General features: G+C 37.7%; 1 protein-coding gene across 1 annotated transcript; it reads right to left on the bottom strand.

Annotated features, from left to right (window-relative positions):
- Positions 1-40628: 40628 nt before the first annotated feature.
- Positions 40629-71330, bottom strand: Lipi (lipase I). The gene is made up of 9 exons (XM_041678538.1): positions 70956-71330; positions 68958-69066; positions 67040-67141; positions 60895-60984; positions 59766-59933; positions 57175-57282; positions 55549-55660; positions 50272-50448; positions 40629-40707 (listed from the first exon to the last, which is right to left on the bottom strand). The coding sequence occupies exons 1-9, from the start codon at positions 71298-71300 to the stop codon at positions 40629-40631; spliced, it is 1290 nt and encodes a 429-aa protein (XP_041534472.1). The 5' UTR covers positions 71301-71330.
- Positions 71331-72089: the final 759 nt, after the last annotated feature.

The following is a 72089-nucleotide window of genomic DNA, read 5'->3' as shown; positions in this document are numbered from 1 at the left end:
TCCTCCATCATTTCCCCTTTTTCGGTTTCAACAAAAAAAAAAAAAAAAAGGCTTTAACTTTAACATAGCAAAATTACATACATATAACAAAACAGTTATCAAGTAAAAGTTACAATAATCTTTATCATAACTAAGGAAAACTATAACTATAACTAACTATTCTTAACTCCATCAAAGACTCCAGAAAGATATAATATTACCTAAGTAAACAAGAACTAAGAAACTTCAAACTCTAGAAATGACAAAGACATCTTGCTGCCTGGACAGTCACCCAAAGTTCCTCTGTACCATTGGGGCATCCATCTTCAGCCTTCAGGCCCAGGGTATCCAGCAGACATTTCCATAAAGCAGGAAAATTCAAAGTCAGTTCAGTCACTATCTCTTGTGTCCTGCAGAATGTCTCGCAGACTCTTTCAAAATGAATCAGAAACCCCGAAAGATCATCTCACCTTAGGCAAGTTCAGCATTCCTCTCTCTGCGGGTTCTCTGTGTCCAGTTTATGCAATAGTCCAGGCAAGAGCAGTTTCTTGCCCAAATGGCTATCAAACTCCATAAGGTGCCTCTTTGATGCCCATCTTCCTCTTGAAGTACGTTGGTGCTGCCAGGAGCAGAGTGTCTCATTGTCATGAAAAGTCCTCAGTTATTAAAACATTAAATGTCCTATTCTGTAATCTTTGAAAGACATAAAGAATGTCTATCTAAAATATATCTATGTACATCTAGAAAATATTAACATGACTACAAACTTGACTATTAATTATGATTATCCATCAACAACCTATATTCCCTAATTATACATTACATTTTAATAATGAACTACACAATCACAATACCTTAATCAATATCAGAAACACTTATACATAACAAAATTGACCTTAAATCTCTATCAATAAAGCAAAATCTATACTAATGCAAATTATTCATACCTATATCATATCCCCCTTCAAATGTAAAAGAACATTTATAAACATTTTTTGGGAATATGGGCACAGTTATTTCTCTCCAAACTGCTTCCTGCTGAATGGGGTGTCGTTAATTAGGCCTTTCATGGTATAACCTGTGTGCTAGTTTCATCTCAGTTGGCAGTTGAGCAAAGCAATTTTCTGAAGGTGTTCACACCAACCCTTCAGGAGGGTGTGGTCCATCATACCAAATCGGAATAGAAGAAATGAACAGTGTCTCATCCTCTGTGAAAACAAAATAAGAAACTCCTTTCCAAAGCATCATGTCCTTAGATCCAAATTTCATAGTCAAGGCATCAAAATATCTATGTTGGATTAGTTCAGCAGCATTTATAAATAAATATCTTTTAGCAGCTGTTGCTCCTTCCTCAGCATTCAAATAATTCAAAGAGAGCATAATAGCACACAGTATCAAAATTCTCTGTGTATTTTCCATCTTTGTGCAGCTTTGTTTTAACCTCTATTTTGTTTATTTTTACTTAACTCTTTGCTTTTTGAGATAGGTTCTCTGTATCTTTCACCTGAAGTAACTCTGTAAACCAGGCTGTCTTTGAACTCTCAGAGATCCGCCTGTGTCTGCCTCCCAGGCATTCGGGATTAAATGTGTACACTACTACACCTTGAACTCACAGAGATCTGTTTGTCTCTGTCTTCTAGGCACTGGGATTAAAGATGTGTGTTACCACACACAACAACTCTCTTCCTTTTTTTGTTTTTTACTTTAAGAACTTCAACTTTTAGTCTGAATATATTTTTAACACACTTCAAACCATTTAGACATTTTATTTGTCTTTGAATCTCTCTTTACTGTATATCTCTCTTTTTCTGACCACATGAATCTTTAATTTACCAAGCAATCTCAGTAGGACGAAAGGCATGGCTTTGCCGGCTAGATGTAGTCCATTCCTTAGCTTTCCAGCCTCATGGCTGAGGTACTGGCTGTAGCCAGCAAGGGAGCTTCAGCAGCCTGTGCTTGCAAATCGCACGAACCACCTGCGTAAAAGAGTCAGAATTTGCCCTGGCAGGACAGCCCAGAAAGCTGGCATTTGTAAACGGCGCAGCTTTTTTCCTGCTATGGCTGAAAACCGAAAAGCATGCGTTCAGCTTTTCGTCAACACCATTTATGTGTTTCGTGGCAGGACCTCTTAATGAGCTGCAGGCTTTGCAGCTAAAGCTGAGTCAGGAAGCCTCTCTTAGATGAGGCGCTTGCTTGCCTCTAGCAAGCAGAGTAGAACCGAGAAATTGCTGCTACCAAGAAACCAGGCACAATGCTTTCATTTTGTTCTAGAATTACTTCCCAAGCTGTCTCAGGCTTTATGTGGAAGCAGTTGTCCACGTGGGCGCCATATGTAGTAATAAGGGCAGCGGGGCTGTGTACCCAACACCCCAGCCGCCTGCCCGGCTAGCTTATGCCCCGAAATAATTACACACAAACTGTATTCATTTAAACACTGCTTGGCCCTTTAGCCCTTACTGGCTAATTCTCATATATTAATTTAGCCCATTTCTAATCATCTGTGTGTAGCACCCCAAGGTGCGCTTACCGGGGAGATTGTAGCCTAGTCCATCCTGGGTCGGAGCTTCATCCCGGGAGCGGGGCATGGTGTCTCTCTCTTAGGCGTCTGCTCCCGAGCGAGCTGTGGAGTCTCTGAGCTCACTTCCTCTTTCTCCCAGCGTTCTGTTCTGTTTACTCCTCCCACCTATCCTCTAACCAATAAAATGGGCCAGGGTGGTTCCTTTATTAGCCAATGACCTTCCTCCATCACAGCTCCCAAATAAACATATTGAGACTTATATTAATTACAAATTCTTGATCAATAGCTCAGGCTTGATACTAGCCTACTCTGACATTTAAATTAACTCAGATTTCTTATCTATGCTCTGCTATGTGGCTTGGTACCTTTTCTTGTACAACATGCTCATCTTGCTTCTCCCTGCATCTGCTGGTCACTCCACTGCTCTGTCTTTTTTTTTCTCTCCAAGACTTTTCAGTTTGGCTCTCCCATTTAATCTTATGTTCATCTATTGGCCCATCAGCTTCTTTATTAAACCAATCCAATGGACAGATCTTCACAGTGTACAAAAAATAATTCCACAATACGTATCCATCAAAATCATATTCTCTACAAACATGAATTCAATTATTCAGCATAAGAATAGGTTCATCAACAGCAGAACATTCATGGAGAAGAAACTCTACACTTTGTTGTTGAATGATCTTTTACTGACTTATTCAGGAAAAAGTTGAATTAGTGCCTTGAGTTGCACACCCAGTGGTGAATCCATCAGGTTGAAATGGACAGTCCCAATCCAATTATCACATAGTTGTTCTTAAAATACAATAACTCAGAGACTAACCCCATGTAAACACACTTTATTGGATCGTTCTTTTCACATGTTTATAGGTTATATCAAGTAGATAATGAAAACTGTCATGCTAGATAAATGTCTCTATCACTGAACTATATTTCTAGCTCTTAAAGATTAATATTATGGAATTATCTAGGCTACCTTAAATTCATTAATGTTGGAGACTCTATAAAACAACTCATTATAAAAATTTGCCCCAACCACTTGGCATTTCTAGGCCTGGTGGACTCTGAAGGGCCAGCACAGCTCTGCCCCAGGTCCTTAGACTTGAGGAAGGAAGGATTCACCCATAAACCACTTGATGTTTCTACTGCAGGACTGTTGGACAGCATTATGCTCTTTCATCAGAATCACCTCACCTGTCCAGATACCTGGATACATGTCTTTTGTTTGAAGCTGTATACCATGGCAACAAAGAGAAGATAGGAACCTGTACAGGAATGGTTAGATTGAATGAGGAACAACGATTCACATGCTGGTCCAGGACTCTCTGCCCTGGACCTGGAAGAGAAAACTCAGGTCCATCTTGGACCTGGTGGACTTTATTATGGTATATGATGAGGTATGGAAGAGAAAAAGAGATAGAATGGTTCATGTCCTGTAGAAAGAGGCGTATCTGAAGACGGGAAGGCAGTGAGGAGAGGGACCATTAATGATGATGTAACAAAACTTTGAGACCTCAAAGGAAACCAACAACTTAATGCAATGAACACTTTCAAGTAACAATATACGGGCTACAGGACTGTGAGACTCACTGTGTCACACTCCAGCATCCACAATAACATTTTTCTTTTCTTTCCTTTTTCCTTTTCTTTGAAATTTTACTTTGTTGTCTGCTGAAGGGTGGCAGTGCAAGGGTAAAGGGTAGATAGGAAGGGGAAGGGAAAGAGAAATGAGTGGGATTGAAATTCATGATGTGAAATTAACAAAGGACCAATAAAAAGCTAAATTTGAAAAAAGATAATTTTCTTGTACCATATTAACATATAATTATATCAAATTTAACTATAGCACTAGTTACTAGAGAAGCATGATAACAGACTACTACTACAACATCTTTTAATAATTTATTGGTTTACAAACTAAATGAAAATAAACTAGATTCATAAAACAGAAAATTTGCAAAGAAGGTGAGATGGTGTAGGAGGTTCTTCTGACTATTGCTTTCATTGGTTGAATAATGAAACTGCCTTGACCTTTTGATAGGGCAGAACATAGATAGGCAGGGAAGACATAACAGAATGCTGGGAAGAAGAGCAGAGTTGCAGATACCATGAAGCTCCTGTCTGAGACTGATGCTGTTTAGAATCTTCCCTGGTAAGCCACAACCTTGTGGTGTGACACAAATTAACAGAAATGGGTTAAATCAAGACGTGAGAATTAGCCAATAAGAAGTTAGAGCAAATGGGCCAGGCAGTGTTTAAATGAATAGAGTTTCTGTGTGATTATTTCAGATGTAAGCTAGCCAGATGCTGGGACAAAACAAAGGTGCCCTGCTCTTCTACAACAGTGAGATACTAAATTTTTTTACAGCAAAAGGTATTAGAGTCAAGAGAATTACAGACATCATTCAGCCAGTTTTATAGTTAAACCATCTTATTTCAGATTATTGGTCTATAAAAAAACAATGACCAGATAAGTATTGGGGCATAGAAGTCCATTCACATATACAAGTCACAGCAGGGGTACAGGCTGAAGCAAATGAGAGACTGCAGTTAACACAAACAAAGAGGCATGTCAGCACAAGAGACCAGCCTATAACTGCAATTTAGGAACCTGAAAGGCATCTTGTGTGTCTCACAGATCCAGAAGCATTTTACAATCCAGAAGGCAGAATACCTTTTCCTTTTTGTCATCCCCTGCATAATTTAGGGCTATGCTTGGAATTTAATATCAATTTGTTAGATAAATGAATAATTAAGCATGAGAAAACTCTGATCAGACCCTGAACATTACTGAAGCAGGAGTTTGGCTATCAGGAGGGATCTAATAGAAGTCTTGCTCTCCAAAAAGCCTCTGATTAATTATTGATGTGTGTTGCTCACGACTTTGCTTTCACAAAGGTAAAGAAGTAGTGAGGTTGTTTGACCTCTTAGTTCTCTCATCCTTATTTTCCCCAATCCTCTATCTTCATACACAGAGGACTCCTTTTTACCAGCTTTCTATTCATTTAGCACTTCTGCTATAATTCTTTATCCATTCTCATAAGTGACCACCTTGTTCTCTGCCAGACAGTCATTCACAATTTTCATCCACATAGAGAAGAGACTCTAAAGTTTAAATGGGAAAAAAGCATTCCTTGGCTAGCGTCATGCTTCCTGTTTCCAGGATTGCTACTTCTAATTGGCCTAGACAATCTTTGTCATCAATCTCTTGACTTGAGGTGAATAACTGATTGTTTCCTCAAACACTTCCTTTTTCTACACTCCAAACAGAGCAAATAAAACATTCCATTCACCATCTCTCAATCTAAGAATGCCTGCTGGTGTCAAAGCCGCTGTTCCTAACAACTCATAAAGTTAACTGTTTACCCTTTTGCCAATGTTCTTTCTCTTTGCCTATGTGGTCTTTGATACAACCTCTGCACAGAACCCAGCCTCCCAAACACAAGTACAACAAAGAGTTCATCAGAACAACATTAATCATGACTAAGACCACACCAGATCTCCAGCTTTTCAATCCCCAAAGCACTGACATTCTGATAGTTAAAAGAAGGCACTGGCATCTACAGAAGCTAACATGTAGGGAATGCCAATAGAGATAATTTTCAAATTTATGGTGTCATTTTGATTACACACGTGGGATAACACTGGGCTTATGTTTCAAGAAAAAAATAGTATGTAAGGAGTGGTAAAAGTAATTTCTAATCTTACATAAAAACTTTAATAAACTGGATTTTCTTTTCTCCTTTCAATTTTATGATTTATTTATAGAATACTTGTAATTAAATGTGCTTATAATAAATAGATGGGAAACAGACTATTAGAGTTACATCATTAAAATTGTAGAAAAACTGTGTGTCCCATGAGAACTCACTATCTACTTGGTGGTCACCTAACCAAATTAAGCCATAATACAAAAACAAAACACAAACAATAAAACACTACTAAAATTTGTACTATATCTCTTAGAAGCCCAGATATACAAGGAGAAATGTTCCAATTACTCTTATTTTTCTCTGTGGAACTGTAACAGATGGATTATAAAGATGATTCCATGATAAACATCTAAATGTGGTTACCACCTTCTGTGCTTTCTTGGTTCATATTTTTATTGTTTTCTTTTTCTTTATAACAGGCAAAACTTTTTCTGAAGCAACGTGGAACATACAGCTGCATTGAATGTTACATAGTTACATATTTTTCTTTATTGTAGGTGTCTCTTTAAAAGGGTAGAGAAAACAAATAGAAGAAAGTCTAGTATTGCAAGGGGAAAGGAAAATACAGATTAAAATAAATAAAAAAGAAAGCTTTGTTTGAAGAAAAACCTTTCTAAGAGAAAGGGGAGCTTTTGAACTAGTTAGATTCTGCTTCTTCTCCAGCACACACACACACACACACACACACACACACACACACACACAGAGGATAGATAGATGACAGATAAAGAGATAGATGATAGATAAGTAGAGAGATAATAGATAGGTAGATTTTAGATAGACAGATTATTGAAAATCACATACAGATAAATATCATTGGCTTATATATAATTTGCTCATATGTATGTATGTGAGGAGTGATTTAAATTTCTGATGCTATGTTTATAGGTGTGTGCCACCATGCATCGATTTTAGCAGACAGGTAATATCAGGATGAAGAATGAAGAAGAGCTGAAAAGAAAATGTCCATGTTAGTGAGTCTAATAATTCGTGAAAGTAGTTGTCCATCAACAATTAGCAGCAAATTATGCACTTTAGCAATACGAAGGGACATTCATACACATTGTAACATGGGAGATGAAAGCATGCTTCTAGGGACAGAAAAAGTGATCATTGCCCTCTTGAAATTAGATAGTCATTACACGGAGAATTAAAACTCAGGAGGTATAATGTGTCTTTCTACAGGGGCAATGCTGAATTCTGTCTGCTGCATCAAAATCAACATAAAAAAGCATCATAAATAGAGATTTTTTTTACACTGCTAAAATAATATAATGTTGAGTGCATGTGGTGTTGAACACAGGCCTTTTATGGATGCATCTTGGCCTTTAAATACATTGCCATATGGTTGAAGAAAAATGTTTCTGTGCAAACCCACATAGCCCTGCACAGCAAGTTGTAGAAAAAGTAGATCATACCTAGAAGATGAAGCTGTCTTCCTTCACGTCTATGGGCATATTTATCTTGATAAGTATATCAAAATACTTGAAGATTTAATCAATACTAAAAATATTTAGTGCAGACTATCTTCTAATGAATAATACATTTAGAATAATTTATATTTGGGAGATGTTATTTTCTATAATTATGATTAGAGTTGACAAGATTATGGTAGTTTCTGTTCAAATTTACACACATACATTTTACTCTAAATGTGACAATTACTTGTGTCCTATTTCATTAAAAACTTTATTTCATGCGCTAAAGAGATGGTTCAGCAGCTAGGAGGCTGACATCTCTTGCAGAGGACCTTCCCAGAACCCAAATTGGTGCCTCATAGGCACCTGTAATTCCAGCTCCAGGCTATTTGATGCTCTCTTCTGTTCCCCTCATGCACCTACACACCTACACACATACCAACATGTAGAAAAACATGTATATACATAATAAAAATGAATAATAATAAAACCGTTTTAAAATGATACTTCAGGAATCTTTCATTTTTAATTAAAACATAGTTACATCTTTTCATCCCACATCTCCTCTCTCCAAGCCATTTCATGACCTGTCATCCCACCTCTTCTCCCATTCAAATTCATGGCTTCTTTTCCTTATTTTTACATATGTGTATGAATGTATATTTAGAAACAGCTTGCGGTGCTCATTTAGTGTTGCTTATATGTATATGTTTTTACCTTCCAATCTCCCACAGAACAGCTCTTGAAGTTCTGAGCACTAAATGACTTTTCTAACCTAAAGTTCTTCTACAATCCTCCCTAAAACAATAACCTCAGTCCTGCCACAGAAACTATCCACATCCCTATACTACTTAGCTTCCTAATGCTGTGATAATACATCACAGCCAAAAGAAGTTTGGGGAGGAATAAGTTTATTTCAGTTTATGCCGTGAAAGGAAGTCAGCAAAAGGGATCAAAGGTATGAGCTCCACAGTAAGTGAAGGAGGGGCCATAGAGAAAAGCCACTTAGTTGATTGCTTGCTTTGGCTTTGTGTGTTCTTCCTACACAATCCAGATCCAATCACAGGGAGCGGGATCCTCCCATTTTTATATCAATCATGAATCAAGGAAGTGCCCCAAGGGATACCTAAAGGCCACCCTGATGAAATAGTTGAAGTTCCTTCTTTACAAATGACTCTAGTTGTATCACATTGACAAAAACAAAACAAACACTATCCAGACTATCTTCCCTTCTCCACTCTATACCAAGAATGTTCCCTCTATGTCGAAGAAAACTGTATGTTGAAACATAGTTTGTTGAAGTATGTGAGTGCTTTTCATGTTGTAAGGGCTCACAGTTAAATAGCTATATTCACATTTTGGAAATTATTGAAATTACTAGACTGGGAGCTCGTGAAATGGAATTCAGAACATTTTGCATCATAAGATGACCATGGTGACAAGCAGTCGACAGAAAACCATCCTGGTGTAGAGACATAAACAACACAGGAGACAAAGACGTGTAAAGTTTTCACTCCAACATTGTCTACAACATCCTTCTGCATTTTCCATTAAGGGAACATTCATATGACCTAGCAACTAAGAAGAGAGAAGCCTCAAGAATGATTTATGTGTTTGTTTTTGCTAACAATATAAACCTGGATTAAAGGCCAGATAATCTCTATCTAAGAAAAGAAAGACTGTGGAAGAAGCCAGAAAATCTGTAGTTCCCCAATAACATTTATCTGAAGATGTCTGTGATGCTGAAATCTGAATCCTGCATTTCTCCAAAGAACAGGTGTCAATGTCAAAGAGGTAAGTTTGGTCCATCTTTGTGCATATCTGCTTCCAGCTTCTCATCCTAAGTACTCTTGAAATAACCATTTAGTAGATCTTCTTTACATGCTCAGAATCAGTACAAGCCTCATTGTCAGGACACTGAGGCATATGCTATTTGTTTCTTCATTAAACCTGGGATACTCACCCAACTTCAGGGTTCTGACCTATCTTGCTCTCTCTATAACTCTCAAAATCACATTCTTCCTATGTCATACCTAGAAGACGTTTCAATGTACTACATTAATCTGACTCATGGGCTTATTTATACAATTAAAATCTACCACTATTTACCTCACATTAAGTTGAAATTATTTATGTGGAGTCATGTTTGAAGGCTTTATTCTTAATATCAGAGAGCTAACTGTTCCACATAGCTTATTCTTAAAAGCTATTTATATTAAATTCTGTCTAAACTTAGATGAAATTCCTTTTTTTACTGTTAAAACTATTTAACAGATTTCATAATGTGCTGTAGGCTACAATCTGTCAAAATTTCTCATTGTCTTAACTTGAAATGTAGAATGTAGCTTTACTTTTCCTAACATGGGGCCTATTTTTATGTCAACTTAACACAGACTAGAGGCATAGGAAAGGAGGGAACCTTGATTGAGAAAAATGCTTTTATAGGATCCTAAGATCAGGCTATAATGAAACATTTAGGGAATTTTCTTAATTACTGATTGATGTAGGTTGGTCCAGCTTATGTGGATGTGGTCACCCCTGGGCTGGTGGTCCTGGGTTTTGTAAGAAAGCAGACTGGGCAAACCAGAAGGAGCAAGTCGCTAAGCAGCATACCTCCATGACCTCTGCATCACTTCCTGCCTCTAGGTTCCTTCCCTATTTGAGTTCCTGTCCTGACCTCTTTTAGTTATGAGTACTGACATGGAAGTGCAAGTCAAATAAACCATTTCCTTCCCATGTTACTTTGAGCATGGTGTTTCATCACAGCATTAAAAATCCTAAGACACCTAATTTGACAAAATTGTGGTTTATCGTGAAGGTGGGAAAGGGTATATTTATTTCAGTATTAGACTAGGAGATTTTAAGATGCATAGAATTTAATAAGTGACTGTGTACTTCAGGTATGGAAACTGTACTGTCTATACGTGCATTAACATTGTAGAGAAAATAAATTGATCATTTCTCCAGCATTGTTTCTGTGATACGTGAAGGAAGGTAAGTGTGCTTGTGGTCTGACTTACAAATATTTTCTTTGGTATCAATAATGAAGACTCTCACAGAATGCTAACACAGTTATCCAGGACTTTTCTTATTGCCATAACATACTACCTGGTAAAGGCAATGCTTGTTCTGGCTCACAGTTCAAGGGTATAATCCATCACATTCAAGAAATCTTGGTACCAGGAGCTTGAAGCAGCTGTTTGCATTGTAATCAGTCAAGAAGCACAAAGCAATGATGCCTAAGTTCTGAGCTCACTTTCATCTTTATATTCAGTCTAGAAGCCCAGCCCATGAAATGGTGTTGTCAGTAATTAAGATGCATCTTTCCTCCCTAGTTAACCGTATCTATATAATTCCTCACACACATAGCCAAGTCTTATTTGCTTGATGATTCTAGCTAATTTGATTATCACTATCAAAATTCATATCTTATAAACATAAACTGTCTGAAATATTGATATTTAAAGAAGCTCATTTGTTGCGTAGAAGTTTTGTGTTTTTCTTTTTCTTCTATCAAGTCTGTCCTGCGGATTGAACTCACAACATTAGACTTGGCAGCAAGTAGCAAGTATCTTTACTCACTTAGCCATCTTACTAGGTCTGGTATTTTTTATTGGAATAAGGAATAACAGCCTTGCCATCTACAGATTCACAATCCTGCTTCAGCCGTCTAATACAGGGTTATAGGTATCTGTTATCACACTGTGCTGAACACACTAGTTCTTTAATTCACTATTTCTCTGAACTTGGCTACCTCTTCTTCAGATCATGTGTTATAAATATGCTTTCAACTTACCCACTCAGAATCATTTCTCAGAGGGGTTCTCCACTTAACGTTGGATAAACCATAGCATGTTGTAAAGATGTGTCACAGATTCAGAGTATTTGACTGACTGTGCTAAGAAAATTGCATCAGTCAATGCCGTTGTATAATGACTTTTATTATGTTTTGTTAAATTATAATGCAATCATGTCCTTTCTTACCCTTTCCTCCCTCCAAATTCTCCCATACACCCTCATGTTCTCTCTCAAATTTATGTCCTCTTTTATTTCATTGCTTTGTGTGTGGGGGGTGTGATCAGTGTGTGTGTGTGTGTGTGTGTGTGTGTGTGTGTGTATTTCTAGATCTATAAGTATAACCTGCTTAGGTCATTTAATATTCTCTGTATGTATATGATGACAGATGAAAGATATGATTACTAATTTGGGATAGGTAATTGGGGCATTTTCCCTGGAGAAGACTATTCACCAGCTCTCAATAATACCCAGTTACATGTAGGTTTTTGTTTGTTTGTTTTGCTGTTGTTTTTAAGATTGAGTTCCCACAAACCTTCCACCTTTCAGGTTAGCTGATGGAGGAAGGTCATTGGTTAAATAAAAAGAAACTGCTTGGTCCTCATTGGTTAGAAGATAGGTGGGAGGAGTAAACAGAACAGAACACTGGGAGGAAGAGGAAGTGAGCTCAGACTCCACAGCTCTCCTCTCCGGAGCAGACACCTCAGAGAGACGCCATGCTCCAACCCAGGATGGACTTAGGCTAGAATCTTCCCGGTAAGCGCACCTAGCTGTGCTACATAGAATATTAGAAATGGGCTAAATTAATATGTGAGAATTAGCCTAGAAGAGGCAAGATAGAAATGGGCCAAACAGTGATTAAATGAATACAGTTTGTGTGTTGTTATTTCGGGCATAAGCTAGCCGGGCAGGCAGCCGGGGTGCTGGGAACACAGCCCCGCCGCTCTTATTCCTACAGTTAGCATGTCCATTGGTGTCTTCATTATTCAGATCTTGATTAGCCCAGCTGTATTGATGAGAATTCATGGGTGTGGCTTATCTGTCATTTCTAGGAACATAGTCTCAAAGCAAATTTTCTCTTTCCCCTGCTTTTATAATCTTTCTGGCTTCTCTTATTCAATGATCTTTAAGAAGTTTCTCTGAATAGGGGTGAGAACTACAGCTATCTGTGGGTATGAGGATAAATATTTAGAATGTAGTTAGGAATTACTATTAATGCAACTTTTAAAGCTTCTTTGATTACAAGATTCACAGACCTTTTTCTATAGATATTTTTTCATTAAGTTAAGGGGAGTTTATTATACAGAGTCATAGTGTTGTGTCACTAACTGCCCTCTGGGAGCAAAGTCATAGCAGCAATGAATATAAATCCATGGTATGGATTACTCAGCTGTGAATTCCATCTCCTATTAGGTTTTAAGAAAGGTATAAACTTGAGAAATTTTTATATAGATTGTATTCCAGATAGCCTTCACAGAACATTTCCTAATATTCAAATGTCATAGTTATGAAACCATAAAAAATCAAAATAGGAACAGCCTCCATCAATTGAACCCTGTAAGCTATAAGGCCCACTCCACCCCCAAACCCACCAATCCTTTGCGACCTCAGAGGAACTCTGAGCCACAGGCTGCAGCTGCAGTTAGTGAACCAAGAGGTGAGTGATCAGCAAGCCAGCTGGACACCCCATTCTCGAGGCCCTCAGTACAGGGTAAAACCCTGGGTCCGTACCCCACCTGCCGTACCTTCTCTAGCCAACCAGCAAACTTCCTGCAGGTAGACTGCACCAACACCCCTCCCCATGGATCAGACCCTGTAAGCTCAAGGCCTACTCTGAAGCCAAGCCCACCCATCCCCTGAAACCTCAGAGGAACTCTGAACCATAGGCTGCTACTGCACACAGCAGAGCAAGAGCCTGCAGCTGCACACAGAGGATCAAGAGGCTGCAACTGTACACAGTAGACCAAGAGAGCTGGCCAAGGGAGACCACAGCGGCTCCATGATACACAGAGAGTGACCGCACAGAGTAGACTAAGTGCAGTCCCTAAAACACTGACAGCAACCACAAGGATTGGGTCAGGAGGTAAAGGCCTGCAACAGTTAGAGGAAGAGATGGGGAGGCACCAATGCAAAAGTTCATTCAATAACCTCAAAAGCAACATGGTAAGACCACAACCCAGTGGTCATACAACAGGAAGAACTCATCATCTTAGCCCAGAAGAAGCAGAGGAAAATGATCTTATATATAACTTTTGATGATGATAGAGACCATTAAAGAGAAAATGAAAAGTTCCCTTAAAGAAATGGAAGAAAAGACAAACAAAAATATTGGAAGAAATCAAAAATCTCTTAAAGGAATTCAAGAAAACAAAGAAAAAGCAAAGAAACCGGTCAAGAAAAGAGTTCAAGACTTGAAATCTGAAATAGATGAAATAAAGAAAACACAGACTGAGGGAATTTGGGAAAGTGAAAATCTGAGCAAACGAATGGGAACTACCGATGCAAGCATAACCAACAGAATACAAGAGATGGAAGAGACAATCTCAGGGCTTGAAAGTCAGAGGGTCCTGGACAGATGTGCTGCAGACACTAAGAGACAGGCCATAGTTTGCACCTGCCACCCAAAAGGTGGTCAGTCATCTAACCTGTTGCTATCCCTAACAAAGGATCAGAATGTTGTTCTGCTCCTTTTTTTTTTTAATTTGAAGGATGCCTGAAAAAATATGCTAATTCATCCTACATGACAGAGCTGGCATACAGAGCAAGAAGACAAGATAGAGCATGCATAGGTAGATATGGATGTGACCACAACCATTCACCTGAAAACCTAGGAAACAGAATGTTAATAAATTTACCCTCGGTTTATGTTTTTGCATAAAGTTGTTTAAAGAATAAACACAGAGATATTTTCAGGATGTGAACTCAGGATTTCATGAGAGATCACTAAAAATCTCCCTCCCAGTAAAGCCATGTGCGTTGTCTCAATTTTTCCCATGCCTCCCCTCTGGTCCTGGAAAAATAATTTAGAGTCTGGGCTGGCACCAGACCATGACACTTGGTTACTGAGAATGAGGTCAATTTTAGAAAAGATTCCATGAAATGCTGAGAAGAAGGTTTATTCTTTTGTGTTTGGGTGGAATTTTCTATAGATATCTGTTAACTCCATTTCAGCCATGACATCTGTTAGTTCTCTTATTTCTCTGTTAATTTCGGTCTAGTTGACCTGTCCATTGGGGAGAGTGGTGTGTTAAAGGTTTGATGGTGAATGGGGGAGACAAGAAGGTAGAGAGAATGGGAGGAGGGGAAGGAGTGGGAACTGGGAATTGTATGTAAAATAAAATGATAGTTTGTTTTCTTTTTTTAAAAAAGAGAAAAAATGGAATAAAATACTATGGGTGTAGAAGTCATTAAAATAGAAAAGTTTGTGATTATGACATTATGGAATAAGTAGTAAGTATGATTCTACCCACTAAAGTCAGAATTATCACACAGAGAATAGAAGATATTGTTAAATCTCCATACCAATAAAAACAAAGCGTTTTTTTCTCTTATTGACAGAATTAATGCTTACTAAGAGAAGATGATGCATACGCCTGTAAGAACCATCCTTCAAAATTTAAAAAGCGTATGTGATTGAAGAAGGTTAAATGTCTTTGGTGAAGGAAGTGGAAAAGAAAATAAAAGATAAAACAGGATGAATATTAGATAATAATTAAATGGCTACATAAATTACCCGTATGTCAATAATGTATCAAGTTCATTTAACAGCATTCATGTACAGAACCAATAAACTATTAATAAAACCTTGATAGATTATTTGGATAACAATTTCATGCTTTAAGCTTTCATACCAATTATTTCATCATACACATTACAACAAATTTTTTAACATATATGAACTGTATTGCTGTACAGAAAAGAAACAGAGTTGTATAGATAGTAGGGGACCCTGTTACCAAGATAAGTAGGGTTAGAGTTGAGATTTGACGTTTCAGTCTAGTAAATCAACATAAACAACATCATGTAGAGAAACACTAAAATATTATTTGAAAAGGTTGTCCTTCAGGTAATGTCCTAGGTAACTTTAAGAGCCAAATTAAAACAGTATACAATCACCACCTGAGAATGAAATCTATATGGTTTGTCCAGTCATATTACCCTATGGGCATGTCTGTGGGGGACTGTATTGATTGTTAATAGATGAGCCCTGCCCATTGTGAGAGTCACTATTACCTTGGCAGGTGGACATGAGTTATATAGGAAAAGTAACTAAGCACTGGCCTCTGAATTGTAAATGAGCAGCATTCTCCTTGGTTCCTCCTATACTTTTACTTCATTGGTGTTATAGCAAACAAGCCTGCTTTAAAATGCTGAGCTTCCTTCTCTCAATTATGAATCTGTAAATGGAAATAAACCCTTCCATCTCCTAATTTTCTTTTTGTCAGAATATTTTATTATAACAACAGCGATTAAAACAGAAGAGGTAAATTATCTGTACTTACAACTAGCAGCTGTATGATCTTGGGAGAGTTCAGTTGCTTCTATCTGTCTCAATTTGATCAAGTTTTGCCTCTCTTGGACTAGTGAGACCCGACTCTTGCTCAAAATTACCCATCATGTACCATTTTCTTCATCTTGACAAGCCTACAGCAAGATGGAAATCAATGTCAATATGGATAAATGCTCACAAGGCAATGGGAGGAAATATAAAACCATATAAACAACTTCATTTTACTGGAAAGGTATTTGAAAGCTATGTTAAATTGAGAAGGGGAAAGAAGGTCTCTAAGGGCATGGTGAATCAGTGACTGGAAGCCAACGAAGCTTGTCTGGAATATTATCTTGGAGACTCTGAGACTTAAGAAAAGTTTTGACCGTGGGATGAAGATGATTGAATACTGTTGTGGGAGAGACATTTTCTGAAGTCAGCAGAGACAAGAGAGACAAACGTGGTAAGGGAATATGGTATTAAGTAATGACGATGATGTCTTTAAGTGGTTCCATGGGGGTTATACATGTGAGGTGTGTAAAGTGTAAATTACCATGATGACTATGGCATCATTATTGCCTGACTGATGTGCATCTGTGAACTGACTATCAAGGTCAATTTTCCCAACCAGTGAATAGCATTAAACTCAAGTCAGTGGTATCACAAATGCCTGTCTGCAGCTGGATAGGGATCTGTGGTTCTTGGATGATGTTGCCTATCTATTTAGGAACAATTATTTGTTTGTTTAACTTTTGCTTCGAATTACACAAACATGAAATGTTATATCTTAATCATTTAAGCATACTACTCAGTATTATTAAATATTCATAATATTTTACAACAACATCTGCCATTCATCTCTATTATTATTTTTGTCGTTAAAACAATGGAACCATATCCCTTACATAATGACTTTCGGTCTTTCTCTTCCATACCTCCAGTCCTCATGACTAAGCATCTCTACTGGAATTATTCAGAGTTAAATGTAATGTTGAATATGTTAAGTACTTAAATTATCATGAGCAGGGTGAGCATGTTAGCATTAATACACAAGCCTTTTTTAAATTCTCAGACCACTTTATGATGTAACTGTTTATGTCCACTTTATAGCACTCCACAGCTACTAGTACAAAAATCTTTTTGAAAGAGTGAGATATCTAGCCTTGTTTATTTGACTCTGTCTTCGTAGGGCAGCATCAACTTTCCCACGATTCCATTTAAGCACATGTTCTCTTTACAACCTTCCCTTCTTCATGACAGTTTCCTATCTGCCTTAGGAGCATTGACTTTCGTTACTGGTCCCTGTCACCCACTATATTTCCAATGTTACCCTTTGATTTCATTAAGAGCTCCTTCGTGTTCAAGCATGTATAAGATCCATATGTTGTCCAACAACTACGTTCCGCAGGATTTTATATCCTGTGTCAGTTTTGCTTCCTTTGATTTTGCCTATAATTAAAATCTCATATCACTTTCTCCTCAATTTATCAAATTTTCATCTATTCAAATCCTTTAGGGAGCTCTCTGAGTTGCACTGCTACAATATCCATATGTCAGTAGGCCCTATGTCAAATTTATGTACAGAAATTAAAGAAATGTGTCCTTGACATTAACAGGAACAAAAGTCCAGCCTAGGAGAGATAAGAGAATGATCTGCAGTGATGCATTTAATGGATCCAATGGAATTTAAGGAAAGATGTTTTAAATTTATTTAAATTTATAAATTTATAAAATTTAAATTTATAAATTTATAAATTTATTTATATTTAGCATACTTGCCATACAATTTACACAATACCATGCCATGAACAATTTATACAATCTCATGACCAGTAGCTTAAATTACTGTAAAGTATATTGTTCGTGTCTTATAAAATTGAAAAAGCTATTTTATTTTAAATTATACTCTCTCTTTTAAAAAAGCTATAATTAAGAGATTTTTTTTTCTAGGGTATGCCACTAGGATGTTAGTTCTAATTTCACCATCTACCCTGTGAAAGCGTTTTAATTGTACATCCCAGTTACATTAATAGGTGGGAGTCTTGACAAAGATCCTCAGAATACAGCTCTAAGAAGTAGTACATAAATAAGAAAACTTAAAAATATCATTCATCAAGAAGTATGAGTTATTCTGGCCTACATATTCACTTGTACAGTCCAATTCATTCCACTCCTTGTAGATAATATACCACTTAATGATAAGCACTTATTTAACAGATTTGCAAGAACAATATAAGGTAAAACTTGCTGAAAATGAAAACATGTGGACATTAATAATTGGAAATACCAGTTTGGAACAGGGTTTTGAACAATTTCATACTCTAAAAAGTTCCCAATATTATTTTTAGGAAGTCACTGGACCACAAGTACATTGTTTTACTACAAATGCAAATAATTTATCCACTCTCAACTAATTTAAGTCCTTAAAAATTTTTTAAATTGCTTTTTTCCTTGCAATAATGTGCACACATCTGTAATCTTTCTTCCGTGGCAGATTCAGAAAATGCTGCCTAGCAAAGCTGTTTAGAAGCTGGCATTGGGAAATTTCCTTACAAAAGCATTTCTGCATAAGATCCTAATTCCGTGTGTTAGTTTGTTATTTTCATCTTCAGTCTCCATCTCATGTCCTGCAGCATTGCATATCTCTGGGAATCCTTCGCTATGAAGACATTTCTGCCAGATTCACTTCCTTCAGATATTTCTGCAAACACATCTATTAGACAATACTTAAAGGCTGTATATGTTACTATTTTTAAGTCATCTTCTTTAAAAGCTATTTTAAACTTAATTATGCTAATGAGAGCATGTCACATTTCCACAAATACACCAGATATAATAACACATTGAGTCCAATCACACAGGACTGATCAGATAACATGTACTATAGCTATGATCTGGTCAGCAAGAGACTCCCTCCATGATAATGGGATGTAAGATGAGAAAAGAGCTAATATTTTTCTTTTGCCTAATGATATCACAGCCATCATAATTTTCTAGTAAAGTTGTTACATGACTGTGGTTTTTGTGTAAACAAGTATATCAAGAAGTGCTATAGGAAATGCTGTGCACATAATTATGAATAGTATAATAACTTGACAATGAGAATGAGTAAGCATATTTTCCTCGTGTATGCAGTTAGCATAGAAAGCTTCACTCTTTGTGTGTGTGCTCATTCCACTTACATATATGTTCTGAAAGCTCACTCCACTTACATATATGTTCTGAAAGCTCACTGCAAAACAGCCTCAGGCCACTCTCTCAGCATCCAGCATGCCATAGGGGGTGGTGTCTCTGCTAATGCTGTTGCATTACAGTTGTTCCGGTGGCACTAAGTGGAGACAGAAGGGAGAATCTCTTGTTGTTGGTTGTGACTCTGTGTGGGCCTAGGCTTGTTGCGGGAGATCCTTCCGCTCCTCCAGCCAATAGCCGCTGAGATATCAGTCCACTGGGGTGTGGTCTCTCTCCCTTTAAAAAAGCAGCTACTTCCCTTCTCGCTCTCTTTGCTTCCTGCTCCGGTTCTGGCGACTAGACTTCTTCCTGATTGCACAGAGGACTGTTGTCTGGGATGGTTATCTATAAATTTTTTAAATAAATACCACCCTATTAATCATAATTCCAAACTGGTGTGACATTACGCCTTCATAGGCTGACACCTGCTACGACTTCATCTTTTAAAACATACAATAAAAAGCTAATAGAATTAGATACAACAAAAATCTTTTCTACTATTCGTCAAAGCTTTTGCATCTTAGATTAAACGTTATCACAGGAGTCAAAAGTTGTAAATGATGGTCTATTCTTTACATGCTATGGTTGGAGTCTTAGAATAAATACTTTGAAAATATGCTTTATATAAAAATACGTTATTCTGACTATTGGAACTTGGAGAAAGAAAACTACAAGGTTTTCATAATTAAGTCACAGTAGGTACTGAGGGCATGCTGTGCTATATTTCATGTGTCTCAGCAATTGCCCACATGACATCCTGACACTCTTCTACGCAGTGAACTAGAGAAAAGCATTTCTAACAGTCATGAGTAAAATGATTAATTAGCCACGTTAAAAGCATTGGCTGCATTTTGATAGCTACAATACAGGATTTACAAGTCTGTATTGTCTTAATTATCAAAACATTAATTCTTACAAAAAAAATAATCCAAACCTGCTAACATTCTAAACTCGAATTAGGTTTAAAGTCAAGACTGATTTTTATGGGATTTCTACTTTCTGTTTGGAGATATTATATTTTACACATTTTTAAACAAAGAACTCACATTATTTAAAATGTTACATAAATACGACAGAGTAATCCAAGATCAATATATTATTGAAGGAAAAAACTTTAGTTATAAATGTAATGCAGCCTAAGGAAACAACATTTATAAAATGTATAATCAGGGTCATAATATCATAGGTATATGATATTTATAAAGTCTATTCAGGGACAGTAATGTCCCCCTTTTGCCTCCTGTCTGACTCACCCAGAGAAACCTCTCCAACCAGGTCTGTACTTGGAATGAACTCTGCAAGCATGTCATTTCCACGTCTAACAAGTTTTTCTTCTGCAGCATTTTTTTGTTGGAATATGATCAGGCACCTATCTGCCTGCTCTTTGTTAAGTAGTTAACAACTATTTTCAGAAGGGGCGCTATCTGGGTTTCTAAGATAGAAGATAAGAAATACTACGCTAAGGTGTGCAGTACACTACACCGTGGGAGTTTGGGGAGCATACTCTGTGATGTTTGAACAAAGGCAAAATTGTCAAAAGCTGTTTCTCAGAACATGGCTTGTTATTAGACAAAATAATACAAAATTTCAAAGCTGTTATGAAGAACCATATTCTTCATACATATAATACTTACTGTTTTCTATTTCCATCCATTTGCATGCAAAATTCGAGAAATAGAAAACACTATCCTGAGTGAGGTGTCCCAGACCCAAAAAGATGAACATGGGATGTACTCGCTCATAATTGGTTTCTAGCCATAAATAAGGGCCACGGAGTCTACAATAGGTGAACCTAAAGAAGCTAAGTAAGAAGGTGAACCCAAGGAAAAACATATAGTTATCCTCTTGGCTAAGGGAAGTAGACCAAATTGCCGGGGAGAAAATTGGGATCTTGGGGGTGGGGTGGGATGGGGGTGAGGGGAGATGGGGAGAGAAAAGGTAGAAGGGAAGGAGGGGGGACATGGGGAAACAGGAGAATTGGGATAAAGGAAAGGTGGATAGGAGAGCACGGAAGGACAATTCTTAGTTAAGGGAGCCACCTTAGGGTGGGCAAGAGACTTGACCCTAGAGGGGCTCCCAAGTGCCCAAGATGAGGTTCCCAGTTAGTTCCTTGGGCAGCTGAGGATTGGGAACCTGAAATGACCCTATCCTAGAGCAATACTGATGAATATCTTGCATATCATCATAGAACCTTCATCTGGTGATGGATAGAGATAGAGACAGAGACCCACACAGGAGCACTGGACTGAACTCCCAAGGTCCCAATGAGGAGCAGAAGGAGGGAGAACATGAGCAAAGAAGTCGGGACCACGAGGTGTGCACCCACCCACTGAGACAGTGGAGCTGATCTACTGGGAACTCACCAAGGCCAGCTGGACTGTGACTGAAAAAGCATGGGATAAAACCGGACTCTCTGAACATGGCGAACAATGAGGGCTGATGAGATGCCAAGGACAATGGCACGGGGTTTTGATCCTACTTCGTGTTCTGGCTTTGTGGGAGCCTAGCCAGTTTGGATGTTCACCTTCCTAGATATGGACGGAGGGGGGAGGACCTAGGACTTACCACAGGGCAGGGAACCCGGACTGCTCTGTGGACTGGAGAGGGAGGGGGAGAGGAGTGCGGGGAGGGGGAGAAGGGTGGGAGGAGGGGGAGAAGGGTGGGAGGAGGGGGAGGGAAATGGGAGGCTGGGAGGAGGTGGAAACTTGATTTTTGTTTATGTTTTTTTTCTTCTTTTCTCAATAAAAAAAAAATACTTACTCTTTAGAAGACAATCTCCTCTATGTTTGGTATAGGCACTTTAACTGTTCAGAAAGTATGCTACCCAAAGTCAAGCAGCCAGTAAATCAAGGTTTACTGTCCTCTGATTCAAACAGAATTAAAGCTTTCACTGCTAAATGATAGAGCCACATGCTACAATAGAAGAGGCAAACTTTATTAAGACACTCAAGCATTGTAATTTCATTAGCCACTCAGGTCATCTATACACTTACCTTCATTAGTCCTTTTGTGAGGGTAAAATGAAACATTTGATTGAAATTGCAAATAAACAAATTAGTCTGAGTATTTATTGGAGGTACTTTGACCTCCCGAGAACTATTTGGAGATTCCATTAGCTATTTGGTTCTACAATATAGCTAATCATAGATGACAATAAAAAGGTCACTATAAAGTTTAAGCCAATGGCAGCATGATTAGGGATTTCTGTTAACCCAGAGTACATAGTTAGCTCACACGGTGAAAGAGGAAACAAAAGCACTTTAGCAGTTAGTAAAAAACAAATTGAAGATAACTTTAAAACTATTGTTCTTCTTTTGCTATTAAAAATCAATGAAATCTGCAATTAGGAAACATTATGGAAAGGTTAAAAATGAGAACACATGCAGTCTATCTACAGGACACTTAAACCATTTAGGTTAATGAAATGCCAGCGAAGTCATATTAATTAGCAAGTTCCCAGGACTCCAGCCTTTATTTTATAAAAGCCAGGGTATAGAGCACAGGGCTCCATGTACTGCTGTGCCCCGTACAGATTGCCACATGGCACTTACCTCATTCATTCTTTTGTCCATTGTCTGAGCAGTGACCTGCATCTTATGGAATGGTATATATTTCTGAAAACCCTTCACAGGCGGAAGTGTCAACTAATCCATGGCATTAAGAATTCAGAGAAATAGTAGAACAGTTTATGGAAAAAGTAATTTTTGAATTTTCAAAATATTGGTATACAGCTTGCTACAAGATGGCAGATATATGTCCTTGTTTCTCTCTTTGTTGTCATTTTCTAGCCAAACATTTTTTCATAGAAGAGTGAGACTTTTGATCATTGAAATGTAATTTAAAGTGAATTTTAAAAGAGAAAAACATCGTGTATGACAGAGCATACTTGGTATGGATAGGAATACAAGTGAAAATGAATGCAGTTTACATTTTTTAAAAATGATAAAACCATGATAGCAATAATTTATACTGTGACCTTATCTGCCTACTCAGAAAAATACGAAAAACTGAAATTACCAACAAGACTTGGTTAATCTCTCATCCTGCCATCAGCTAAAATGGTATCCACCTACAGTATCTAGGTCAATTTCAATGTTTCAAATGAGTAGATACAGTTGATTAGCCGAACCTAGGTTTCACGTGCATCCTGAGCTATGAGGATAATTAAGAATTCATTCCTTGGTCCTAAATTTTACAGACAGATCGAGAATTTGTAAAATGTCTCCAAATGTAAAGATATTTTTCTTAAGTTTATAAACATATTTTCACTCATAAACTGGAATAGTAGTTCAAATTCATTTATTTTAAATACCATAAAATCCACTATGAACTCATAAAAAGTAAAAATAATATTTAGTAGTAACTGCAAGTTGGGAAGCAGAAAAGTCAGTTTCTGAGGTGTGATGGAATATTTACTTCTTTAAAGGAAACTTCTTCAGCTGGGCGATGGTGGCGCACGCCTTTAATCCCAGCACTCGGGAGCAGAGGCAGGCGGATCTCTGTGAGTTCGAGACCAGCCTGGTCTACAGAGCTAGTACCAGGACAGGCTCCAAAGCCACAGAGAAACCCTGTCTCGAAAAACCACAAAGAAAAAAAAAAGAAAAAGAAAACTTCTTGAACAGGTTTCAGTTTGCCTGGTGTAGCTTTCACCTGATGACACTGCACACTGAACACTGCACAATGCACACCGCACACCGCACACTTCACACTGGGTGAAATGAGAAGTCTCCCAATAGGGCAGAACTCCTTACAAAAGTCAGAGCTGACAGTGGACAGAACTAGAGTCTGAGGGAAAAGACGGAATCCAACATGAGTGAATGCTACGAGGGGAATGACTCAGGGTGAAGAGCAAAGATCTGAAGGTAAGCTCCATCGGGAAATAAGTGAAGTCTCTAAAATGCCTCTGCATAAGAGGTTCCACATATCCAAGCAGGAACAGATCATTTGCTTCCGTGAGAACACTGCCACCATTCGAAACTGTCTTCTAGTCACAATCAGTTGATAGCTTTAAATGTACACTTTTTTAACTTAATGTTGAGCTGCTTTCAAATATCTATAAAACTTTCATGGACTATGAACATATCTAATAAAAATCTTACTTTAGGGCAAGCAAGGTGGATCAGTGGGTAAGGGTATTGCTGTTAAATACTATGACATGAGTTCAATCATCACCAAGCCCCACAGGGTAGGAGAGGAAACCAACTCCCACAAGTTATCCTCTGACCCCTGCAATCACACACACACACACACACACACACACACACACACACTTGCACACACTTGCACACACATAGGTAAAGATTTCAAAATACTCATATATGCTTATAATCAAAGCTATGTGTTATACTGGCTTGAATAAGCCAAAGACAGACTGTGTCTCCAGACTCCTGCACCTTGCAGTATGGGACCCTTCATTCCCAGAATGGTTTCTTTTTCTCGCTAGTTTAAGAAACTTTCATGTTTACATATTTTTTAATTGTTGAAATAAATCCTGAGGAGCTCTCTTGAAGGAATTTTAAGTGGGAATTCCCTTCTCATTCAGCTTCCCCTAACCCACCCCTCCTACCCCACTGCTGAAGATGTATTCCTGTCAGACGAATTAGGTTAATGGTGAGCAGAGGCATGCAATCAGAGACCAGTCTGAGCCAAGGTTCTGGGGAGTGCTTTTAGTTCTGTAGTTTATACTGTATCAGCTAAAAATTCAGAGTCAAGTTTCAGCAGAAGAGGTACGTAATCTCTAAATGCTAATGATAACGTGTCTGTCTTAGAGGCTCAAACCTCTAAGACAATGTGAAGACACAATGAACTAAGGGGGTCGTAATGAACACGTTACTGTATTTGATGTGAATAAAGAATAACCTTTGCAATGTGATGAGCTTTGTTAAATAAAATGATGATAAAAATATCCAAAATTAGATGTAATTATTCTATGTAACACAGACACTATCAGAGAAATGCTATGAATGTGTATACTTAGCTGATTTAAAAATAAACATTTTAAAATAAACTCAGGAGAGTCCAGGAAAGTTCCAAAACATTATAGGCTATTAGCATTACCTTTGGTTGCCTTGCAGAATTTTAAAGTAAGTCCCTATATTAGAAGATATCACACACTTCAGACATGGACTTGGAGGATTCTATTTGGACATGACCTGAAAGCCTCCTCTCTGAGAACTAGCTCTCATACAGAGTATTGGAAGTTGCTGTGCAAGTTGCCAAGGGAGAGAAGCAATAAATAATCCTAACCAGCTATGCTGTCTACAAATCGCAGCAATGACCAGTGCAGCAAGATATCTCAAGGGTGCAACGATGGCCATTGCATCTTGGTAGTAAGCAATGACTACCTAAGTGGACTGAAGGCCCACTGGGGGTGAAGTAATTAATTCACACCTGTTACTCTAAACATAGCCAACTATTCATGACAGATGAGGCTGTAAAACCTAGAGGAGAACCCACTCTGTGAAACTAGTAAAATCATTAACTGTATTCATAATATTTTTTTAAACCCACAACTAAATGTGATCCTCCTTCTCATCACAGAAACTTCATTTTGCAGCAGATAGAGATTATGGAAAGCCATGGCTGATCAAAATTCAGACAGCTGACTGCAGGGTGCCCAGACCCAACTGACATATTTATAACATAACTCCTACACATAAGACTTGGGTGAAATTGCAAAAGAGGGTGCAGATGTCTACAAGATATCCTCTCCTATATAAAACATAGAAGCTAAACTATAAAATCTATAACATGAACAATGACAGCAGTATTGGACATGCTAATGTAGGTGGGGAAATTGGTGTAGGAAGTTCTTATGTTTGTGTGTCGCTTTCATTGGTTGAATAAAGAGACTTCCTTGGCCTTTTGATATGGCAGAAACTTAGGTAGGTGGGAAAAAGAGAACTGAATGCTGGGAGGAAGAAAGCAGGGTCAGGGATTGCCGCCATGGAGCCAACCACCAGGTCAGACATGTTGAATCTTTCCCGGTAAGCCACGACTTCGTGGTTCTACACAGATTATTAGAAATGGGTTGAAATGGGTTGAATCAAGATGCGAGAGTTAGCCAATAAGAGGCTAGAGCTAATGGCCAGGCAGTGATTCAATTAATACAATTTCTGTGTGGTCATTTTGGGGGTTAAGCTAGCCAGGCAGTGAGATACGGCCCGTGCTCCTCTTACTACAGGAAATCCTACAAGCCCTACATATTGTTATCTCATAGGCATAGTCACATTCAAGCTTCTGACCTTTCATTGTAAGTTCACAACAGAGACAGTTGGGGTTTTAAAAGTTCACCTTTTTTTCAATATTGCACCCCACATACAGTTTCTTCACACTTAGTTTTCTTCTATATGAAAGTCAATCTTGACTACAGACTTAACCCATAGTTACTATGTGTACACAGATGCCCGTTTGACAAACCAACATTGATTGTGCTTTCCTGTAATAGAGTAGAACCAGAACAGTAGCAATAGCCAACATTCTACCAACTAAATAACATCTACAGCTGCCTTCCTCTTTATAAAGAGTACAAGGTGATGTTTACCTGTCCAGGTATAAAAAGAAATGTAGTCCCAGCACTTTGGTTATATTATTCTACAAACTCCCAACTACTTTCATGGCTTAAGACCAAATCTGGTGATGACAACACAGGAATAAGGATGCCTAGTCATAGATAAATGGCTCAGTTTTTAGATGAGTAGCACTCAATTGTTAGAAACTACGAATGGCTTTCAAAACTACTCAGTTCAGAAATGCTTCTTTTAGAGTATGCTTTTTTTTTAATTCTTCATCTACAATCTCAAAACTTTATGTAATTATTTTCAATCCTGAAATAATAGTTAGCAATACATAAATATATATGAATATATATTATATGAACAGCTATTATTATGCCCTTAGGGCTCTAATCAATTCAATTTTCTAATTAGAATTCAGAATAGCCTACAGTGACCAGTCTTTAATTATTTCTTTCAGAACCATTTTCTGCTATCATGCTGACATACTATCCAAGTCTACTGCTAATTTATGCTTTAGCCTTCTTTCAGATCTTGCAGTGTGGAGGAATTTAATGGGGTTCTTCCTGACATAATATCACTTAATGAAGACCCCAAAAATACATGACAATGTTTATATTTTAGAATGGAAATGATCATGACTATGACTATTCATCTTCAGGAGGGAAAATGTGGTTTTTGCTCTCAATAGTTTAGTAAATTCAAATCTACCTTAGATGGAAATTAGCTATCTCTGTGATACCAGTCTCAACAGCAAAGAACACAATCTGCTAATTGTTTAGTTTTTGATCAATGGCTCTGGTGTTTCATATCAGCAAGTAAACTGATAAAGGCAAGGCTTACTTCCCTCCTCTAGTTACAAGACTGAGAATCGTCATGAGGTGCCAACAATCAGACACCAAGTGTCGTCCGATTTGCTTTTTACTTCTGCCATAAACATCATCACCAAAAGCAGCTTCCATAGAAAGGGTTTATTACAACATACACCAAATGGCCCATCAAGAAGGGAAATTAGGGCGGGAACTCAAGGGTAGGAACTGAAGCATAGGTCGTTGAGAAATGCACCTCTGGTTTGCTCTCCTGGCACACATTCAGTGGCCTTTTTTGTACCACCCCAGACCACCTGCCCAGAACCCAAACCATCCACAGTAGACCTGTCCCTCCCACAGAAACCATCAATTAAGAAAGCACCCCAGCAGATTTTGCCCCCAGCCCAATCTGATGGTGGCATGATCTCAACTAAGGTTCTTCTCCAATTACCCAAATTTGTGTCAAGTTGAAAATAAATCAATAAAAAGATGAATATGGCCAATATGCAAGACATATGCAATAGCCATTGGGTGGCAGAATGAAATTATCAATTCAGTCTCTTTCATCCTGTTTTCCAGCATTGATCCAAATTCTAGGAGCTAAAGACAGATAATTCAACACAGACATCAGTAATCAATGAGATGCAACAACAAGTTTTAACATCCAAGACAGACAAACTATTGTTTCTGATTATTAGTTTATACAAAGTGCAGTTATGGACCCCACAATCATGGGTTTCTTTGATTATACCAGATCAACAATATATCTAGATGGTTGCAGGTCCACAGGGCTATAATGATACCCATCTCTCAGTCTGGGACCACAAAGACTTTCGCTAGAATACTTGCATCAGGTCAATCATTTCTTCTTCACAAACTGGTATGGAAAACTTCCTCCATAAAAACCTTGATTTTCACATGCATTCTGCAAAACACTAGCTGGAAGATGTGTGCTATTCCCCACACCCCGCATCCCTTGGGCTCACTGAGAAATAAGGACAGGCATTAACCCTCAGTTTCTATTTTGGTTGCTGCTCTATGGTATTATTTCCTCGTCTACCACCTGAGAGAATCAAAGAAAGGGACAACTTTATTCACACAGATTTCTAAAGTGAATTAATTTGATATAAGTTTTACAACTCTAATACCTCGAAAAATATTGGGTTTATTATTTGAAACTTAGATAACCAAAACCAGAAGAACGCAGGCATGCATCTCAGGCAATGAGCAGTGAGTTGAACGGAAATAGTCAGCTGCTCACCAGACTATCAGCTCAGAAATACGAAAATAGCCGGAGGAGGATGCTTCCTTACCAGAAGACCGAACTGATTTCGAAATTGAAAGTTTAGAGAAACGGATCACGTGTCTAGAAAAGGGTTAGGTCCAGGATTACAGCTGGAATAAATCTGTCAGAAAAGACAGAGGAGACCCTCTTAGATGCTTTCTGCCTAGCCCTGTGCGGCAACCCTAACTCTAATTAGTGATTACTGCAGTAGGAGGGTGAGGCAAGATGGCTACCGTGAAACCAGGCTGCACTCCAGTGTGAGATCCTGTTGGAAACAAAACAGAACAATCAAACAAAACCACTGCTGACTTGTCTACCTTAGGTAAAGAACAATCTGAGAAAAAAACAGCTTCCAGGCAAACCTAGACAAAGTAATAAATGTGTGAAGCGAGAGGAGGATTTAGGCCACGCGTGAGCTCTGCCCACAGACGCTGACTTGCAATGGCAACACCTGGAGGCCCCTGGCGTTGTGAAATGCTGGGTACAAACTATGTAATTTCCAATTCAGAAAGTGCTGAAATTCACACCTGGACAAGGCCAGGTTTAGGCAATTACAATTAAAGTTGCCCCTGAACTTGAGGTTGACACCTGGCGTGCTATCTCTGCCCAGCCAGGGACAATCATCGGTAAGGAAGCAATCAGAAAGTTCTGGTCTGAGAGCACCCTGCAGGTCTCTGGAATCAAGACCGAGACAGATTACTGTTCGCACCCTAAAAGCGTGTCTCAGGAGCACTGTGGCAGGCGGTATCGGAAAGGCTGAAAACAAGAACTGTATTTCATGCATTGTTCTGTAGTTTTGGCTTACGTAGAATCTGAGGTAGAGGAAAGATAGATGGGTGCATTTATCTGAGTTCCCTGATTTGCGGGGTTTATTGAGTATGACTTTCTCCCTTGGCAGTTCAAAATACCGCCTGAAGAAAGGATGGAGCACTTTCTTTTTTGGTTCAGGTTTTACCTCTATCATTGAGGTCAGCAGCAATATAAAGATACAACTTACAGAGGGCAAAGAAATTACTAATAACCTTTCATTACCACATCAGTATTTAGTTTTAGATCAACTGCCTGGAGATTGCAAAGCACAAAACAAACAGCAACAACAAAAGCCTGTTCCAACCCTGTGGCTGTGAAGAAATTTCTGTTAAAAGGCTGCCCTCTTGTGGCAATGTGCTGTATTTTACTAGCCAAGAGCTGTTTTTTTCAGACTCTTAACTTGCAGTAGCTTAACAAGAAATATCTTAGTGTAGTATTTTGTTTTGGGTTTTTTTTAATACCTTGTCCTTTTTGTGATCCATTTTATTACTTCGCTAGTTTGATGTTTAGATTTTGTAGAATATATAACTCCATCTTTAGAGAAATGAAGATAGCTTCATACAGAAGTGTCAGCGGCACACTTCATAGGAAGCTATGGCTTATGTGACCTTAGATAGAAAGGTCACTACAGGACAGTTATTCTCACTCATCAACCGGCAGACAGTGCACAGCCTCTGACTTTACACGGTGTTTGGTTCAAGGCTCAGGTCACAACTGTAAACAAGGCAAAGTTGCAGGAGTTATGACGCAGGTTGCATATCACACCTGAAAGCAGGAAAGGGAGATTAGGAGAGGATGGGTGAAGGACACCCACGTGCCCTCCGAGGCCAATTGACCTAGGCAGGTAGAGTAAAACATAGGTTCACCCAAAATCTTGAGCAGATAAATACATGGTGGGCTGTGGGGAGGGACAGGGCATGGGGAGGGGGCAGAATGGTTGCTGTCCTGTAGAAAGAGGCAGATCTGAAGAAGATGCATTAGTGACAAATAGACTGATTGGGTAGTCTGCTTACCACCTGAGGCCACTGTGACATTCGTGCCTGAGCTGCTGCCCAAGTCCATGTCTGGGCCTGGCACAATGAGGTCTCTATTAATGTCCTTGGCCCCTGTTACCACGGAAGGCCACGAGGATGCCCAGGTTCTGAGAAGCCACCTGTGGCCATGTTGGGGTCAGATGGACATGCCACTGCCAGAGTCATGCTGATCTGAGTGGCCTACGGTGCTACCCAGGACCATGGCATCCTTTAGGCCTGAGCTGCTGCTGAGGGCCATGTCTCTGTCTCTGACAGCAGTCTGGGTCTTTGTTGTCTGTCATCTGTGATTCCACCCATAAAAACCATGCGTGGAGCCATGTATTGAAGTATGAGGTTCATGCTAAGGTGACCTCTGAGCTGACCTCACCACTCCGGATATAGGAACCCTGATGACGCCGGCACAGGAGAGCCGGTCCCACCACTCCTAGGAGTGCTTTTGACCTCCATACTTGAGAAAGCTGGCCCCACCCCTTACCATGGATTTGGTTGACCTAGCTCCAGGCCTCACCTGAGAGGGGTAGTCCCAGGGCCAGGACGGACCAACTCAGTTACCACCTAGGCACACATCCGGGCCTTTAAGTAGGCGGTCCCCAATATTTACCTCATGTAAGATCTACTCGAGCACGTGAAGGTACGGGTCCTCTGGAACCATAGCGGCAGGATCTCCATGACTCTGGGCAATAAGAGAGCATACCCAAGAAGAGTTCAGTGGCGGCGCAGTACTGACGCCTTGAACGTGACCAACAGCACGTTACACAATGAACAGTTGCAAATAAAACTGTGTGGACCAAAGGGTCTACTACATGATGCGTCACCGCTCCCAGTGCTGCTAAGATGAAAGAATAAGCAATGGAGAAGTGGGGAACGACAAAGGGGTGATGTGGGGCTGTGTTTGCTTGTTTGCTTTCTGTTTGTTTGCCTTTGCTTTACTTTAATTATGATTCTTATTTGTGTTTTTATTATTTCTTCTTAAGCAATCCTTTAGCGGAGGATGCTGCAAGGGTGAAGAGCAAATACACGGGGACTGGGAAATGAGTGGGATTGGGCTGCATGATGTGAAATTCCCAAAAGGTCGATAAAAAGTTATCTTTTTAAAAAAATGAAGCCTGAAAGTGACAAGAAAGATGTAACATTGAAGTCCTCATTTAATTAAATAGGCCGAGGAGAAAAGGAAAAAGGAAAGGCCAGCGACAGGTGGACAGGAAGTCCAGTTCCAGAGCCCCATACCATGATCAGGTTCTGCTCAGTGGAATTAAAGTCAGCCATTAGATGTGTGCTTAGTGACTGAAACATCAACCCCTAGACAAGGAATCTTACACCAAAAGAATGTCACCTCACAAGAGCCTATGTACAGAGACATCACATAGTCAGTATGGAAACAAAAAGGCAAAGTACTGTGCTGGGAGGTGGTGGCTCATGTGTTTAATCCCAGCACTCAGGGAGGCAGAGGCAAGCAGATGGGCAGATCTCTGTGAGTTCAAGGCCAGCCTGGTCTACAGTGTGAGTTCCCAGACAGCCGGAGATACAGAAAATCCTGTCTCAAAAAAAAAAAAAAGGCACAATCCTTGATTCAGTCTGAGAAGCTTTTTGTGTACTCATTGGAATTCAGAAGGAAAACTGGAGTGCAAACCTGGCTATAGTGAGTTCAGACCTGAGATTCCAGCTATTAGCTGGCTGAAGAGTGAGGCAGGGGGGTTGCAAGTTAGATACAGCCTGGGTTACAAAATGGAACCATATATCAAAAATAAAACATATTAAAAATAAAATAATAAATATATAAATGGATGAATGAGAAATCCTCCTTGGGTAGGCTGAGGACTTTCTGGTGATTTTAGGCAACTTCATGCTCTATGCAGTCCTCAGGCCTTCAATAGAGAAATATCTCAAAATGAATCCTTAGAGGGGATTCTGGATAATGGGATGGTAACATGTATGTTTCTATAGTATAATCTGTAATTGGGCAAAGGAACACAAACAGAGGTCCACTTTTATGCAAGGTCAAGAAGAAGAGGTTTAAAATAGAAATCCAGATGGTTTAAGGGGGCTTCTTTGATGAGAGATGCAATAATCTGTAGTTTTAAAGATATTAACTAACATAGGCAACAGTTTAATAATATGAATATGTGACAGAATAATCACATTTATTTTTATCCCTGGACTTGTGACATAGTAATCATGAGTTTGGAATACAGTAAGTAGTACCAGACCAGACTTTTGTCTTGTGACACAGATCAAAAATGCCAACAAAAAAAGTGATTGGTTATTCTTACACTATCAATGCCACTATTACACCAACGGGGAAACTGAGCCAGTCATTGCAGTGTTTCATATTGTTCCCAACTGGACAAGATTACTGAGCACTTTTCTCCCAAGATTGCATAAACAGAACTTTCTAGTACTACGGAAGCTAGCCTGTAGGAATGAAGTTCCAAGTCAGTGATGGCATGATTTCTCCACATCCTATGAGTCAAGGCTTCTTCAGCAATAGGGTCTTAACATTAAGTTCTGGAATGCAACCAAGAGAAATTAAAAATAGACCATAATATCTGGAGATCAATAAGACCCCATTGACCAACAAATTTAAATCTGTACCTAGCACTGACATTTTTATTTAATAGTCTGTGGTATCTGGGATAGGCATTGTTCCCTGTTATAGAATAATTTAATTAAAACCCTGTCATGGATATGTAATGTATACATGTATATGTAAATATTTATATGTAAATGTTAGAAACTTTCTGTAGTAGTACATACCAAAAAGATGTTTCAAAGGTTGCTAATTGCTAATTATCACTTCACATAATATATCTACTCTGCTCTTTCACCCTTCATCCCACTCAACCCTTTCTATACTATAATTCCCCTTTTCTCCTTCAAGCCAAATATACTATATTGCAGTTTTCATGAAATCCACTCCTGTGGTTACTCACTAGTTTTCTTGCTTGGAAGCCGAGAATATTTTAGTTTAAACAAACTAAAGAGCAAAATAGCACCACAAGAACCTAGTGGTCTATTTAAACAATGTTACTATGAACATAATTGAGCATATACTTTAGTTGTATGATAGGGCATCTCTTGGGTATATTCCCAAGAGTGGTATTGCTGGGTCCAGGGGTAGGTTGATCTCGAATTTCCTGAGAAACTGCCACACTGCTTTCCAAAGTGGTTGCACAAGTTTGCATTCCCACCAGCAATGGATGAGTGTACCCCTTTCTCCACAACCTCTCCAGCAAAGGCTATCATTGGTGTTTTTTATTTTAGCCATTCTGACAGGTGTAAGATGGTATCTTAAAGTTGTTTTGATTTGCATTTCCCTGATCACTAAGGAAGTTGAGCATGACCTTAAGTGTCTTTTGGCCATTTGAAAAGTTAGAACCTGGAAACAACCTAGATGCCCTTCAATGGAAGAATGGATGAAGAAAGTATGGAATATATACATATTAGAGTATTGCTCAGCAATAAAAAACAATTACTTCTTAAATTTTTCATGCAAATGGACAGAAATAGAAAACACTATCCTGAGTGAGGTAAGCCAGACCCAAAAAGAGGAACATGGGATGTACTCACTCATATTTGGTTTATAGCCATAAATAAAGGACATTGAGCCTATAATTTGTGATCCTAGAGAAGCTAAATAAGAAGGTGAACCACAAAAAAACATATAGGCATCCTCCTGAATATTAACCTTCATTAGGCAATGAAAGGAGACAGAGACAGAGACCCACATTGGAGCACCAGACTGAAATCTCAAGGTCCAAATCAGGAGCAGAAGGAGAGAGAGCATGAGCAAGGAACTCAGGACCGCGAGGGGTGCACCCACACACTGAGACAATGGGAATGTTCTATTGAGAACTCACCAAGGCCAGCTGGCCTGGGTCTGAAAAAGCATGGGATAAAACCGGACTCGCTGAACATAGCAGACAATGAGGACTACTGAGAAGTCAAGAACAATGGCAATGGGTTTTTGATCCTACTGCACGCACTGGCTTTGTGGGAGCCTAGGCAGTTTGGATGCTCAACTTACTAGACCTGGATGGAGGTGGGTGGTCCTTGGATTTCCCACAGGGCAGGGAACCCTGATTGCTTTTCAGGCTGACGAGGGAGGGGGAGTTAATTGCGGGAGGGGGAGGAAAATGGGAGGTGGTGGTGAGGAGGAGGCAGAAATCTTTAATAAATAAATAAATAACAAAAAAATAGGAAAAAAAGAAAGAAAAAAAAAAGAACCTAGTGGTCCTATAACAGGAAGACATGGACATCCCAGTGCAGTAGATGCAGGAGAAAAAGACGAGAAAAATTAATGTATGAAGATGATTGAAACCCTTAAAGAGGAAATAAAAATGTCTTAACAAAATTGAGGAAAATACAAGAAATCAATAAGTTTCTTAAAGAAACCCAAGAAAAAGCAATCAAAAAGGTAAAGGAAATAGTTCAAAATGTGAAAATTGAAATAGACACAATAAAGAAAACATAAACCTAGGGAATTCTGGAATTGGAAAACCTGGGTAAATGAACAGGATCTACAGATGCAAGCATAACCACCAGAATGCAAGAAATGGAAGAGAGAATCAGACATTGAAGATACAATAGAGGAAATGGATTCATTGATCAAAGAAGACATTAAAACCAACAAAGTCATAACTCAAAGCATCCAGAAAATTTGTACAGCATGAAAAGAGCAAATTAAAGAATAACAGGGATAGAAGAAGAATATCATCTTGAATGCACAGAAAATATATTCAACAAAATTATAGAAGAAAACTTTACCATCCTAAAGAAGTAATTGCCTATGAAGATACAAGAAACTTACAGAACACCAAGTAGACTGGACCCCCAAAAAGTCCCCTTATCACATAAATATCAAAGCACAAAACAAACAGAATAAAGAAAGAATATTAAGAGCTTCAAAGGGAAAAGGTCAAGTTACATATAAAGATATACCCATCAGAGTAATACCCGACTTCTCAATGGAGACTCTGAAAGCAGGAAGATCCTAAACAGAAGTTATATAGCCACTAAGAGACTACTGATGACAACCCAGACTGCTATACCCAGTAAAACTTTCAATCACCATAGAGAACAATACAAAGAATCAAAGAAGCAAAAAATAATAATAATAATAATTCAAGAAAAAAGATTTTCTTCCAGAAAATCAACAAGATAAGCAAACCCTTATCCAAACTAACCAAAAGGCAGAGAAAGAATAACCAAATTCACAAAATCAGAAACAAAAAAGGGGAGATAACAAGAGACACTGAGGAAATTCAGAGACTCATTAGGTCATACTTCAAAAACCTCTACTCCACAAAACTGGAAAATTTAAAAGAAATGGGCAATTTTCTGGATAGGGTCCATGTACCAAAATTAAATCAAGTCCAGATGAACAGTTTAAGTAGACCTATAACCCATAGGAAAAATAGAAGTAGTCCTTAAAAGTCTCCCAACCAAAAAAAAAAGGAAATAAGGTTTGAAATGAAATAACATTCATACATTTCTTTAAAATCTCCATGAAAAGCAGTCTTGAAACTAATGACACATTCGTCTGGCAAAGTGCAATGATTTTAGCATCTTCATTGTTGTGGATGCTGTTTGCTTGCAGTCAAAGTTAGTTTTCCTAAAATGTTATTAAGGAAAGGCATAAAAATGATCATTATTTTATCTGTTCAGATACAATGAATGTACAATAAACTCATATAGTTAGGAGAATATTTTTAAATTAATTTTTAATTGAACTTATTACTCTATTTGTTTTGGCTAAAATTTTGTAATACTGAAGTCTTGTATTAGAAGAGTTTAAAGCCATGAGACTCTCAAATTATCTCTAAGAACTCTCTAATCTTCAAGCAGACCTTTTTGTTCCAGACAGTCTGAATAATAATTGCTGCCCACTTTTCTCCCACTTAAAAGATAGAAACTTCAAAGCATTACTGCTTCATTTATTTAATTTGGCATAGGTTGCTGAAAAATTGAAATAATCCAAGTATTTATTGAAATTTTGAAATAAAGATATATGCAAACACTTTTCATGATGGAAGACAAGTGTTCAGAGATATACAAGAGCCATGCTACTACACAAGACATGGGACAGCATTTCTGGCTAACAGTGGAGACAATGCCAAAGGTGGGAGTGTGCTTGGAACAAATAAATTAACTGTGAGAACAGTCAAGCCAAGACCCAAAGGGGAAGTGGTAGGTGGGTGAATCTGATCTAAATACTGATGGCTGCTGATAAGGATAAAGGGAAGAAACCAGGAGGTGTATGTGTCTGTCTGGGTGAATGGTGCCTTTAAAATTAGTCTTCAAACACTTTCTGTAATCTTGTGCTCCACTTAAAAGCACTTTTAGCCTGCATGCAAAAACAATCTTCTATCTCCCTGTGAGACAAAATTCTACTCTGAGCCAAGAGGAGCCTAACATTCCAGAAGTGTAAGCCCCAGTGCAGAAATCCAAATTCAATTCATCAACACCATCTGTATTACCAGCTGTTCACCTTCCAGATTTTCTTTCATTTTTCAAGTACCCCATGTTCACAAGACAATAAAATATTAAGGAAAATGCTCTTCATGTTCTGAAGTCCTCCATCTCAAAATGACCCCCCTCCAATGTTCTTCGTTGATGTTGTTTATGCCACCTGAGAAACAAAATGTATTTATTTGTCTTGGAGCTACTTAGTAATGTTTAGCAATCTCTTCATCGGGAAATCTAAAAGCTCACCCCAGAGAAACAGCATGTGTTTCTTTGAATTTGACAAGATGGTCACATTCAGTAAATTCTGTGTCGTTTGGCTCAATATTCCCCAGTCACATCACACTTTTGAGGTGCCAAGCTCCCCCTATTGGCCTGTGCTTCTGCAGAGGATTTGACTTCTAATTCATCCATTCATCCATTTACTCATTCACAGATTTACATGATGCTTACTGATTATTCATTATATAACATACCAAAAAAGTCTTTCTGATATTGCCCATCCTTCAACTTTTATTTCTTTGATTATTCAGCCAATCACTGAGGATATTAAAAAGATATGCTTATGGAGAATTTGGAGAGGTACATGAGATAGTATTGCAAGTAAAGATTTTAATGCATAGATTGACTTAATAGTGCTTTAACTTCATCTTAAATGTCAGCTAAATGTAGGATTATAGGTTAAAGTTCCTAGCTGATGGTAGTATTGGGAAGTTATGGAATCCTAAGGAAATCGGAGTTAATAGAAGGAAGCTAGGTCCTGGGGGGGGGGGGTCAATGTTGAAGAAGCTATTGGAATCCCAGCCCCCTCCTTTCCTCAGTTTGTTATTGGTAATTTTAATATATCAGCAAAAAACTTCACAAAAATCACACGAATATTAGGCCTAATAATGTTTTCAGTTGGATATACAATTTGGCCAGAAAATTAATCACTGTCTGGGGAAATGGCCCAGTCAAGAAAGCGCATGCCTGTTCCTGAGTCTAGTTACCAAAACCTATGTAAAAATAGATAGAAATACAGAAGACGAGTTGTCTCAGAACTTAAGAGTAGTTACTGATCGTGCAGAGGACCTGAGTTCAGCTCCCAGTGCTGATGTCTGGAAAGCTCAAGACCACTTATAACTCCAGGTCCTGATGATCTGACACCCTCTTCTTAACTCTGCAGGCAACTATACTCATGCACAAATGTGCATGCAGACATGCATGCATACATGTAACTAACCTAAATGACCTTTCAAACAAAATGCTAAACATGGTGTTGCATGTTAATAGTCTCAGTTCTGGGCAGGCAAAGAAAGGAGGATTATAGGGGTCCCTGACTTGCCAGACAAACTAACTTGTGAAACCCAGGCCAATGAAAATTCTTACTTCAAAGGAGGTAGCCAACACTCATGAAACTGACACTTCAGTTGGTCCTCCAGCTTCCAACACAAACAAGCACATTTGTGTGTGTGTGTGTGTGTGTGTGTGTGTGTGTGTGTGTGTGTACTGGCAAGGACACTTGACATGCACAAGAAAACACACACACACACAAAGTTTTAATTTTAAAATGAATTTAATTACATCCTACTTCTGAGATGTGATTATGTCCAAACAGTACACTGTGTGGGTGACAGTCTAGTCTGGCTCGTCAACTGACACTACACTAAGCAGACATTTTGAAAAAGACAGGTGGTGTTCACACACATAGTAGATCCTGTGAGTATATAACAAGAAGATAATCAACTGCAGACACTAAGACACTAATACAAAAAAAAGAAAAGAAAGAAAGAAAAGGAAACCACAACGAAGAGCATTGGTATGGACTCTACTTGGCATTCCCCTTCAGTAGCATATAATAACAAACTACAGAGGTACAGAGACTCAAGGAAGACATTTCTGTGGCAGGGAAGGGCCTTGATTAAACAGGTGAGATGGAGAATGCCACGGAAATTTAGATTGCATTCCAAATTACAGTGGTATTTAATCTAACTCCTCACATTACTAAAAAGTTGATGAAGGATGTTAACAAGTTGATTGACATGTAACCAGATAGCTCTGATGAGACTTGAGTTACACATGAGTCTTCAGCATCTTTATGCTGGTGTCTCTTCATCAGTTATGTAAGACTAGTTTCAAGTGGTTTTACATCGTTAGACTGGTTAATATGCTCCAATGGCACAATGATCTATGCAACTGTTAGCTATAATCATCTTTATTTTATCATAATGGTGAACAGATACTATTTGTAGTTTACTTGAGTAAATTTCATAAACATTTCTTAGAGAACTTAGAAATACAATGAATTAAATTAATCTACTTAAAGTCATTAAGTTATGGATTTAGGATTTCATCTTAAGGATCATAGCTTCATAAATTATTAATTTATTTGACACAGTAGCACAACATTGTTATTTGAAGCACATAAAAATATTCATCTTAACCATCGCGCATGCGGGAAGCGGGGGGGACACGCAGCTCCCAAAGGCATAGCCAAATATGGAGTTGTTTATTTCCAACAAGACAGGATGTCGGCGCCATCTTGTAATGGCGATCCTGTCCGGCTCCCTGCACTCTGATACAGCGACCATCTCATGACTGCACTGTCCTAGCGAGTGTGGTCTCGTCACAGTCCTCAGCTAAGCACGTTGTTGCTATACCTGGAGCTGTAATCCCTTAGTATTATTTTCCCCAGATGAGAACAAAGGCTGCAAGAGTAAGCAACCCGGTTAATTGAGTTTGAAAGATAGAATTGCAATAAGGGACCAATAAATGGTGCAATGAGAAGGATGTTTTAAAAAATCTCTAATGAACCCCAAAGAGGTAGTGATTTTGGAGTCCTGCAAACAACAGCACAAACAACAAGAGCAAGAGCTGTGACATCATCGCACACTGGCTGGGAGCCTGGTTAAGAGTGTGGGAAACAACTGAAAGTGCCTGTTTTTTTTTTTTATTTTTTTTTTAACTTTTTTTTTTTTTATTGAGACGCAGTCTAATGTCAGCTGATGGTGACAACCAATCACAGGGCGACCCGTGTGCCTACTCCCTATAGAAACAGCTGCTTTAGTGCTCTCGGGGCGCCTCGCTTCCTGCTCTCCCTCAACCAAGAGCACTCCATTAAAGCGTGATCTGAGAAGAATCCTCGTATGGTGGTTGTTCTTTCTCGCTGGTCAAGAAGTTCGCCGCATCAGAGCAGCCCTAGACTCGATGGCCTTGCAGACATCTGATCTCCCTGTTTTTCCCTGCAGCACTCTACTTCTGTAAAAAGTGGATCCAAAAACCTCCCTTGCTCATCTTCTCTTGGGAACTGGGGGACTTCCAACTGAAGGGTCAATAAATGTAATTAAAAGGCTCAAAAAAAAATATTCATCTTAACAAGGATCACATTAATCCAACTTATTTCACTAAACAGTAAATTTTCAAATAAAAATTTTTTTACAATAGAGGGAGGAGGTGGAAATTTTAAATAAATAAAAAAACATATATATACGCCTGAATAACAGATTGAATAGTTCATTCTAAAACAATGCTGGTTACATTATTTCAGTGGACAAATCCTTTGGCCCACGATTTTGAAATGGATCACAGAAGGCGTTCACACCTTACATGTATCTGGTCGAAGTTCTGTTATTTTCCTTTCCGTAAGTACAAAATCATACTTACAAGCTGGTGGTCTTGGAAAGAGAAGAAAAGAGGGAAACAGCTATTAGTAAAGTAGCAAAATTTATTTCTGTTCATGCAAAATTAGAAAAGTCTAAATCTGAAATGAGCTGGTTTTCCAAAAGTATAGAGCTAGAAGGATCTCTTAGAACTGAATCCACTTGTCTCATCCGTGTTGGGATGACATATAGTGCTTGTGGGAAAGAAAATAATTCTCCCTTTCCACTTCTGTCTCTTTTGCATCACAGAACATTCACAATGCATATTATAGACAGTGCTATTGGAATCAGCCCCTTCCTGAATTCAACATTAAAGTAACTAAATAGCTCTTCCATCATAACTGCCCCCAAGGACAGAGACTGACATATAAGACATCATTCATCTAAATTCTTTTCATCCACCCCAGTTTACCATTCATTACAATTAAATTTGAAATAACACCATGTAACATAGTGTATATTTTAATAAGAACATGTATACAGCGCTGGAGATCAAACCACTATATTTAAGTCAGCATCTTGCCCAGTTGCTTATTTTCCTGTTAACGTTTGGAAAAACTTGAAAATAAAAAAATGGATGGAAAAATAAAACATGGTATAAATAAACATTTTTTAATCAATGGTTATTAAATCAAGAACAATCAGATCAAGCATACAGATTATCTTAGTTTTGGTGACAGGCTCCAGAGTTCCATGTCTCTCAACCTCCTTGTCTGGTGGAAACACTACTGGGTGGTGTTTGTTTTCCTTTGTCTTAGCCAGGTCTTGAAACACACCTCAGGTTGGCCTTGAATTTACTTCAAACTTGCTCTGTCCTCTATTTTCAGGGACCACAGGCATGAATCACTACTGTTGTTCCTTTGCGGAACTACAGCTCCCAGCATTCTCCTGGACTATGGACATATTCCCAGAAGCCTTTGCATTCCCCGTTAAAAAAGCGAGTGCAGCCACGAGCTCTCTCTTCACTGTTCTCCCCCCCCCCCCCGTCGTGTTTGCACACCTTTTACCTGCCTGTTACCCCTCTGTTGTTCTCTTGCAACACTACAACTCCCAACATCCCTCTGGACTCCAGCGCACGCAAGCGCGGGACACATTTCCCAGAAGCCTTTGTATCCTCTGTTAAAAGCAAGGACAAGTCACGAGTTCGCCCCTTCTTCTTGCCCCTTTTTCCTTCTGTGTTTGCACGCCCCTCCCCACCTGTTTGTTGCCCCTCCTCCATTAAAAGTGCACCCACGTGGGATTGCCGCGTGTCTGTGTCTTTCCTCGTGTAACCCTCGTCTAACCCACAGGAATTAAGAACAACACCCTCCCCCATTAAAAGTGCACCCACGTGGGACCGCCACGTGTCTGTGTCTTCTTCCTCACGTAATGTCTTTACCCTCCAACCCGCGGACAAGAAAGCCAGCTAGAAATTAAGAACAACAACTACAGCTCTCAATGTCGCAACATACTAAAGAGCAGATTTTGTTTGATTTTTTTTGATTTTTAGAAGACATAAATTGTATGTTTGCATATAAAATATAAACACTGATCTTTATGGGAATGCTCCCCATTTAAAATACTAAAGACTGCTCACAACTGCCATTTTCACATTGTGGTCCGGTAAATGTGAACTGATGCTGCTCAGAGACTATAGAAATTTTCAGATGCCTGCAGCAGATCGTAATCTGAGCCTCTAGGGACTGGCCATGACTCAGCAGTAAAGGCACTTGTTGCTCTCCCAAAGGACCCTGGGGGTTCATTCCCAGCAACCACATAACAGCTGTGGACAGTTCCAGATCATCCACGCCCTTGTCTAGCATTTGCAGGCACCACATGTAAACAATGCAAGGTCACCTCATAGGTAAAACACAAATACAGGTGAAATAAAAGTAAAGCTTTTTAAAAATTAAACAAAAGTTAAGGAAAGGTTTTTTCATCCCTCAAACACTTGCACCAATTCCTGCTCTGTTTGGCTATATTTATGTATGAATATACACCTTCGATATTTGATTTTCTTGTGCCTCATTTTCCCACTCTTTTCGTATTAAAAATGTGTCAGATCCACAAAGGAAAAAATTACCTCAGCCAACTTAGTGCCTTCCCAGACTGCGTGTCTGAAATATACGAGCAAAGCAAGGGTATCCTTTATTTTCTTCTTAAATAGAACCTACTCACAAGCTAATTACCATGGATTTGTATTAACATATAGAGTATATGTCATACCACATAGCCCTCCCTCTCGAAACCATGTGCAACATTATAAGAACAGTTTAAACAGATGTATAAAGCCTGCCAACCTTAAGCTTCACCAATATTTATATGTTTTATTTTCTTTCTCTTTACATTGTGAGTAGTCACATTTTCCTTCATAACTCTAATTGTGAAATAGTTTGTTTTATACAATTAATAGGTCCTTCATTCTTATGAAAATGCTGCTATTTCAAAAAGGTGTATTTGTTAAAAGTCCCAAGAGAAGGAAGAGTTTCACATATTTAATTTCAGCATGATCTTTGAATGATACATTTCTACTATTTTTCTTATTACAGATTAACACAACGGACAATATTACATTGATAAAAAACTTAATAACAACAAAGGTAATTCAAAGATTTTTATCTAAAGTTAAACCTAATCTAGTTTTTAACTGCAATACATAATTAGAATAAAAATAAGAAATATATTTTTCTTCTTTTAAATATCTTTCTGAGATGTTTGTGTGATATATCACATTATTTTTCTAACATTCTTTTGTAAAATGGCTTAAAGAAATACTTTTAAGCATTAATACAGAGACAGAAATATACCTGATCCTAACTGCCAGACAGGGATAAATTCATAAGTTACATTTCCCTGGGTAGATAAGTTGTGCTTAAAGGGTGAAAGTAAATACAGCTAGTTTAAATATTTCTCCAGGCCTTCTAAAGAACATCTGCCCAAAAGTAGTTTTATTGCTTATTGAAATCCAGCCCCAAAGATATTTACAGAAATTTTGCATTCATAAAAATATTTGTAGAGCACAGAGCAGTCAATATGAAAAGACACACAATGTCTAGCATCTGATCCAAAAAGACCAGGCATGATATGGAAAAAGCTCAGTGGGAGAGCATTAGCAGAGCAGGATCAGAGCTGGACCAGAGCCCAAGGTTTGAAGTTCAGGACCAAAAGAGGGTAAAAAACTGAATAACAAAGTGCTTGTGGCCCTGGCTGTTGTCTTTTTGGCTTTGTAAGTAATTTGCTGGCAGGCAAAGAAGCAGAGGATGGAACCCTATGAGGAAGAGACTTAACCTATTAAAACAACCCACAACATCAGCACAAATGTGATAACCAACACAAACACACTCAATTAGTTATTATACCTTCATTCCATGTGCTCAAAAAAATTAACCACAGACATAAGCTGTAAAATACAAATCATACTTCCAAATACAATAACAGTATATAAACTGAAGACTGTGCTATACAGAACTAACAACTGTTTGACAGTGTAGAAGCAAAGACCAGCAAACAGCAAAACATAGCAACCCAAACTCTCCAAAATTAGATCAGAGAGAAAGTGTAATCGGGAAAATTAAGAAAGCATTGGTGAGTTCTAGTACAACAACAAACTTTGAAATAGGTATACCCAAATAAGATATAAAAGGAAAATGTGATACAGAAACAAAAATATATTTGTCTAGGTGAAATTTTAGATAGAATCTTATTTTAAAAAGAAAGAGAGCAAATTATCAATCTGCAGGTCTGTGAGCAATAGACCGCAAAGACAAGAATTCTGTTATAAAATTCCTTCATAGAAGAAATGTTTTCTGCCTGTTAGTCTTTAAAGCTATTACTCTACAATGTTATCATTAATCATTCAAAATATTAATATAAGAAATGTGAATAAAATTACTAGGCATATTGTAATCTAACTGTTAGAGCCCAGAAAAAAAAACAGTGACTATCCAAGTAAAATAAGTTCCATAAGAAAATAAGTTGTTTATATATGCAAAGAAGGTATAGCAATAGATTTCTCAGGACAATCAATGCAACAGACAAAGAAACAACCTTTGAAAACACTGAAGTTCTTCTGTGGGGACCAGCCCTCAGCAGCTCAGGGATTGAGGGGGATCCACTGAACCAGTGAACTAAGGACTTGACCTACCTGAAGGATAGCTCTTTATGGGGCCAGCAAAAAAGGGAAACGCACACACAATCTCCAACATGCCAAGATCACACCTAGGGTCCTAATAAATAGCAACCTTTCAGCAGGTCAGAGAAACTGAAGAGGAGATGCAGAGCCTTCAAGCCCCTGGACAGGCTGTAAACAGATGCAGGAGGGAGCCTGTTCTGGAACTAGCTTTTGTAGACCAGGCTGGCTTCGAACTCACAGAGATTCACCTGCCTCTGCCTCCCAAATGCTGGGATTAAAGGCGTGCACCACCACCTCCCGGCTCGTTTTATTATTCTTTTTGTTGCTGGTTCTACTCTCTTCTTCTTTTGTTCTGTTCTTCCACCCTAATGTTTCCTTCCTCTGTCTCTTTCCAGATTAATTCCTTCTATGCTACTCCCTGATATCTTCCTTCTCACTTCCTTTTTTTTGACAGCTTATAGACCCCAGCAAAATCTTGTAAACAATATAAAAATTAAAATGTAGTTACATTCTATTTTTAAGTGAATAATTAGAAAGAATATCAGTAAAAAAAAACAACATGTTTCCCATTTGTTTTACATGATTAAACATTGCACATATTACAGGTGAAAACAATTTATTCCCCAAACCCCACAAACATTCATGTCCAAGCAACTTGTTACAAATTAATAAAGCATAAGTAAACAAGGGATTTTTCTCAGTCAGTTCTTTTACTAGCAGGCTGCATTTTGCAGATACAAAGAATGGATCAATCACCTTATTATTTATCTCAAAAGGTAATTTTATCAAAAATTCTAAGAGAATCACAAATCCAAACATCTATGTAGAAAAAAACAATCATCAAGCTCTACTTTAAATCCTCAGGGTACATACCCATTCATGAAAATATTTTTATATCAGGAATATGAGGGCAGAAATGGATACAAGGAATTCATCATCACCTTTGATCACCAACCCATCCTTGCAGGAAAGGCACATCAGCTAGCAATAGCCAGGTTGCCATTGTTTTGGTCCTTTGACCTCAATGTGTTCCTTGATCAACTATTAAAAGTGTTTCTTTCTAAATTTTAAATTGATTCCTAATATTTTCTACCTCAAATCATTAACAAAATCATCTTAACCTAACCTTAAGACATTATTTAAAACTTTATGTTAGCTATGATATACACTGAAACCCCTGAGCACGTCTCCCAACATCAAGATTAAAAGAACTTGAGGTAGCCTAGCTTCTGGGGCTCAATTGTTTTCCTTAATCAGTAACCTAATCAGTAACCTAAGCCACAGTCTATAGGACTTCTGAAGAAAAACTTGTAATGAAGGAAGGTCATTGGTTAAATAAAGAAACTGCCTTGGCCCTGATAGGACAGAAAATTAGATAGGTGGAGTAAACAGAACAGAATGCTGGGAGAAAGAGGAAGTGAGGTAAGACGCCTCAGACAGATGCCAGGCCACTGCTCTCCCAGGCAGATGCGATGAAGCTCCAACCCAGGATGGACGTAGGCTAGAATCTTCCATGTAAGCGCACCTCGGTGCTACACACATTAATAGAAATGAACCAGGCAGTGTTTAAATAAATACAGTTTGTGTGTTGTTATTTCGGGGTATAAGCTAGCCAGGCGGCTGGGAGCAGGGCAGCAGGAATTCAACCCACAGCTCCTTTCTACAAACTTGGAAGTCCTAACTGATAATCTCTTGTTCCTGTTTTCTATTTTCTGCAGTTCCTGCTTTATCACGGGCAGGGATAACACTATAATCTATCTTTACCTATATTAATTTTCCCACTAAACTAACCACTATCATAATCCCTTATCACATTTGTTAAAAACCCTTAATTATCAAAATCATCACTACTATTGATTAGATCATTACTTCAATTAAACAGTACAGCTTAAGAGCAAATCATCTTCATAATAACCCACAGGTAAAAATGCCCAGTAGAACTGAATATTTACATGAGCTAATCATACTACATTAAAGACAGTGGGAATACTTCCACATCCATACACATCATGACAGATACCAGAGAAAAATGGCAGTGGCCACCATGTAAAGACACAGAAGTAGCAAGAGTTATTATGGAAGCGAAGCCCTCAGGGCCTTGCTTATCTGAGATTCTCCCATCAGAGCCTTGTATTCTAGTGGACTGAACTCAGGAAGCTGCCACCTGCTGCTCCTCTGACATGGCGAGAAATATTATCTTTCTGGATGAAGAAAACATAAGGCATTTTCTAAAGGTCATATTGGACTTCACGAACAATGTAGGCACAGTAGAAGGAATGTTATGGAAACCACACTAGAAAGTAAGTTAAAGCAGATAAAAAGATGCCCCTAAAACCAATCTGGTTGTGGTGATTTAAATGAGTGCCTCCAGAGGTTTCAGGCACTTGAATTCTTAGTCTCCAGTTGGTGCTGGTTTGGCCAGGACTAGGAGGTGTGGCCAGGACTAAGAGGTGTGGCCTTGTTGGGGAAGGCTTGTTGCTTACCTTCTGCTGTGCTCTCTGCCATTAAGTTGATAGATGCCTATCCCCTTGGAAGTGCAAGTCCCACTGAAATGTTTTTTTTTTCTTTAAGTGGCTTTAGTCATGGTGTTTATCACAGTAATATAAGGAAACTAAGACAATGGTAAAAGAACACTTGCCAGAAGAGCAATCAATATTTAATGCCAGCCAAAATGCAAAACATACTTACTTTGAAAAACACTTTGACTGTTTCTTATAAAATTTACAATGAAAGTCTATTCGTTCATAAGTTTCACTGATATAGGCAAGAGATAAGTGCAAAATTACACACATACAATGACCTACAATCTTGTGGATATAATAATCTAGAAAAATATGAGCCAGCAGCAGCAGGTGACGTCAGAGTTGAACTGATAATCAAAAAAAACAGAACCAATAAACTATGGTGAATTCTAAATTTTTGCTTGTGATATTAAGTGCTATTTTTCTACCCAATACAATCTATGCAAATACACACCAACAGAAATATTTAATATTACATTTTTTAATCAGTTTCAGTCAAGGAATTTTCTGGAAGTCATTGAAGGTCACACCTCTTCTGTGTATTTCTCTTGGTCCCTCAAAACAAAGAACTAATTTACTTGGAGTGGCTGGGAGGAGGTTCTGGAGATAACTACTTTTGGAGATAGAATTACTCATCAAGGGTGTGTAAAGTCAGGTGGATCACATCCTTTGTTGCTCAGCTCTCTAATAGCTGAAGAGTCCAAATTCTCACTGACTTTGTGTTGTCTGTGTGGACATATCTAAAGAGGAATGTGACTAGCTGATTACAGTGGTTACCTAGCCAACTAAACAGAAAGGATGCTTTCATCCGGCCAGAAGATGATGCTGAGAGTATCGTTAAATACCCAGAGGTGTTTTAGATTTTCACTTTTCTGAGTCAAAAGAATTGCATCCAAATTTTATAAATCTAGTAAATAATCATAATCCATCCATAGTATGTGTTTTGGGAAAGAAAATCCCATACCCGTGTGTTTTATGTACTGGAGCATATATGAATGGCTTTGTCCTATTTCTTACTTATGACTGAGTTTTATGCAGCATATATCGGCATAAAAATGAAAGGAGAAAATGGAAAAGCAGAAAACATTAATAATTCTATTTTAGCAGAAACATTACATATGAAACAAATTTTCCAAATAGTCTACAATGAATAAATTTATTAGTTAATGGAAAATGTTTTTATTGTAAAAATAAATACCAAATCAAATGTAGTTGAAAACTTAAAACCTTGTCCTTCAAGATATGACATTCTGCTCCAACCATGTATTTGAAAGGTAAATGTTCTTGCTTAGATATCAACTGGTTTGATATTTTTTGCATACACTTCAGTCACAGGAATGGTAGAAACTGCCTTTTGTCTCTATAATAGCATTTTACTGACTTTTGATGTATGTATATTATCATACTAAAAACCTGTAAAATTATTTGCATTTAAATTAGTTTCCAACACTCTTCTGTGGATGTCGAGCTGATCTAAATGCTTGTTTTCAGATTGGGAAGCAGTTCAGTCAGTCAGTAACACAAGTATGAGGAACTGCATCCCTAGCACTCACATAAAAAGGCTCGTACGGTGGCACTTTCTTACAATTTCAGCGCTGAAGAGGTGGAGAGAGGGAGATTCCTAGTGATTATGACAGTGATGCCAGTGAGAGACCCTTTCTTCAACAAAATGTGAATGACACTTGAAGAATGATACCTAAGGCTGACCTCTTGCCTCAACACACACACACTCATACACACTTACACAGGCATTATATATCACTATACACACATATAATCATATATTGCTCTTGTTCTTACTTTCTATAAATACTAATCTTCTGTACTTCACTTTCATATAAGAGAGTTGAGATCCATGTGTGTGTGTGTGTGTGTGTGTGTGTGTGTGTGTGTATAGTGGATTAAAGTAGAAACATTACAACCAACTAAAGAGATTACAATCAATCCACAAACCACTTCTTTTATTCTGGGCATGTAGGTGGGATAAGCATGTGTGGTGCATGTACTTATGCAGGGGATATACATGGAAGCATGTGCATATGTGTGGTGCATGGTACACACACATATATGAAACTCAACTACATCCACAGAAGAGTGTTCAAAACTAATTTTTTTTTCGAGACAGGGTTTCTTTGTTGCTTTGGTACCTGTCCCGGAACTAGCTCTTGTAGACCAGGCTGGCCTCGAACTCCCAGAGATCTGCCTGCCTCTGCCTCCCGAGTCCTGAGGTTAAAGGTGTGCGCCACCACCGCCCGGCTAGAAACTAATTTAAATGCAAATAATTTTACAGAGGCCTGAAGATGATGTTTCCCTATCATTTTCTACATTAATTCTTTGAGATATGATGTCTTAGGGAACCTGGAGATTATTGAGTGGACTAGCCTAGCTGGTCAGCAAGTCCCATGATTCACCTGTATCACTCATCCAACAGTGGAATGGTAGTTGTGTAGAACAGTGCCTGACTTTTTCAATGGTGTTAAGAATCCCTCCTGAAACCTTGTCCACCCTAACTTAAAGAACGGGGTTTCTTTCTCTCTCTCCTTATTCTCTCCTCTGCCTCAATCCTCGCTATAGCTGCTGAGATTTACAGCTTTCTTGTCCTATTCTTTTTCTCTTAAACTCTCATAAAATAAACTGTTTTTTAGCTGAAAATAAACAAGCAAAAAGGAAAATATTTATAAATCTTTTAGGACTATGTTGTGTCAATTTCAAACTTACCGATACCTTTTGAAATTATTATATGTTTTTTGTTGCTGAGATAATGTAATTATGAATGACCATAAATATCACTCAAGATAAAAAATACATTTTATGTCTTTTTTAAACATTTGAGATCCTTTTATAATAAAATTAACCAACATTTGCACACATAAATTCTTAGTCAAAACATAAAAAGCAGTTTTAATATTAAGACAAAATATTGTAATAAAAATTTAGAGTTCCTACCTTTCTGGATTGGTAAGTGACTTTAACATGAGACTCTGGAATTTGTATTGGCATGTGGAACAGTAAGAATCTGAGGACGGCATGTATATGATATAAATGCATGAAATGTTCACAATATCTCTTTTGAACAGAGCAAGGATCTTGAATTCTTTAAGATTATCAAATGGTTTGCTCTTCCTAAGCAGGAAAAAAATGATATTCTCAGTTTGTTAATAAACTTAAACATACTTTTCTAAAATAAGTGCAATGTTAATGAAACACAAGACAATTTTATAGAGCAGAGGTCAGACAAGACAGAATAAAATAACAGTGAGGATGTATGCATCTCCATATGAACATGTAGAAAAGCATATTTTCTTCAAGATTGTTTATCCTGTATTTTGACTTTATAGATCATTCTTCAGCCATTGCAATTCCTTCAGTTGACTAGGACTTCAAATGAAAAATGTTATTCACCAACACATTTTAGAGTATTTTCTTTAAAGAAAATATCAATAAAATACTGAGATTTAAAATGAAAAGTACTATTTTATAAACATAATTTCATGATCACTCTCAATGTATCAAGGATAGTAACAAGGCTTAAACCACACACTTGAACTTTATTTAGCCAGTAACCTCCTTTTAATGATATTATAAAAATGGTCATATCAAGAAAAGTTAGGTTCAAATCATACAGATTGCTTTCTTGAAATCACAAAGCTATTAGTTAATCATTTGTGGTGTAAAAGCATACTTTTAAATCCTGTTTATTACTCCTTTCCTCAATTCTTTATCTCTGTGTGGCAGAAATATGAGTCTATAACATAATTCCTGTCATTATAGTTTTGTCCAAATCCAAGAACCCTCTCTATCGTCATCTCTCAGAAGCTAAAATTAAGGGTCTGAGCAAGTTGGACCAGAGAAACCACAAGATTTGGGTCAGAAGAAAGAAGCAAATGGGGAAAAGAAAACAGAAGGAATTAGACCAAAGGAAAGAGCATGGAAATCCTCACTGAAGAAAACAGTGCAGCAAAATGTGCTCGAACAAAGGCAAGGACCTATGTAGAACAGAGAACAAAATGGCAGCTTTGGTGTGGAAGCCCCAACATTTCCGACCAAGCTTGAACTGTCTGTGCCCTGTTATCCCTTTTTTTTCATCACAGAAGTTAGGTTATCCAAAGGATGTAACCATTCACTTCAAAGTTCATCTTTATTCTCACCCTGGCAGGGTTACCCACTTTCCCCCAGAAAATAACTTCATTTGGTATCGCTTATGTATTTCAAAGAGCATATCCAGATTCTTCAGATTTCCTGCAATAAACTCAGATAGCAATGTCCCCTACAAATTCACATTGTCCCTAGGGTTTCCAACTGCCTGAACTCTTATTTTCTTAGTATCAAGGGCTTTTCTCTCTTCTCTTCTCTTCTCTCCTCTCCTACCCTCCCCTCCCCTCCCCTCCCATCCTCCCTCCCCCCCTCCCCTCCCCTCCCCTCCCCTCCCCTCCTCTTCTCTTCTCTCCTCTCCTCTCCTCTCTTCTTCTCTTCTCTTCTCTTCTCTTCTCTTCTCTTCTCTTCTCTTTTCCCCTCTCCTATCCTCCCCTCCCCTCCCCTCCCCTCCCATCCTCCCTCCCCCCTCCCCTGCCCTCCCCTCCCCTCCTCTTCTCTTCTCTTCTCTCCTCTCCTCTCCTCTCCTCTTTTCTTCTCTTCTCTTCTCTTCTCTTCTCTTCTCTTCTCTTCTCTTCTCTTCTCTTTTCCCCTCTCCTTTTTACTTTCCTTCTTCCCTTCTCTCTATCACCCTCAGTCTCTAAATTCTTACCCTCCCCACTGTCTTCAGACTATTTCAGTGTAAACAATCCTTAAAGACTTTCTGAAGGAATGATAACTATCATAATTTGGTTTAACTTTTAATTTAAAATCTATCTGCTGCACTAGTATATACATAGATACTACTGTGTATATATACTAGTGTGTGTATATATATATATACTACAATATATGCTTTATATATGCTTTAATTTAAAGTCGCTCTCTCTCTCTCTCTCTCTCTCTCTCTCTGTGTGTGTGTGTGTGTGTGTGTGTGTGTGTGTGTGTGTATAATAGCCACTGTTCCACATGCTTCCTTGCCAGTGTACTCTATCCAAATATTTATTGAATGATTAAATTAGATACATCCCATAGAAAACCCTCTACTTCACATATAATGGTTTGGTATGGAATGGCATTTTGAATATTTTTGAGGATCTACAGTTCAAACTTTGAAGTTATTCTATACTACTTTGCCTTTCTCAATTTTCCAATTTAGATAAATTGTCACACATAAATTTGGGATCCTTAGAACCTATAGGTTCTCTCTTGGTCTTTGTTTTAATGCCACTGAACCCATCTAGTTTCTTCTGTCTATCACTCACAAACAATAGCCATTTCTGAAGACTCTAAAATTTCCTTTAATATCGCTATCATTCATCTGATGGACTGCCATAATCTGAACATCTACCTACCATGAGTGTGAGTGATATTGCTTAGTGGGCAAAGCCTACCACACCTAACAGTCTGAGTTTCATTCCTGGAACCCACATGATGGAAGCAGAGACTGAAAACCCATGATATATCCACCGACCTCCATATGCAAGCTGTAGCATTTGTACCCCCCTCCCACCATACACACAAATATGCACAATCAATATACTAAAAATAAATAAATAAAATCCTAAATTTATAAAACCTTACAATTCAAATCATACTATAATAACCAAGTACACTTTTAAGTGACTTTAAAAAAATAACCACACCACAGCAATCTGTACAAAAATCAGGAGCCAGTACATTTCCAGTGAAGTCCAATTTACTAATAAAATAATGAACCAAAACATAGAGTGTTTACAGATCCCATAGAGAACAGGTGAGTAGGATGGGGAGGGGAGGAAGTGGAGGAGGAAAGGGACAGGAAGAAGGATCAGGAGGGGGAAGAAGAGGTAGAGGAAGTGTAATGCAAACAGAAGTTCAGCATTCATATGTGCAATAGTCAAAGGTGATTTTAAGTGTTTTCTCTATAATCTTGGGCATTTTGCATAAAGAGCAAATATTCCCATTTCAGTTCTTGAATGGGAAATGCATGGTCTTTCAAGATTCTTTGATTCTTCTAGTGTTCAAAGAAAAGTTTATATGACAAATAGCTCTAATAGAAAAACAATAGCCAAGCTTAGGCTGACATGTTGTCATAAATATGCATGTCCTCATAATGTTATCCTTTTGTGGACTGAATCCATTATGAGCAAAATCCATCACTATTTCACAGTGTTTCACTGTTTGCAAAGTAAATCAGAACAAATTTCCTTACCTACTGGAAAAAATCGGAGCAACTGTATTAGGAGGTTGGTCTACGTGCTATTTATGACTTTAGTCACTCTGTCTTCTCTGAGCCTTCCAAAAGCAACTTTTCCCAGTTTGCTTATGGGATTGTATTACTTTCAAATGTGTTTACTCCTTTTCTGCCTTCTGACAGCACATTAAGTGCTAATCTATCATGCAGCTCACCACACAGATTCAGTTATGCATTAGCCTTCACCAGTCTTTTGTGACTTTCTTCTGAACAATAACACGATTTCTGTTTAAGTGTGCAGATGTCCCTATAACACCTGGATATGTTTACTCATAAGTTATGTGCTGGATAAGTGAATTAATTTAAAAGCAAACAGTATATTTCTGGTAAGAATAAACAGTAGGCTATATATGTGTGTGTAATATATCCAAAAACTTTTTACAATATAAGAGATCTGTATTAATGAACTATTTACTAAGCAGCAGTTGATATTATAACATACAATATATAATCAATGTCCAAGCTTGGGCAAAATGTTCTCTTAATGAAACATGGACCTTGATAAAATAAAGAATTTAGAATAAAATTCTTATATATGTTCTATATTATTTTGAGTGACTGAAAAGAGGTGAAAATGGGAAGAAAAATTACTTTTACACTATCATTTCCATGTCGTCTGCAATGACTCTTATTAATTTAAAAGTTATAGTTATGTAATGAAATATTAAAATATTTATTTCAATTTTTACTTTCCTGTTGTTGACACAGTATTTCATTTCTGAGAATGATCATAGCAGCCATGACGGAAACTCTTAGCTTTACTTCATTATGAAGTTTTTCAGTTTTTTGTCAACTTGTACTTTTTTCTTTTGATCTTCTTCATAAATTCCAAGATTTGAAATTTTTCTGTGTTCAATATCACATCTACTATTTGATTTGGCTATGTACTATATTTTTTATGTCATTGCAGATTTTTAATTAAATGTTAATATCATTGTAACATTAAGGAGGCTGTTACCATTGTTTGATAACTAAACTTGCTTCCAGTCAGGGAGGTTTTCCTCTCTCATAGATGACAACTGAATAAATCTGTATGTTACTATATGTCCAGATCCAAGACTCACCACACATTACATTTAGTTTATTGGCCAGTTCATGTTATTGTTACTTAAGCTGCAATGACAGTAAATTTTGGGGATAACAACTGTGACTCCTGAAAACCCAAAAGTCACCAATAACAGGAAAGATTGAAGCCAACTTATGCCATATTAATAGCTAAATAGAGTTTATTATTCAGTTAATCAGCAACATGAAAGCAGTTTCTCTTTCTAGATAGTTGAACCAGTACATTGGAAGCAGTAATTTTAAACAAAACAACAATAACAAAAAATCCTTTATATCATTCTTTGGCTTAAGAGAAAAAAATTTAAGAATTTATCTAAGATTAAAAAGATATTCAGAAAACTTGAGCTAAAAATGAACTTGACGTTTAAGTAACATTAGAAACATGTACATACAGTCATATACATGTAAAAATTCATTTGGAATTGAGGAAAAAGATACTTCAACATATATTTGGAAGCTTTGTAGTGTGGAGTTTTATAAATGTTAAATTTGTGCTGCTCTAGATGTCACTGTAGTTTTACAACACTGTGAAAATCATATTTCATAAAATCTGGAGGAAATAAGCAAGCAAGATCATGAGGATGAGTATTGGAATTGAGGGTCAAATATGTAACAAAAATGGCTCCTCCTGTTCCTCTAACATTTGTGACCATGAGCTGTGAAACACAAGCTGCCTGTTACATATTCACTGTCTTCCCATAGAATGAAATACTAGAACATGATAGGTAAACATGATATGTAAGCCTGTGCATTTAGAAAATTAATTCTGCATTATCTACTGAACCATGTGTAGATCTGTAAATAAGCAAACACTTAATTTCTCAAAGAAGTAAGTAAAAAGTGGTACTTACTCATAAAGCCTCGGATATGAAAATTGGTCATGCTGGCTTAATACACTAAATGAAATTGAGCCATCCTTCACAGTTTTGTTATAAGAAACTATACTGAGAGAAAAATAATAGGCTACAAAATAAAAATGCAGAATATTATTCCTATTATATTACAACTTTATTTTGTTTTGTCACAAATGCAGGAAATGCACGCAAGCACACATGATAGTCCCATATTTTATGCAAACAAAAATTTCAGAGAGAATAATTTTATCAATGGAAAATGCATTCTACTTCTTGTTGGGTTATTTCCAAAATATTGTTCCTAATTCTTCGAGAATTTCAGACACATTATTCTGACCACATTTTTCCTCACCCCTAGCTTTTCCCACATCCACCACACCTACCCTACCTTCTGCAACACCAAACTTTGAGTTTTCTAATTTTTTTCTCCCTATTGACTAGAGATTATTTTGCCCAACTATTCTTGGGAGTGGGATCTGCTCTGAACTGTGGTAAACATACTATGAGTCACATCATTATAGAAAACATTTAAAAAGTCATATTTTGAAGAATAAAAACCTGCCAGTCAATCATCAGTCTTGAGTACAGTGATAATTTGGTTAAATTGACACTACATTATGACTTCCCTGCAAACATAAAATCAAATAGAAAAATAACATAAGACAACATTTTTTTCAAGGACATATTTAAATATTGTAAGTCTCTTAGTGACATCATTAATAAATACAACTAAATTTGCTTGCCAACTTTAATCATCATCTCATTGCCTACTGAGCTGTTATACCTCAAGTAGATACATGCAGGGAAGTGCTATTCCAAAATAAAAGGGCTCACAGTGAACTAGAGAGATTTTGTTCAGTGATTAGGAGTCATACAGCTCTGGCAGAAAACTGGAGTTGGAATCCCAGCAGACATGTCAAGTGATTCACCGATGCCTGTAATTCTAGCTCCAGGGAGATTAAATGCCTTTGGTCTCTATGAGCATCTGCATTCATGAGTGTGGATACACACACACAAACACACACACGCATGTGAACACACAAACATACACAGAAAACCACAAACAATGCTAAACTAAATCTTTCAAAATAATTGGCCGAAATTACTACTGAAAAGTCATCAGTAGGTTTTATTTTAGAAATAAAGATATTAATAATGAAGAGTGAGAGATGGAGAAGTTAACATATATGTGGAGGAAACTGAAATTATGAACTATAAATAAAATTTCGATGCAAGAAATAGTTGGAGAAGAAAAGATGAAGAAAGCAGCTGGAGAAGTAAGATAGAAGGCGAAGAACATCAAAAGGATGCAGATATGAGTGCAGAAATCATGACCAACTAGGGCTTGAAACTAAATGGAGCTAGCCTGGGTTGATTCTAAAATTGCTTGGGAATATTGACTGCATTGTCTTTCTATCTTTTCCGCCATGATTGACATTGCATGCCTTATTACACTTCTCTAACTGGTGGGCTTGAAAGTAAGTAACTTGACCCTTCAATTTACAGGTTTAGAAAGCAAGACAAATTCGTCCTTAAAGATTAATTATAAAGAAGGTTTCAGTTATCCCTAAATAACATATGCTTCAGCATAATGGTTCATTTATGTAAATTCTAACCACTTACCACAGAATGGATTTTTGCTGCTAGTATCCAAAAATGCAATGGTCCTGAAAGGCCATCCTTCCTTTTTTTCCTTCAAACCTTCTCTCCACCAAGGTTTAGCTTGGTTACCTAAGATTTAAGAAATAGGCACAGAAATTGAATTCCATCAAGTAGCACACAAATTCTCCAAATCACTAAAGTTCTTAAATGTCAATGGACAGCATCAAGTATAGATTAAAAAGTATGTTGGAAATATGTAAGATGCTTTAAAATATTTTTTAAAGTAGCTCACATTCAAGATTCACAAAAATCACTACATTCTCTGAAAGTTCTATCAGATCCTGACATAAATTAGTATGACTGAGATACACTTGTATCATTTTTATACAATTATATATTCAGAAGTTTTTGCATAACTCTTTTTAGCAAATTCACCAGAATAAGTGAGTTGCATAAAATTTTAACATGCAGTTTAGTTCCATGAATGAAGACCTAAAATTATCCTACAGCTACAATATTGCATTATGCCATAATACATAAGCATAAAAATAATATAAATACATATATAAATTCTATGTTTTCTCCCCTTCTCACTTTTCTCACCCCATTTCCCCTTACCCCCATCCCACCCCACCCCCAAGTTCCCAGTTTTTGCGGGATAAAGGAAGGGTGGATATGGGAGCAGGGAAGTATATATCCTAATTAAGGGAGCCATCTTAGGGTTGGCAAGAGACTTGACTCTAGAGGGGCTCGCAGGTGTCCAGGGAGATGTCCCCAGCTAGTATTTTGGGCAACTGAGGAGAGGGAACCTGAAATGACCTTATCCTATAGCCATACTGATATATCTTGCATATCACCATAGAACCTTCATCTGGCGATGGATGGAGATAGAGACAGAGACCCAAACGGGAGCACTGGACTGAGCTCCCAAGGTCCCAATGAGGAGCAGAAGGAGGGAGAACATGAGCAAGAAAGTCAGGACCGCGAGGGTTGCACCTACCCACTGTGACAGTGATGCTGATCTATTGGAAGCTCACCAAATCCAGCTGTACTGGGACTGAAAAAGCAGGGGATAAAACAGGACTCTCTGAACATAGCGGATAATGAGGGCTGATGAGAAGCCAAGGGCAATGGCAATGGGTTTCTATCCTACTGCATGAACTGGCTTTTTGGGAGCCTAGCCTGTTTGGATGCTCACCTTCTTGGGCCTGGATGGAGGAGGGAGGACCTTGGACTTCCCACAGGGTAGGGAATCCAGACTGCTCTTCAGACTCCAGAGGGAGGGGGAATGGAGTGTGGAGAGGGGAAGAGGAGTGGGGAGAAGGGGAGAGGAGTGGGGGGAGGGAGAGAGGAGTGGGAGGAGGTGAAGGGAGATGGGAGGCGGGGAGGAGGCGGAAATTTTTTCAATAAATAAATAAATAAAAATTAAAAAAAAATAAATCCTATGTTTAGAATGTATTTCTTATATTTGTGCATACTGAATACTAAATTAGTAACATATTAAATAATGCCAAATGCCTCTTTATATCTACCTCAAAACTTTTGAATGTTCATATAACACAGAGAAAACTTAAATTTCAGAATTTTTAACTTCAGTTCAACCTTGTGCTCTTAAGCAATCTATATACTTGCCGTGACTCACAGATGGAAAAATGATGCCACCAGAAAAGCAATCCCATTTAGAAGTATAAGTAAATTTCCCTAATTGGGAGAATTACACAAAATTTTTTACTTGTAGGTCTTGTGGACAGAAGAAATGTATGGAAATGGGGATTTGACAAATCCTGGATGGATCATGCTTCATATAGCGATGCTCCATGCGCATTCAGTAAGGTTGAATAAAGCTTGATGCACTGGGTTCATTTCAGTCCCATGCCTAGAGATGCTTTGACCATGCAAACATTTCAGGAAAACCCTTCCATAATACTAACCATATATTGATATTTTACACCATGCTGAGACCTAATATTTTCTTTGGAAAATACTGAACAGTGTCTGAAATTCTTTAAAGCTCTATTTTTTTTTATTTTTACTTGAACACATTATTTACTTGTTTATTCATTCACATTTTATTTATATGTATAATAACTATAAATATATTTGATATATATTATATCGTATATTGGCATACCCTAATCCTCTTTACCTCCTCCTACTTAATCCTATCTTCTTGTGGAATCTATTGTTTTTCTGTATTTTCCATTGGCTGACTTTCATTTTCAAAAGATGCCAGTGTAAATATCCTTGCTATGTCTTACTGATATGGAAAGCATGAATCACATGCAATTTTTGACTACCTGCTGAGACCAAATGTAAAGCTAGCTATGATGCACATCTCTTCACTTGGGCCTAAGATTTCCTATTAAAAGAAAAAGAATGTGGAATATAGAAATTTCTGCCTGTATGCCTAGGAAGAGGGGTTGACAAATTCCTTAGGAAAAATGGTAGGAAATATATAATCTAAATCTACTGCTATCCCCATTGATAATTTCCACCAAACCATAATATATTAGCAGATTTTATGAATCACAAGTTAGCCTCCAGTCTAAAATACTAGCCCAGTGATGTTACTCATGTTCAAAAGGAATTTTAGTAAATATTAGTTCCCTTACCAAGCCTAGGACAGGAGTCTTTGGGAAGGTTCCCACAGTCAACACATAAACCATTCTTGTAATCTTCGTAGGAGGGACAAGGAAATGAGACAAAACTGCAGTTTGATTCAAAAGATGCAAGGAACAAGTAAACTGCTCTCTGATGGTCACATTTTATGTAATTAACTCCTTAAGGGTGAGAAGAACAAGCAAAACAGCTATAAAAATCAAGTTCAAGAGAATTAGAGAAATACTGACCATTAAGTTATATTAAATTCTGTGTTTCTTTTACATGCAAAGCATTGACCACAAAATAGTTACATATCAACCAATTAAAATCTTAAATTGGGCATGATTTTCTCATGAAATAAACAAGACATTTGCATAACGTAATAAATGTAAAGAATGGCTGTTTAAATTTAACAGGCTACACAAGTGCATGGCTACAATTATACTATTACTATTATAGTGTCTTTCCTTTCTAACGCTATACCCCTAAATATTTGATCTATTGTAAAACATGTCTCTGAAAACAAGTGATGTTACAACTCGCTGATCTCACTTCCCTCTTCCAATCTTTCATACATGTTTCCATTAGTTTGAACTTTTCCAGCCATGGTGGCATTTGACCATGTGTTAACCTGCCATGGTGCCAAAGTGAGCTAGATTCCACAGTCAGAGGCCATTCATTACGAATGTATGGTACAACCAAGTGGTCACGGTTGAAAAATCCGTGTATATGTGGTAATATGTTCATCATAAGTGCTAGATTGTGGGATCAAACTCAAATTCTAAGATATTTAGCTATATATGTTTTTTAGATGAATTTAAATTCCTGTTTGTGCTTAAAATGATGAACTAAAATTGTTAAAACCACACAAAAAGAGTCCTCATCCATTACTAAATGTAGTATATGTTAGTAACCTATGTGTATTAAATTGTATAAATTTAATTTATATCTTGTCAATAACTATTCTATGTCATTAGCGAAAAATATGATATGAAAATATTACCCACAGATTATGATAGCAAAATGTTAAGCTATTTTGTCATATCATTTTGAATCATGTATATCTGTACTCAGAATATATCATCTGAAAAAAGTCTATTTTCAATAAAAGACAAAAGAACAAAAATACTTTTAATGTACCTGAAAAAAGGTTTGTAGGACAACCTGGCTGTTGTTTTCCTCCGTTTGGGTAAAAATCTATATGTCCCAATGGCTCTACAATGCCTAAACCTAGGGGGAAAAGCACCCATAAAATTAAAAAGCATAAAATGTTGTTTGAGCAGTTGTATATAACAAAATCTGTTCAGAAATTTGTATCATTGACAAATGCAAGTTTTAACTTTATTAGTTTCTTCTACTTCCAGCAAATCTATCTTCTGCCTCTCTCCTCCTCCCTTCCCCTTCCTTCCTACTTCCCCTCCTAATTCTCCTCTTTCTTCTTTTTTTTTTTTGAGATATGGATATAAGCAATATCCCAATCTACCCTAGAACCTGCTATGTAACCTAACTCTGCCTCCCTCCCCCCTGCTCTCTTTCTTTCAACTTAATAAACTCATCCATTCAATCAAAAAAGGCTCAGGGCATTTTCAATAATTTTTCTAATGAATTTATCCAATATTTTCTTACCAGTGTTACCAACAGCGTTATAAAGACAATTAAAATCAATAGAGAAATTATTCTCTCCTTATAGAAAAACAGTCCTTCTCTGTGGTTTTAAAGTTGTGCTCAGCTCCAGTTGGTATACATCACAAGAGGAAAATGAATAGAAACATAAATAGCAGCATTGATTATGTTGGCTGAGACTATTCATTTGTTCCCAGCAGCCCAGACACCAAATAATCACACAGAAACTATATTATTTGTAATACTTCTTGGCCAATACCTTAAGATTGTTTCTAGGTAGCACTTACATCTTAAATTAACTTATTTCTATTATTTTATATTTTACCCCAAGACTCATGGTTTACCAGCAAGGTTCTGGCATGTCTGTCTCCCGGAACAACTACATAGTGTCTGTTTGACTCCATATATTTTCTCCCAGCATTCAACTTAGTTTTCCCACCTACCTCTATTCTGCCCTGCTATAGGACTAAAGCAACTTTATTCATTAACCAATGATATTCAAAGCATATAGATTGGAATCCCACATCCCCTCCCCTTTTGTGTCTAAATAAAAAGAAATTTTTAACTTTAACATAGCAAGATTACATACAACAAAACAGGTTTCAAGAAAAAAAATAGAGTTCAAATATTTATATCTACTTTATCCTTTATCTTACCTAAGGAAAACTATAACTATCTATTCCTCAACTTCATCAAAGACCACAGAAGTGCATTGTAAGCAACTTCCAAAACTCTAGAATTGATAGAGATACCTCACTGCCTGTTCAGTTACCCAAAGTTCTTCTGTAACATTGAGGCATCCATCTTTAGCCTACAGGCCCATAGTATCCAGCAGACTTTTCCATGAAGCAGGAAATTTGAAGATCTGTTCTGTCTTCTAATGGCAAAGTCCATCAGTTGCTTTCATTCATGCAGAATGCCTGGGAGTTTCCTCTGTGAAGTAGGTACACTGAAGGACCATCCTATCTTATGGAATGTTCAGCAGTAACTTTTCTGTGGGTTCTGCATATCCAGTTCATACAGCATACATTTAAGCAGTCCAGGCAATAGCAATTTCTTGCCAAAATGACTAGCAAAGTCTATAAGGAGATTCTTCAATTCCCAGTTTCCTCTTGAAGTAGACTGGTACTGCCAGGAGCAGACGTGTCTCACTGTCATGAAAAGCCCTAAGCTCTTAAAACATTTTAAATGCCATATTCTGCACATCTTTGAAAGATTTGGAGAATATTTACCCATCTGAAATATATCTCTGTATATATAAATACCTAACTAACATGACTACAAGTTTGACTATTATAAATGACTATCTATTAATCTGTATTTTTAACTATAAATTACTTTTTTAAATGAATTGCACAAACACAATACTTTAATCAAGAGCAGAAATATACATATAACAAAGTTGACCTTAAATTTATCAATAGACCAAGATCCATATCAATAAAAAGTATTCATCTCTATAGCATATCCCCCTTATAAATGTAAACAAATGTTTATCAACAAGCATTTAGGGAATTTGGGTGTAGTTCTCTTCAAACTGTTTCCTGTTTTTTGTTGGGCAAAGTAATTTTGCAGGTTTACGCGGACCTTTCAGGGGGTCTTGTTTCATTGAACCACATTAGTCTGGAAGGAATCCACAGGTTCTCATCCTCTGTGGAAACAAAATCAGAACGTCTTTTCCAAAGCAACATATCTTTAGACCCAAATTTTGAAGTCAAGATACCTTTAATATATGTATGTATGTATGTATGTATGTATGTATGTATGTTTAGCTTAGCAGCTCATTCCCAGTCAAAAATTTCAAAGAAAGCACAACAATATACATAATCCAGACTATCTGTGTATATTCCATCTTTACATGGCTTATTTTTCTTTACTCCTTTAATCTATGACTGTCTGTACTCTGTCTCCTAAAGTCTTTGTTTTATTTTTTGAAATTATTTACTTCTTTTTATAATTATACTCTTCTTCTCTCCCCCAAGTCTATATACATTTTTAAACACACTATGACCTATTTATTTCTGTCTGAATCTGTCTTTATTGTGTATCTATAATCATTTTGACCAAGAACACTTTAAAATGGTAAGCATCTTAGTCACAGAGACCCTGAATGCTGGCTCTGCCTCTCTCAGGCTTTCAGTAAGGCAGAGGAACCTTACCGCCCACTCTGGGACTGCTGGGTGTGAACCATGCTCACCACCTCAACTCTGGGTAGCACTGTGCAGCATATATGTAGGGCCCTGGTCTCCTTTTGAAAGACCCTACAGACCCCCTCCTCAAAACCCGCAGCTAGCATGCTCCCAGGGGAATGTCCTGTTTGCTTTAAAAAAAAATTCTCCGGATCAGCAGCCAGCCTGCTCTCATAAGAACATCCCATGTGCTTTAGAGAGCAGGAGATAGAGATAGGAAGACTGCAGGGCAGGATGTCAATAAGATAGGATATCAACAAAGCAGGTTGACTGCAAAACAGGATATCTATGAGATAGGAACTGTCATGCCCCCCGCCTCATTCCGATAACCACGCTTTTGCTTCTGTAAACTTGCTTTTTGCTCTTCCCTATAAAAAGCCCGCTCTCCAGTTGGCAGGGGCGCAAGTCCTCCGAAAGACTTTGCCGCCCACAGGTACCTGTGTTTACTCAATAAACCTCTTGCTAATTGCATCCTGTGGCCTGGTCTCAGAGTGTCCTGGTTCTGGGGTCTTCATCAGAGAGGAAAGGTCCTCTCTGAGGGTCTTTCACCTTATTCCTAGGGTGCATTCGCGGGTACAGTTTATGATCAGCTAACTAAGCTTCCTATGTGTTTCTGTGTTCTTCCTGCCCCACCTGGTGGTTAGCTGCAGGGCATTTACTCCATTGTTAATATGGTAATTTCCCACCTGCCTGGGCAGGGATCCTTGTGCTGCAGTTAGGTAGATTAGGACTCCCCCAGTGCTGAATAAACTGCAGTTGGCTGATCTCCTTTCGAATGACCCCAGTCTCTCTGTGTGTTCTTTCAATCTCCAGGCCCTTGCCAGACTATCATTCGAACTGTACTGAGGGTGTAACACAAAATCGGGTGTTACACATATAAACCCTTTTAATCTCTGTATAAGCTAAATCCGCCATGCAGTGCACTTCTCAGCCTGGGAATGACTCTATGAATGGCCATGGGAATCCTCCATGCTCTCCTCCCTGTGCACTCCTAGAAGACCCGAGCCCAGGCCAGGGTACTGAGTAGCATGCAAGCTCTAGGTTCCTTTCCTCCTAACCTGGAGCTAGCATACAAGCACCTGAGCCCCAAACCCCACTCAAGCGCTTGGCCTCCTGAAAGAGCCAGAGCTGTTCCAGTAACTAGCAGGAACCATGAAGCCTTCTTAAAAGAGTCACACAGTGTTTGTTGCTACCGCTGAGTCAGGAAGACCTCTCTTAAAGAATTCGCAGAGACCCTACTCTCTGCCTGCAAACAAAGCCCAGCAGGAAAAAAAAAATGATGGCTACCAAGAAATCATTCTTAATTCTGTTCTTTTGTGTCTAGAATTTCTTTCCAAGTTTTTTTCAGGTTTTACATGGATGTAGTCAGCACATGTTGGACCACCAATTTGCTTAGTTTTTCCTCCTAGCTCTATTTTGCCCTGCTATAGGACCAAAGCAGGTTTATTCATTAAGCAATTGTAGTCGCAGCATATAGAGGGTAATCCCACATCAGACCAGGGCAAGAAATATTATCAAGTCAGTGACTGCCAATAAAATGAAGATGATTATTTTAAAATGAAATTTCAATTTATACAATGACATGACAATTCTTAAAACCTAAACACATAATTTTTGATTGTGAGCCTACCCTTTAATGGCTGAGCCATATTTCCAACCCAAAGGATTCATAGTCATACCACAAGGACAATTGCTCAACTGTGTTCATAGTAGCATTACTCATAATAGCCAGAACCTCAATGCACTTCAACCAAAGAATTTATAAAGACTATGTGGTATATTTAGACAATGGAGTTTTACTTAGTGGTAAAAACACAATGACATCTTAAAATTTGAAGGCAAATAGATGGAACTAAAAAAAAAAATATCTTGAGTGAGGTAACTCAGACCCAGAAAGACAAACATGGTATGTAGTCACTCATAAGTGGATATTAGACACAAAGCAAAGGATAATCAGTCTGATGTGGAACTTCCTTCTGTATGCTGTGATTACCATTAATGAATAAAGAAACTGCTTTGGACCTATAGCAGGGAAGAACATAGGTAGGCAGGAAAAACTATATTGAATGCTGGTAAAAAGTAGACAGAGTCATACAGAAGCCATGTAACCCTACCGGAAATTTAGCCAGTAAGCCACAGCCACATAGCAATGCACAGATGGATAGAAATGGGTTAAATTAATATGTAAGAGTTAGCCAATAAGAAGCTAGAGCTAATGGGCCAAGCAGTTATTTAATTGAAACAGTTTCTGTATGACTATTTCAGGGCTGAGCAGACAGGAAGCAACAAGAGGCCCCTCCTCCTACACCAGTCTATGGTCTACAACCCCAGAAAAGCCAGTAAATAAGGAGAATTCTAAAAGAGACATACATGGATACCCCCGTAGAGGGGGAATAGAATACATCTCCTTAGTAAATTGTGAGCTTGGAAGAGGAATGGTGAAGGGTCGAAGGAGAGTGAAGAGGGGATAAGGGGAATGGGAAGGAGAGCATGAGGGATCCTGAAGGTCAGGTTGGGGGAAGGACAGAGAGGGAGAGCAAGGAAACACAGATATCTTGATAGAGGAAGATACAGGATTAGCAAGAAACCTGGCACTAGGGAAATTTCCAAGAATCTACAGGATGACCCCAGCCAAAAAATCTAAGCAATAGTAGAGGTAGTACTTTAACTGCCTTTCCCAGTCAAAAGATAGATGACTATCTTAATTGTCATCATAGAACCATCACCTAGTAACTGATAGAAGCAGATGCAGAGATCCACAGCTAAGCACTGGACCAAGCTCCTAGATTCCAGTCATAAAAAAAAGGAGGAGATATAATATGAGCAAAAGGGTCAAGATCATAATGGGGAATCCCACAGAAACAACTGATCCTTGCTAGTGGGAGATCAATAACTCTGGACTGACAGCTGGGAAACCTGCATAGGACCTAGCTAGGCCCTTCTACTGTGGATGACAGTTGTGAGGCTTGGGCAGTTTGTGGGACCACCAGCCATGCAACCAGTATTTATCCCTAGTAATAAACTGGCTTTATGGAAACCATGGAGGGATACCTTGCTCAGCTCAGATACAAGAGGGAGGGTCTCGGTCCTGCCCCAAGTGATTTGAGAGACTCTTTAAACCCCCTTGGGAGGCCTCAGCCTCTCTGAGGAGTGGGGCTGGGGTTTGGGGGAGGGGAAAGGTAGAGAGAGAAAGAGGAAGGGAAGGAGAGGAAACTGGTATTGGTATGTAAAATAAAAAAGGTTGTTTTTAAAAAGAACATAAGAAAAAAATAGTAATAATAAATAAACACAAGGCAAACAATACCAGAAACCATTGCAAAAACACAGACAAACAAACAACAACAAAACCCAAAACTCATTAAATCCCAAACATTTTATAAACAGTGCTTCCTTATTTTACAACATCTTCATCAGGAATCTATATTCCACACTTTGCTTTTAAACACAAAACTAATAAATACTTATTATTTTACCGTTGGAATCAGTATGGATGACATCCACAAACTTTGCATCAGTGTAATCTAACCTGCTATCTGCTGGTTTTCTAGAAAAATTTGGTCCAGCTGGGTCAAGACCTGAAATACAAAATAGGAAGTATCAGTCTAATAATGTTTTAGTACTTTGTTATGTTTTATACTTGCTGTATTGTCAATTATAAATACAAATATCTTCAGTTTTAGTTTAAACATGTCTAAGCCTATCTAAAGATATTAAATTTGACAAATGACAAGTGCCTCTTTATTTAAATATTTATTGGCAACCTTTATAGTTAGTCTAAAAACAGAATATTGTTAAGCTATTTTTAGCATTTTTATCTAAGAAGCAGATAGAGTAATTTATGAAACTTTATATTTAATAGTAACAGATATCCCTCCTAATTGAGGAAAAGAGCTAATGAATACCATCCGGACCTCTCTTGAATTATTTGCCTTACTGGCTTCATCCTGTGACTGCCTATAGGTCTAAAATACATTTTAGATATCAATGCTATTCAGGTTAATGAATGGAACGAATTTCCTATTTTCTTAGTAGTCATCTCTCCTAAGAGTTTCCTATACATTCTTAAATAAAAATGTTATAAATTTCATGAAATATGGATATTATTCTATAGGATTAATTCTAAACTAAAATTCACAGATCATGACTTTCTGATAGCAAAGGGGTGAAAATAGAATAAAATCCACTGAAGGACGAGACATCTAGTTTCCCAGACCCATGGAGCAGAAGGGAAAAAAAAACTTACTCTCTTAAGTTGTTCTTTTACCCACATTAATATACAAATTAATATTATTTTAACTATTGTTCACTTCACACTTTTCTATTGTCCTATTTTATTTAGCCCAATTGACATAATGCCCCACCCTCTGTTTCTCTACATTTTTCTTATGTAAGAAGCCTATATTTTTTGGTCTTTCAGACTTTTGCAATAGTGTGGTGGCAGAAGAATAGGCAAGTAAGCATATGCATCAATATGAGCAATTCTACCTCTCCTAACTTTTATGAAATTTTATTAAGACAATGTTATCCTTCATTAATAATTGGTATTATAACATTTCAGTGATATGCATATGGATAATTGCTTAATAAACCTGATGTAGACAAATGATGGAAATCTCTGTAAGCATCATGTCATTGTTGCCTTTAACAACAGTTAAATTTACTGTGTGAATCTGAGTGAACATGAGAATGTTTCAAATTTGAATAGCAACTGCTGATTTGTCTAGTACTCCAGTGAATGTTTAAAAGAATTAAAATCCAACAGCATGTATAAAAGTGAACTATATAACTAATATTTTTAGCTAATAAATAAATGATTTTTTGATGGATCAATTTTTCCCATGTAGCTTTTGACATTTAGATAAAGCTATAAAAACATAATGCTTGATTTTCATGTTTACCTTAATCACTAAGGAAGAATTAACAATCCAATAAAAAGTAATATTTGAATATATTTTGTAGCATATATGGAATGGGATTCCCTTCTGTGTGCTGTGAATATGTTTCATTGCCATTGGTTAATAAAGAAGCTGCTTTCAGTCAATGACTTAAAAGATTAAAGCCAGTCAAAAAATCTTAACAAAGATGTAGAGAGAGAGAGTAGGCATAGTTGAGGAGATGCCGTGTAGCTGCCGAATAAGAGAGATGCCCCAGAACCTTACCAGTAATGGGTTAATTGAAGATGCAAGAGTTAGTTTGTAAGAAGCCTAAGTTAATAGGCCAAGTAGTGTTTTAATTAATATAGTTTCTTTGTAATTATTTCAGGTCTGGGTGGCCAGGAACGAACAAGCAGCCTTCGTCAACAGCAGTGTCTTCAGGTTTTAAACAGAATAAACTCTAGGAGGAAAATGTGCTTAAATGATAATTTTACAAAAAGAAAAAAGATAGTTTTACCTGTGATTCTTCCAAGTTGACCATGAAATAGTTTTCCTACAAAACCACTAATATGAGCCCCTAAGCTCATACCTACGAGATGAAAATTGTCAAGAGATGCTCCATGGTTCTGCAATTGAAAAATACAATGCAATGATTTTAATTTTGGCAAATCACAAATAATTCCTAATATACTGACACTCTGAAATTCATTCTGACTTCACACATTTCTGGGATATAAGTAAGGAGTTAACAACTTTGAAAAGATGAAAACTTTGTTCAGCTTGCATCCTGAAATGTCTTATTTCTCTCTTTTTGTTTCCAGGAACATCATTCAAATTCACCTGTGAATTTAAGTTTTAATTATCCATAATGTATAGTGAGATATTTAATACTTAATTATCAAGGCTTTTAATGATCAAATGGTAATAATAGGCATGACCAAATGTTTATTCTGTGGTAAGTACCTCAACATGTGTTTTATAAGTTTTTATTTAATATTCCTGTTTGCCATTCGAGTTATTCATTACTATTCTGTTACTTAAAACTCTGCCTGTCACCTATCAAACACTAACTAAACAACATTCATGAACATCCATTTACTAAGGAAAGAGGTTCAGAAGTCAAAGACGTACAAAGCTACATATGAAGATGTATTTTAAGTCAGTGATGTTTGGATTTCTATGCCTCTGAAAATTAATATGCTAAAATCCTAACCTTTAATGTTATGTGTATGCAGCAGAGACTAGAAAAAAATGATACTATAAAGTTTGAACACTCAAGAATGAGGCTAATATCCTGATAAGGGACATCCAAAGAAGCTTATTTGAGTCTCCCACAGCGTAAAAACACTGTGAAAAGACACCAACTATGAACCAGGAACTGAGCCTTACCAGCCCAGAATCCACCAATCCCTTGCTCTTAGGTCTCTTAGTCTGCAGGTATGTTTGCAGAGCCAGTTTACTGTATTTCTTTATAGTGTCTCAAATGGAAAGATACGAGCCTGAATCAGTTTGATTACAAAACATATGCTAGTATTCTTCTGTTTTTCCTTCAGAGTATATCAATGACCCCTAATAGAACTGGTAAAAGTATAAAAGCCACTCTTACTTTTGAAATGCTAAAATGAAGTGCTTGGATTTAAGGTGGGTTCCAGGATTACAGAAAAACAATCTAAAGTCAATGTGTGAACATCTATCTGTCTGCCTCAGGTAGTTAGCTTTGTGAGTTCACTGAGTGTGTGTATCTTCCAGCAGACTCCCAGGGAGCTAATAGGAGTTGGTGGTGGTCCACACTATACAGTGATGTCTGAAGGCTCATAAAATGATGTTGAACTTTCACTACTCTTGGAGAGCTAGAGGGGGACTTGTCCAGCACAAAGCAATTTTGTTCTTCAAATTCCTCAAAGCAATGTCCGCAAAGCTGAAGGGGTATTTCTCCAAACCACAAAACTATGGCTACTTTCCTCCCAGTTCCTATAAATCCTCTGTAAGCAAAATACCATGACTTTTCCTTAAATTCTCTTCCTAACTTGCACTTTCTACATTATGAAGTTCCTGTTTATCAGTGAGAGACAGTTATAATTCAGGAAAAAGTCAATTATTCAGGTTTATACACTGTCAATCTTCTTGTCAATTATTTTATCCACTTTTCTCTTGGGTCACAATATTTTTAAAATTGGAAATTCAAAATAATAATGCTCTTAGCAATGATGACTAAAAAATGTAATGAGATTACAGTAATGTCTACTCCCCATATAGGATCACTAATTTATACTGAATTCAGGATAGATAAGGTTTAAAAGAGTCTTAAATTTTTAATTGTTTAAAATAAAATGGTTTTTATATTAAAAATGTAAAATTAAAATATAAAATTATTTAGAGTAGACAAAATATGGCTACAAAATCACTATGTCTAATATAAAGTCTCAAATGTTTATGGAAAAAGTTTTAATTTTGTGATGTCACAAAGCAACCCATATATTGTGTAGCATGTATATTTTAAAATTTTAATACTTACCAAAAGATTTTGAATGGACACACTCAAACTCTCAGCCACCTTCCTGGTGTTTTTAACAGCTCTTCTGTAAAGGAAAGTTGCAGCACCATGGTTCCAGTCTACAACAATGAGATTCACATCTTCCTGTTTCAAAACTGCCTCAGTAAACATGGGAAGCCAAACTGGGGCGGATCCCAGTGGTCTGAATCCATGAATAATCCAGACCGTTTTTTTTGACAAGTCGAAACGGGCATTAAGTGAGTTATTAGATCCAAACAACGGTTCTGCACAGGTTGAATTGTACCTTGTATACATCATCAGACTTATCTTTAGATTAGTGATAAACAAATCTTTTAGGGAATACATTGCATTTAATTTTGAGAATTCAAGACATTTTCTATTAGTCTCTGTAAAAAAAGAAAAGTCAGTATGAGTATTAGGTTAACATTGCAGTTTTATTGCTGCAATATTGTACAAGTGAACTGAATTCTATTTTATTGGCACTTTATTTAATTTTTTAAATTTATTTATTTATTAAAGATTTCTGTCTCTTCCCCGCCACCGCCTCCCATTTCGCTCCCCCTCCCCCGACCAAGTCCCCCTCCCTCATCAGCCCAAAGAGCAGTCAGGGTTCCCTGCCCTGTGGGAAGTCCAAGGACCACCCACCTCCTTCCAGGTCTAGTAAGGTGAGCATCCAAACTGCCTAGGCTCCCACAAAGCCAGTATGTGCAGTAGGATCAGAAACCCATTGCCATTGTTCTTGAGTTCTCAGTAGTCCTCATTTTCCGCTATGTTCAGCGAGTCTGGTTTTATCCCATGCTTTTTCAGACCCAGGCCAGCTGGCATTGGTGAGTTCCCGATATTGGCACTTTAATGTGATCTACTGAGCAGCTACAATGCTAAAACTTACATTGGATCAAACAAAAAGCCTCCCTGAGCTTGAAGTTATAAAAATAACAACAAATATGAACAAATGTGATAGGTTAAAAATGACAAACACTCTTTTCAAATAAAATAGAAAGTGTCAGGCTGAAATCATTCCTTTTACTAATCACTGGAAACATCAGCAGTGAAGACAGATAAACTGATTGTGAATCCCCCCAAAAGCTTTACAGAAGGGTACTTATTAATTAGGAAAAACTTAAGCTTGCCAGT

The sequence above is a fragment of the Microtus oregoni genome, unplaced genomic scaffold, assembly GCF_018167655.1.
Source record: "Microtus oregoni isolate MIOR12 unplaced genomic scaffold, Mior012 000030F_ref0000283, whole genome shotgun sequence".
Taxonomy (NCBI): domain Eukaryota; kingdom Metazoa; phylum Chordata; class Mammalia; order Rodentia; family Cricetidae; genus Microtus; species Microtus oregoni.
This window is presented reverse-complemented; position numbering and strand designations above follow the sequence as displayed.

What these genes read in the sequence shown, in the direction of transcription:
- Lipi (XM_041678538.1), bottom strand. Translation starts at nt 71,300, where the DNA reads ATGTATTCCCTAAAAGATTTGTTTATCACTAATCTAAAGATAAGTCTG. An exon ending in TCAACTTGGAAGAATCACAG is followed by an intron (nt 67,142 to 68,957) that starts GTAAAACTATCT and finishes TTTGTATTTCAG; the next exon opens with GTCTTGACCCAGCTGGACCA. An exon ending in AGACTCCTGTCCTAGGCTTG is followed by an intron (nt 57,283 to 59,765) that starts GTAAGGGAACTA and finishes CTTAAATCTTAG; the next exon opens with GTAACCAAGCTAAACCTTGG.